Source organism: Ischnura elegans, chromosome 11 (genome assembly GCF_921293095.1).
Source record: "Ischnura elegans chromosome 11, ioIscEleg1.1, whole genome shotgun sequence".
NCBI lineage: Eukaryota > Metazoa > Arthropoda > Insecta > Odonata > Coenagrionidae > Ischnura > Ischnura elegans.
Window position 1 is genome coordinate 53,597,024 of NC_060256.1, and position 72,089 is coordinate 53,669,112.

At 38.1% G+C, this 72,089-nt stretch overlaps 2 protein-coding genes, 1 long non-coding RNA gene and 1 other non-coding gene across 4 annotated transcripts; 3 read left to right on the top strand and 1 right to left on the bottom strand.

Moving 5' to 3' along the window:
• The first annotated feature begins 9,936 nt into the window (after positions 1-9,936).
• On the top strand, positions 9,937-33,316 carry LOC124167685 (maltase A3-like). Its single transcript, XM_046545672.1, has 10 exons — positions 9,937-10,187; positions 11,561-11,740; positions 16,515-16,675; positions 18,306-18,431; positions 19,993-20,237; positions 22,502-22,694; positions 25,278-25,536; positions 30,334-30,529; positions 30,608-30,757; positions 31,055-33,316. The coding sequence occupies exons 1-10, from the start codon at positions 10,004-10,006 to the stop codon at positions 31,191-31,193; spliced, it is 1,833 nt and encodes a 610-aa protein (XP_046401628.1). The 5' UTR covers positions 9,937-10,003; the 3' UTR covers positions 31,194-33,316.
• A 112-nt stretch (positions 33,317-33,428) lies between these two features.
• Positions 33,429-55,828, bottom strand: LOC124167686 (maltase A3-like). The gene is made up of 10 exons (XM_046545673.1): positions 55,577-55,828; positions 42,607-42,786; positions 41,580-41,737; positions 40,041-40,166; positions 38,923-39,167; positions 38,094-38,286; positions 36,834-37,089; positions 35,688-35,883; positions 34,432-34,578; positions 33,429-33,759 (listed from the first exon to the last, which is right to left on the bottom strand). The coding sequence occupies exons 1-10, from the start codon at positions 55,749-55,751 to the stop codon at positions 33,687-33,689; spliced, it is 1,749 nt and encodes a 582-aa protein (XP_046401629.1). The 5' UTR covers positions 55,752-55,828; the 3' UTR covers positions 33,429-33,686.
• Positions 55,829-63,268: 7,440 nt separating this feature from the next.
• Positions 63,269-64,556, top strand: LOC124168022. Its single transcript, XR_006866817.1, has 2 exons — positions 63,269-64,019; positions 64,448-64,556. It is a non-coding gene; the product is annotated as an uncharacterized LOC124168022 (long non-coding RNA).
• Positions 64,557-71,400: 6,844 nt separating this feature from the next.
• Positions 71,401-71,515, top strand: Trnal-caa. Its single transcript has 2 exons — positions 71,401-71,438; positions 71,470-71,515. It is a non-coding gene; the product is annotated as a tRNA-Leu (tRNA).
• The last annotated feature ends 574 nt before the right edge of the window (positions 71,516-72,089 follow it).

Sequence of the window (72,089 nt, forward strand, 5' to 3'; positions counted from 1 at the left end):
TCTGAAATTACCAATGCATGCATGTGGCACAGAGCTCAGCTGACACATCTCTTAATAATCACTAATTAAAATTGCTTAAGGTCGGAAAGTTTCCTTCGTTTGATAGCGTATTGATAATCCTTATTTAAGCCAAGTGCTACCTGATAGTAGGGTACTCTGCTACCTGATAGCAGCCTGCATCGTATCGGCGCTCACAGCCTCGCACCAAGGTGGCCTCACACGGCGGCAGCCGGAACTAGAATGACGTCACGCGGGCTTTTCCCAGCATTCATACTTAGCCGTCGCGTTTTCGCGCGCTTGAAATTTTTCACTTTTCATCTTATTGTGAAAGATAGATATCGTCATTTAAATATCTATAAGCGTGAAATAAGTACTCAAGGAGTAATAATCTTTCGATTTAGGCAATAAAAAATAGTAGGAAACCACCCTATTGAAATAAAAAGCCGTGTAGACAACCCGCACAACACCAAGGCTCCCTTACAAAGCAAATTTCAGGCTCCGTGCCTGCGTCTCACTAAGTATAGTATCTCCCGCGTAACTAGATGCGATGCACCTGTCGCTTGTCTCCTACGACATCAGTCACCCGGCGCCAGTCGGATGAGGTTAAAGCCACCCAATTGGAGAGCAATGATGCCTCCTATGATCTACGCTTAATCTAGCAGTGTGCGGTCACAATTACAAAAGGAATAGTGAAAAAACTTGACGTGGTAGAAGAAAAATAACTACAGTTTAGAAATCAGCATGCCTATTTTATCCTAAAGCAGCTCAAAAATTGAAGTCAATAGAAAGTGATTAAAAAATTGTTCCCCGGTGTTATCAATATACTTGTTTCTTTGACCATAAAATCTTGGACCCATTTGAGGTATTCTTACTGTAACATAGTTCAAGGTTGTTCTGTGGCTATGTCTAAGAGTAAGATACGTAGTCCACGATTCTTCAGACCTTCTTATTCTCCCCCATAATCTGTGTTGTTTCTTTGTGCTGCGTATTTTTCCTTATGGTGAGTTTGCTTACCTGCAATTCCTTATTTTTTCAATGATATCTTAGACTAAATCTTGATATTTGGTTTTATTCTAAACTAGTCTTCCTCGAGAACCTAATTTGGTTGTTGTTTTAGTTCAATCATATTTTTTTCTACTTCTTTTTCACTTATGGCTTCTTTAACTTATTGATTAAAACTGCCTCCAGAAATACCCGCTTACTACTACTGTTTTTTTTTCTTCTGAGACTGATTCCTTTCTGCCCACCGTTCCTCGCTGTTGATTGAACTGAATAGTTGACCGCACACCAGGAAAGTTATCACGCAAGGCAAGGTAAAGCAATGCAAAATTGCCTTTTCATTGCATCATGATCGCGGAGGCCAAGTCGAGAATCGTTCATAAATTCTGAATCAATTCAGATCCTCTACAAATTATCCTTTAGCTTTGCCACTGTTTGCATGACACTTACATGGCACGTTATTTTCACTAGGTAAAGAGGAATAGGAAGTTACAGGATTGACTGAAAGAAAGAAAAATGATGGAAATGGCCGTTATGGTACGTAAAGGTATTAATCTTCCGGAAGGCAAAATGGGAAGATACAATTAGGTGACTGGGGTAGCCTGCGGTGCACAACCTTTTTAGTTTTTTTCGCAAAACATTATTTTTTGTCCAAAAAAGGGAATTAAGTGCATAAATAGCACACGAATGCGTATCGCTATGATGGGGCCATAGCATCATACAAAGGCTGCCTCCGCATAAAAAATGAGATACCTAATGTCGACTTGCGCGGGATGGAATATGTGCAAAACATTTTTCCTCGCAAAAAATAAGGTTTCTGGGAAAACTAAACCGTTAACAGAGTGGGGTGCACCGCAGGAATCCTTGAAAGAAAAGTGGCAAGAACATGATGAATATATTTCCTTAAATAGGAAAATCCTCGAACATAGTATCTACGTCAGGACTTCAGGCACAGTAGCCACCGGAGAGTAGGATAGTGCGGCTTTTGGGATAATATTTATTATGCAAATGCCTTTCTTGTTTAAAAGGTTGGTCATATGACGCCGGTTAGTTCTAGTTTGAGAGGAAAAAATCCTGCACACCAACATTAGGGTTGAGGATAGGAAAGAAATTATCTCATTGTTGATATTTTCTCGAATGAGCCTCGAACACGGACCCTCCGCCAGAGAGTCGGACATAATAGTCACTGGACAACCGAAGAATGTGGTAGTACGGATTTCGGAGGCATATTAAATTCTTAATTCCTTTTTGCTTAAGATGTTGGTTACATTTGGTAATATCAGGATTGGCTGGGGACAGCAATGAATTCCTCTTTATGTTGTGCCAACCTTAAGCAACTTCTTTAGTCTTTCAACATATCTCCAAAGATCCTCTGATTCTCACATCTTTCATAATTTGCATCCGAGAGTATGAACCTTGCTTTCTTCCATATCTCTTGCATATCACCAATCCTTCTAGAAATATATCTTCCAACTATTTTTGTCTATATGATATATGTATGAAATAATTTGACCTGCCTTCTTCTAAATCTTTTACATTGGTTCACTTTCTATACCTCCTCAAAAGTATTCCCTCTTGCCAGCTTACTTTTCACAAACTTTCATACCACCACATCATCTCTTTGTCATCTTTAGACCCACTACGATCTTATCTAAAAGTGAAAAAAATTAAATTAAAACCACTCGTTAACACTCATCATCATATCAAGTAAATCGAAATTGACATTTCCCTGACAGTAAATGTTCATGATAACATCGAAAAGCCAATTATCCGTCTGATATCGTTGTCGTCCCCTCATTCAACATCTATCTTCATGAAATACAATCCATAGACACAGAAAAATGCATTATATGGAAGGAATAGAAATTTTGTCGCATTCTGAAGTGGTGATAAATTTTACTGTCCTTCGCTTCATTGTTATTTTTTACATTAAAAGTTTTCAACATGCATATATTACAACAAAGTAATTGTCATTGCCGCTTAAAAATTTCTTTATTTACGTCGTCTTTCGTGCGAATCCAAATTCATTTTTTGAAATACACAATTTTGACGCGCTGTTATGATTGGTTGCATGCGTGGGCAGGATGCCTACCGGCGGAGCGTAAGTTTGGCATCTCTCTTCTACATGAGGCCCGTACTGTCAATTAAATGTGGAACGCACTATAGTATTTTCACTTTTCAACGCAGTCCATGTATTGCCGCAATACAACAAAACACTCCATACATAGGTCTTATTCAGATGCAGGAATTCTTCTCGGGTTTTCCACCGGCTCGGGTTTTCCATAGGTGACTTTTTGATGCCCGACCAGCAAATTTTCAACATCGCAATTCAAGCATCGAAATGTCGGCCATGAAAAACATGAGACGATGGAGAATCCGGAGGAATTTCTGCAACCAGTTTGCCGGAAAGGCTTAAGACCTAAGCAGCCTTTTCTTCAGCAGAATATTGATTGGATTAGAGTGGGATGTAACAAGTTTTCTTTTATTATTGAAAACTATCTTTGCCCGAAGTATCCTGCGACGTACTTCTTATGAACGCCTAAGAATAACGGCAGTTAGGGTTCACAAAGGAATTTCGACATTCATGATGAAAAAACCAGCTGCTGAAACCTATGGATTCGCTGATCGATCAGTCTAAAAACCTAAGTACCCCCCTTTTATTAATCATAGGATTCTTTAGCAAAATATTTATATTTTGCTAAAGAATCCTATGATGATGCAGATTCTATGATGATGAATTTTATATTTATATTATTTAATATTGATATAAATGTACGTGACAAGTTCTATTTTGTATTCAACGGTGTTCGGCTAGATGTTGAGGAACATATTGCAATGATAAATGAAAAACTTTGTGTATGTCCAAGGTATTTACTATAATGCCTTTGTACCTGATGATAGCGGAGGTGATTCGCTGAAACGCGTCCTACGATGGTGGTATGGTATTTGGAGGAGGCGACCGTGAGCTGAGGTCATTTGCGCCATTAGTGAGGTATGGTATTGCGCCGTACGATAATAAGTACTGTGGACATACGCAAAGTTTTCAATTTTTCATATATCATTCTCTTTTGTCATTGAACTCTATCTTAGCCCGAATTATTCTGCAACGTACTTCTTTTGAGCTCCTTAAAACAACGGCAACCAGGGTCACAAAAATAAATATCGATTTTTTTATGACGAAAAAATCAGCTGGAGAAAACCCATGTAATCTCAGTTCCATTAACCTCGAAACCGGGGTAGTTCCCTTTTATTAATCAGAGAATTCATTTTGTTGAAAGTTCCACGTAATCACTTTTATGTCTCTTCCGAATGCGCGTTAGAATGTGGAGATAGCGGCGAGTTTACACTCCTTATCGTCTGGAAGCAATAAAAGCCATAGGTTGCTGGAGGGGGAAGGGCTAATGTAGCTGAGTGCATGCATTCCCAAGCGGTGAGAGATCTTCAAAGGATGATTACGAATTTTATTGAGGCGAGAAGTTACCCGAGGATGTGATAGAAGTTTCAAAATCACCCGAATTCATCATGAAAGATATTTTTCGATTAATATCGTCTCTAACCAAAATAAAGAGGTTGATGAAATCGATCTACTCGGCTTTCGCTCGGTGAAAATTCATGCTGAATGGGCATTTAAAGCCTTAGTAAATTTTCACAGATTTTTAACTACGTACGACGCGTTTCGACGCTAAGACGTCATTTTTTTTACGATCTTGTATCAAAAAAACTGATTAAGGTGTAAGTATAAATGCCGGTAAAAGCATAAGTGCGTGATGAATTGGCCCCCGAGAGGTATTTCAAAGATTCTAGATCTCATAGTAGGTATTGGAGAGCAATAGAGTCATGCGAAATGGTAAGCCCAGATTTGCAATAATTTTGAAGTAATGATCAATAATGTGATTTATAAATTTTAACATATATTCCCCATCTATGAAAATATGAGCAAATGAAATGTTTTTGAAGGTAGTCCATCACCAGAGAAATTATCTGCGATATTATTTCAGATCTATTGTTTATTACTGATATCAAATTTAGCTTAGAAATTAAAAGAATATATTTTGCCTAGTGTGAGCTGAACTACTATCCATATTTAGAGAGCAGACCAACAAAAATATGTTAAGATCATGCACCAGTCTCTCATGTATGAATGTAAAATAAAGTCATCTGAATGAAAACAGCCGAACGCAATTAAAAAATACAGAAGAAAATGAAATCCTATTGCATTATGCTCGCAACATATTACAGTAGTCGATGCTAATGCAGTTCCGCGCTATTTTCTCTGCCTCTCACCAATGAAATCGCCGTCTGCATCGTCTCCACGCTCTTGTGTTTATAATCACATCAGAGCTTATGGTTTCCTTTCCAAAATCGGAGGTTTTTCGATATAATTTATTTCGGGGAGCGAGCGCGGTAAGCTGGCAGGATTCAGTCGTAATGTGAGACGAAGAACATTGTTATACTGTTTTCCTGGCTTTCGTGAAGAAAGTGGATAAACGAGGCACCTTACCATCAACTCCAAAATATCGTCATCCGAATTTGTTTTTGAACTCGAGAATGGGTTTTCCGTGGTATAATATCTGAAAATATAGGATAAACTAGTTTTACAAATCTCAGAGACACCACACCTAAATAAATGAAGAGAGGGAGTATTTCTATGAGAGTGTATTTCTGTTAGTGTGTTGGCCCATCACCCAATGGGCCTGGATTCAAATCCAGGCGATGGCACACATTTTTCATTGTATCCCCAATCCGTGCTTGGGTACTTTGTATGGGGCACTTCAAGTGCAGCACTCTGTCCGTCGGATGGGACGTTTAGCCGCGGTTTTCCTTGGCAACTTTCTTTAAGACCATAGGCTACAGCTGACGCCGGGTTTCTCTCCACTGTTCCTTCCCCATACTCCCCAAATGGCCATAGATGTCGGTCATTTCATATCGCACAATTACGACTATAGCTCATGGTCAGATATGAATAATTTTAGCACTATTTCGGAGAAAAATATTAATATTGAAAGTTTAATAATTTTATAAAATTCATAATGTACATAAAGAACTAAAATTTCATGAAATATGATGCTTTGGAAGTGATAAAGTGGTTTTACACGAGTAGCGATAGCTGTGTTCTCAATGGATTTAACTAGATACTTTACAATATGAAATAATAATAACTTTTTATATCACTGTTCTACTTTGATTACAAGCTACAAAATATCATTTCATTCCATCTAAAAAGAACCACAGAAAAATAAATAGAGGATAGGAGCACGATATTCAGAAAATTAATTTGAAGTGGAACGGGGTTAAGCAGTGGTCCCCTTGGCGCCTTTCGTTAGGAATTGGCTGATACTGACGCTGGGTTTCTCTCCACCCTTCCCCCTCTACTCTTCCCTCATGGCGCATGGCCTTAACTGTCGATCGTCTCCTCCAAGAACCATCCCACGAACATCAATTACAAAAGAGGATCCTCAAGAAGGCCTCTAAATGAGTTGTCGCCCAACGCGCATTTAAATGGGTTTACAAATGTCGCCACTCGCGTCGCTGACGGACAAATTGATCCGAGTCTCACGGAAGATAAGGTATAATTATGGGTATTGGCTGAAATTCATTCACATTTTGTCGTGATTTACCAAAGTCATTTCTTTTCAATGCTATTCCTCGCAATCACAAGCATTTTACTGCGAAATATTGGAAAAAAGCGGATCAAATTGCACTCATCAAATAGAAAATGAAGTGAAGTGGTAGGGGTTAGGAATAGCCTTGGCGAAGGAGATTCCAAGTTTCCCACTCAAACTGTCTCAACACCAACTCAGTGGACTTATATTTACTAATATTTTCACACCTTGGAGCGTCCAAGGCTCACCAAGGACATTAAAGATAAAACTCCTCGTCCTCGTTCAGTCTCATTCCCCCAAATCGATTAAGTCCATTAAGATTGGACTATTATTTCTCCGGTTCCGGTTAGTCAATGGAATAGTTGGATGGAGAGAGGGCAAGATAGCCTCTTAAAGGGTTCCGAGCATATCTTATCTTGTTTCAAAGCATTTTCTGCACTGGTGTGGCTTCATCTATAATCGAATTCCATGGAAAAAACTATTTGCATCAGAGGCGACTTCAAAACATAAACGAAATGGACCACGCGAGTGTCAAGTTTTCAATTGGGTATATATGAAAGAGGGAGAGAAAAAATACTCTATTTTATTTTTAAAAATTCAATTATTTCATTTAAATTTAAAACATACTGGTAGGCTGCATAGCCTAATTTGAGCATTCGAAGAATTTACATGTATATTAAGTAAACTCTTCCGCAGAGAGTATAGATACGTACTATATGAAGTGGGCATTCGCACAAATAATTTTTAAAGGTAATACATACTGGCATACATAAATATGAATAATTCAATAAAATTTCATGACGTTTTCATAAGCTCGCTTTGTTTTTTGGCATCTTGTCCGAGTCAATTCTTGTAACTCAATTATAACCCACTTTCCGCGTAGCTATCCAGCTGAAAATTTCAGGATAACTGAAAATCAGATAAAAATGCAATATTCTAACATCTTTATATATTTTTATGTATATCTCGATATTTATTCAGAATTTAAAATTGAATATGGAGATTAGTTCAAGCATAGACCACCAAAATCCGATCGCAGCGCTGCGATCATTTGAAGGGAAGAGAATGATATTGAGTCATAAAAACAAATTTCTTTGCATCAGTGTTCATTGAAAAATAGATAGAACAAAAATTCACTTGTATTATTTTTAGTTCGCCATAAAAAAAGTTTTTTTTTGTATAAATTTATTTTTATTTTCTATTATTATTCTTGTAATGCTCTATGGCTCTTCACTGTATCTCCCTCCGTTGGTTAGATAATAGTTTCCGAAATAGTGAAATTTCACCATTCGGTTAAAAGTGCTCCGTTCGATCCGAATATTGATTTCTCGACGTATCACGTGGTGTAGATTAAAAAATTACATTTTTCAAAATTTTATTGTTTGAACCCCAAAAATTAGAGGCGTAGAGGCAGTGTGCAACTCTGATATAGATTGAAAATTTTAGTGTTCCGACAAATTTTCCTAAGCCTTGAAAAATAGCCTACACATATGTCACTCTCGCGTGGAATAAAAAAAAACAAAAGTTGGATGAACTCTCAAACTTGGTGTTATACCACTAAGTTTGGGAGATCCTGTTTCATCATTTGGGGTTGAGTGCATCCCTACCCTTCCCAAACCAACCTTCTGGCTAAAGTGGTGTTTGAGTGAGTGTTTAGCAATCATTTGCCCATCAGGGATTTTGCCTCAACGGAACAATTTAGGGATTAGTCAAATCCACTTTTTTTCGATTCCGAGTCCAATTACGATTCTTTAAATCGATTCCCAATTCTCGATTCCGACTCCATAGATTCTTATTCTTCCTGACAGGTGGGGTATTTATTTGTCAGTAGCACGAATATTAAAAAAGAGGATCCTCAACTCGGCATATAAATGTTTTGTCACCCACAGCACATTTAAATGGGTTTACAAAAGTCGCCACTCGCGTCGCTGACGGACAAAGTGATCCGAATTTAAAAGGGGTAATAAGGTAAAATTCTCTGAACATCAATAGCAACACTTCCCATGCTTACCACTCCGCCGATTACCTTTAGTTTTATGTAATTGTATTCTTTAATTTCAAGAATTTGATCCTCGTTGTATTAAATGTATTTGATTCTCGGCATATTTTATGCATCTGATTCCCGTCACAATATATGTATTTGGTTCTTGTTATATATTATATATTTTATTGTTATGGGGTCACTATAAATTGGCAATATTTCTGTACGTGGGCTTTTGAAATAAATAAATTAGGAGCGTTAACTAAAATTTATACACATGATGCTGTGATCTATCAAATTCATGAAAGCTCAATGCCATTCCTCGAAATGGCAGTCATTAAAATACTAAATACAGGAAAAAACAGAACTGCACTCATCGCAGCGCCGATTGCTGTCATTTAAATTTAATAACTGAATAGAATAATATAGCAAAGGAAATTACGTTGCCCAAAAAGTACGATTATTAAAAATAGAAAATTTTAATCCTAGTAATCAGCTTTAATAAAATGATATGCGCTTTAGCTGTTGAAGACATAAATTGTTAACTTAATAATGTACAAAGTAAATGGCTCAGGTGTGTGGCGGCCTTTATTCCCCAAGTTTATTGTCTATTTTCAAAATATTTATCTCCTTGGAATCGCTGGAATCAGAATCGAGTTTAGGCGATCGATTCTCGATTCAGATTCCGTGCCAGAGAATCGCTGGAATCGAGAATCGTCATTTGGAATGGACTCATTTCTAGTGTTTATTATCATGGAATCGATGGAAGCAGAATTGAGTTCAGGCGATCGATTCTCGATTCCGATTCCGTGCAAGAGAATCGGTGGAATCGAAAATCGGCAGTTGGAATCGACTCATCCCTAGTAATTATCTTCCTGGAATCGATAGAATCGGAATCGAGTTTAGGCGATCGATTCTTGATTCCGTGCCAAGGAATCGGTGGAATCATGAATCGACTTTTGGAATGGACTCATTTCTAGTATTTTTTATCCTGGAATCGATGGAAGCAGAATTTATTTCAGGCGATCGATTCTCGATTCCGATTCCGTGCAAGAGAATCGATGGAATCGAAAATCGGTAGTTGGAATCGACTCATCCCTAGCATTTATCTTTCTGGAATCGATAGAATCGGAATCGAGTTTAGGCGATCGATTCTCGATTCCGTGCCAGAGAATCGGTGGAATCGAGAATCGTCGTTTGGAGTCAACTCATCCCTTGAGCAAATGTTCCAGCTCCGGATGCAGTGATGCAGTATCTTCCCCGAAGTCTTACGCAGTTCCTTTATCATCACGAGACTCACTCCACCTTTCTGACGTACCTTGAGAGTCCCTCTCCCCTTGGTCCCACAATAAAATTCCTTGCTTGAGACGGATCCTTTTCAGTCTCGGCGCTGCGTTTCCACAGTAATCGCCGACAAACAATGGCGTTCCTCGCCTTACGTTCGATCCTTGTCCTCAGCTTGGGGTTGTGCTCGCTCGCGGAATATTCCATTTGGAACCACACGAGGGGTAAAGATCTGGATTGGTGGCAGAAGACAGTGATTTACCAAATATACCCGTTGTCTTTCATGGACAGCAATGGGGATGGATACGGTGACATCAAAGGTGAGTGGAGATTAATTAATCGTAGGATTCATAAAACTTTGGCGGTCCATGTTTGTTAATATTAATGGGGGCATCCATTAATTACGTGTGGCGTTGAAGGGGGGTAGGGGTCCAGCTAATTCTCACCAAATCTCACGTGGGGGAGGAAGGGGTCCTGGCAAGTATCACGTAATTTTTTTAATCACAGCGATATTGAAGGGGCAGATGATTAATATTAAAATTAAGGGAATATACGATGTCTTAGTTTATAATTTTTTTAGATGTATCTAAATAAAAAATAAAATTTTCGGTCAATCCTGAGATAAAGTATTCTAAAATATCCGAGAAAAGTTAATGAAAAAAATTTATAGTAGTTAAATGTAACGCTAGTAGGAAAGAGAATTTCATAAATTTTTCACACATTACATGTGTTACGCTATGTCTCAGCTCTAACATCCAAAAGTCATAGTCCTATGACAATTAGGTTTAGAAGTAGAAGCATTTGAGATAGTGAAAAATTAAGTATGCTATAATTGGCGTTAGGAAAAGAAATGCGTTAGCAAAGCGAGCGTTCATGAACAGGAAGGAGCTCGTGAGAGGATCGTTTTATATGAATTTAAGGAAAAAGTAAGTGAAGAGTTTGACCTGGAGTGTAGTGATTTACTGTGCAGAAACATGAACACTTATGTAGGAGGACGAGAGAAGAGTGGAGGCATTCGAGATATGGGTGTGGCGAAGAATGGAGAAGATGTAGTGGACGGAGCGGACGGAGTGTAGAGGAGGAGGAACGACGAAGTGCTGGACATGGTGGGTGAGGAGAGTCAGCTTCTAGATGAAATAAGGGGGATACAGAAAGTATGGATGGATGGAGTACTTAGCGAGGAGGGGATGTTGAAAACGTTGTTGGAGGGTAGAATGTTGGGCAAACGAGGGAGAGGAAGGAAGATAATAGGATTGTTAGATGGAATGAAAGGGGTTAAGCCTTATTGTGAATTGAAGAGGGAAGTGCTTGAAGGAAGGGGAGGCTCCTAGAATGCTTCTTAAGTACTCCATGGAAATCGTTTAAGAGCTAGTCGTGAAGCGATGAATGTATGGGTAAGTATGTAATGTAAGTGATGCATGAGGGAATGACGGACAGTAGGAGGCGCGATGATTATTAATTTTGAGGTTAAAGGTCGAGTTGCTTGTCGAAACGTTGGAAGTAGATATGGAGGACCTTACACGATGCAAGACCCGAGAATACTTCACTGCTATTGTTCGCCGGGAAAGAACATTACATCAAAACAACTATATATAAGCATTACTAAGGGATCAAGGCATTAATAAATTTATTATGTTGCATAAGAGTATTGCGCGTGTACTAATTGGGGGTTAATTAATTCTCAATATGAAAGGTATTACGATGAATATTCAACACTTGAAGAATCTGGGAGTGGACGCCGTGTGGATTTCACCCATTACGAAGTCACCGATGCGGGACTTTGGCTACGACGTGTCTAGTTATGTGGACATCGATCCACTCTTTGGAACAATGGAAGACTTCAAGGCGCTGGTCGCCAAATTGAAAGAATTGGGTGAGTACCACTCATAAATAACGTTATTTCCTGGATAGTAATCAATTTATCATGGTGTAATATTTGTATCCTGCCTGAAGCGAAATTCACATAAGTTTCCATGTGTAAAAAATATACAAGGGCAAACTTAAAAGTAAGGTCTCCATTTTTTTTACCACTGAATATGACATTTATGTACATTGTTGGATACATCGTTGGAAAGGATAGGGCTTCAGCTATTTTTTGATGTAGTTACCACGACGCTCGATACCTTTCTCATCCGTATGATGACCTTTTGAATCCCGTTGTCATACCAACTTCCGTCCGCGTTGCGAAGATATACGTTAACCTCCTGTTGCACCTTGTCGTCGGGTGGCATCATAGTTTAGACTGTTGCTTCGCCTCTGGGATATAGTGGTGAGCACAGGTTTCATCGCCTGTTGCTATGGAATCAAAAAGTCATCTCCTTTCAAAACGGCGCTCATCTTCTTCCGCACATTCCACGCGCTGCCTCTGGTGGTCTTCGGTGAGCAGTTTGGGCTTCCACGTGACGGTGGAAGTTTTTGCGGCCGGAAAGGAGCTCGTGGCACCACTTATGAACGTAATTAAAATCCATACATTTTTCACTATATACTTCAACCAGTAGTAGTTTCCTTCATCAAAGAAAACGAAAGGCATTGATTGCGATTTGTTACCCACAATTAGTGTATTCATAATATATAAATTATTTGGTTTTAGAAATCCCAGTTTAGACGAATGCCAATGGTCAATTGTCAATGGCGGCCATGCGATGCCACTCCACGTGGCGTCACAGGGACCTGGATGCTACACGTGTAGTCAGGAGTTTTACATCGTCTGAGATTACCAATGCATGCATGAGGTACAAAGCTTAGGGAAACATCTCTTAATGATCACCTATTAAAATTGCCTACGGTCGGAAAGTTTCCTTCGTTTAATAGGGTGTTAATAATCCTTATTTAAGCCAAGCGCTACCTGTTAGCAGCTTGTATCGTAGAGGCGCGCATAGCCTCGCACCAAGGTCGCTTCACACGGCGGTAGCCAGAACCATAATGACGTCACACGGGCTTTTCCCAGCATTCATGCTTAGCTGTCGCGTTTTCGCGCGCTTGAAAATTTTCAAATTTCATTTAATCGCAAAAATATATATTATCATTTAAAAATCTCAAAGCATAAAATACGTACTCCAGGAGTAATAGTCTTTCGAATTAGGCTATAAAAATATAGGAAACCCCCTATTGGCGATAAATTTCGATAGGTGCCACATTTTTTTCGGTCTAAAATCGTATGACAGACCGAATTTCACACCTGAACGGAGATGTTAGGGAAAGCTCCATGGGGATTGGTGCTATGCCAACAGTGAGCGGTCGAAAATGCTCCGCAGGAGTCGAGAATGGTAGTGGAGGAATCCAGGAACACGATGGTGTTTGAGGATTGCGCCTAGCTGTTCATGCGGCGGCGCAGCGACTAAGGAGACCTTATTTTTAAATTTTCCCTCATGTAAGAAATAAAATGCGTTACAAAATCTGGATGTTAAGGGGAGTTTTCCGTAGCCCGCAAAGCAGGCCTCTGGTTCATTCATAAAGAATTTATTATAATGCGTATATTATTAATATTATTCTTTAAATCAATTGATCCACTCCCCTCCAAAATAAATGTGGAAAATAGTTACGGTAAGATTGAAGTGAACAAAATCTAGATTACGCGATGGATTTCATGGGTCGGACTGTCTATGAATGTAGCGTACTTTTTTCATATTCCTTATTTCGAATGGAAATTCTATTTTCATCAAATTGAATAGTCATGAAAAAGGAAATAATTAAGATTTTGATAAAAATCATCTGACAATTGTTCACTTTGCTGTGTCCCTTATTAAATCGGAAATTGGGGTTTCAATGCCGCATCGGCTTTTGCTTATTGCACATAAATCATATTCTTTCTAGTTCATTTTCACTGCGAGGGTCGGGTTAATCAATAATTATTCAAGTGGAATCTTTAAATAAATATAATTTTAAATTGTATCGTAATGGATTACTACTAAGCGAATCTTAAAGTTTTACGACCTGAATCCAAGAGCCTAAGCAAGTAACAGTTTACAGCAACAGTTAACTCCTACCTGGAGTAAATAGTCAACTGTGCTGTTTAATCTGGCCGGAAATCACGATTCCATACCTTCAACTGGAATGTACTAGTTAAAATAAATAATTACGGACAAAAATATTCTTAATTCAATCATTCACTCGCAAATGAAAACTTAAAGTTTCAAAAGTAATCACCTATTTTGAATGTTAGTGACGTAATCAGAGTTATCTGATGACGTCACTAACATTTAAGAGATTTCTGATGACGTCTCAAACTTTTAATTTTTTTGCTTCGCCCTCTGCATAGCCAGGGGAGAGTGTGAAGTCCTCCTAATAATTGGACTGAAGCGACAGGTTACATTAACAACTTCCAAGTCCCTAATTACAAAAGCTGGTAACTGACTTCGATTTTTAACTTGAGTTATTCCCATGCTACATTGACTGATTCAAATACCTTCATGGAAATAATAAGTATGATTTATGGATAATGGCGAAACAAAATCGTCTACTCGATATCCAAGACCTCATGGTAACTTTTGCTGAAAGAGGTCTTTAATCGAAAGTATGGAGTGAAATCCTTTAATTCCCGTTTGACTATGGTTGATTATAATTTTTATTTCACAAAAAATACTGAAACTGCAAAAATAAAATTATTACATATTTGGGGAAGGTTTGAGAAACCTTTATCGTGGACTTTTGTTTAGGTTACCATGAATTTTAATTGGTGACCATGCAATGGGGCGTAAAGAATTTAGAAGGATAAATACACCAACTTTTCAAAATAATTAATGATAAGGTACTTTTAAGAAGTAAATTTCAGCTAATAGGCTTTGAGTAAAATTCGCAAATTAATTTTTGACTGTTTTTCTTTTACAAAGTAAACTTGAATTTTTGGCGCAATTTTTTAACGAGACGGTAATATATGTTAGGCTGTTTTTCCCCAAAATATAAATATATTCGTCGGAACGAATTCAATTTTGGAATCGGCAGGGTTGTCACACAAAGCAAAAAGTCTATAAACTTGGCTTATCTGAAAAGGCGTTTTTGCACTACTCATCAAAGAAAAAAATCAACCTAGATGTGGGCGTACAATTACTTTTTATGGGAGTACTTACCCGGTGATTTCAATTGACGTCACAATGCAAAGACAAATAAGGATGTATTCACCTATTGCGTATGACAAACTGTACAACACTAGTTTATCTTGGGTGCATAAACCTTTTCCTTCTCGTATTTGTTTCCTGTATTACGAAAATTTCTAAACTGCTCAATAAAATTTTATCAGAACTGAGCGAATACCGAATAGCATATCCCAAATAATTCATGCGCGGACGCGGACGGTGGCAATTTCGATAATCAATTTTTGGTATCGATTTAAAAAGATTATCCGGAGATACCGAGGTCGAAGTAAGCGAAATTTGCATTAACATCCATCAAATGCGCCGATTTGTTGTGTTTAACATACATCCAACGTATAAAAAGAGTTACATGATGAACGGTCATAACAAAAATAAATATAAATTCTACATGATAGTGTCAGACTGGTCATGTACAATGTGTGGAGAATAAACCGCTGCTATTAAGCCCGTTTTGGCAATTAACTGTGATAAATATAACATTCAAGGTTATATTGACGAAGTGTAAGGTTTATTTAAAGAATTTTATGCTTTTACGATGAGTGAGAATGATCAACAAATATTGAGAGCATGCAACCCGCGTGCCACCTAAAGTTGTCTGACTGAGGTGGCGTGCGTTCACTCTCGGTGCAATATCCCGGGAACCAAAGGGCAGAAATGAAAGATATTTAAGGTGATACACTGAAAATGTCTAAAAAGTCGTTGTAGAAGACATAAAAGTGATAGAATAATCCAAAAGTGGCATCATTTTCAGGTATATCCGAAAAACGCCCAAAAATAACAAAATTTCAAAACTGTAAGTGCGATGCGGCACGTTTTCCCGGTACCCGATTGCAAAAATAATTTTTCTGATTTCTTTCCTCACCACATGGAACAAAACTTGGGGCTTCCCAAAAGAAATTCGAAAACTTTAAAAATAAAGACCACCCTAATATACATACATTATTTTGATTTACAAGTTAATTTTGTACAAAATTTCTATCATCTCCGAGCAAAATCTCCTTTGATGCTCAAATAAATTCAGGTCCTTACATGGGATATTAAAAGAATTACAAATTCTGTTTAAAGGGGCATTTTAACAATTATCACTTTTAAAATTCATGACGTAGAAAGTCCTCTTCTACCTTACTTTTCCATGTGGAACTCTCATACATTTTGTACTAGACTACTACTTTCACCTTCATTTATAATGTCATACAAAAACAATTAATGTTTTTGTAATATCCGTGAATATCGTTTTTGAAACTCTGTATTAAGTATATATATCTGAAAATATTTGTATTTTGAGTGTCATACTCATAATGGTAAGTATTATAACGAACGTTATACATGTACCTCCAAACCTCTATTGCACTCTCTAAATCATATGAATGTATTTTTTTGTAAACGGGTTCTAAATCACGGGATTCAAATCAATAGAATGAATTATCCCAGCAAATGCGCCGAAGGCGGCAAACCCAAAATCAACAGTATCGCGACTGAGAAAATTGACACAACATAATTCATGTGCGTACGTCACTTAGCAGCTTTTAGATTCAACAATTTGTATTTCTTTCCTAGGTATCAAATTGATATTGGATCTCGTTCCCAATCACACCAGCGACCAGCATGATTGGTTCAAGAAGTCTGAGGCAAATGATCCAAAATACAAGGACTACTACGTGTGGGCAGATCCAACGTTCAGGCCTCCCTCCCAGAATGCTTTCCCACCTAACAATTGGGTAATTACTGGCTTTTGAAAGTACTGTTAATGTTACTGTCAATATACAATTGACCCATTCGTTTCGAAATTAGCAGAGATTTGCGTAGTTTACAACAAATCCGTCCCTCGCGTTGCCATCCTTGATGGACCGCGAGGGCATAACACCTAATACCATGAGCCACGGTATAATTGCCATAGGAATTAAAGAACCTGAATAGTGTAGTGGTATGCGCAGTGGCGCCGACTCCATGGGACCTGAGGGGGCCCAAGCCCCCCAAAAATTCGTTACAGATGTGAGGAAAAAATTTGTCAGGCTAGTCAATTTTCCCCGGAGTGTCCAGATATCGAGATTCGAGTGATCAGGGTTCTAATGTTGATCATACGACTCCTCTAAAATGCTTAAAAAACTTAAAATTCACTACTTATAAAATTTACCGGGGCAAGGTCCTCGGTTTGGGCCCCCCCAATATTTTTTGTAAGTCGGCACCCCTGGGTATGCGAAGTGGCCCGGAAAGCCAAAGGTCCGTGGTTCGATTCCTGGTCCAGGGGAATTTTTTCTCATGGCAATTCTTGTATATTTCACCGCCGTTCACGTGGCAGGATTAGAAATATCACACCTACCGCTTTGCGCGGCTTTAGCGCAGGTTTGTGGCTCTCAACCGGTTGTGGCTTCTTGGAAGTCCTTTCTCCCTCACCTTGCCGTCCTTGATGGACCGCGAGGGCCTAACACCTAGTACCTTGAGCCACGGTATAATTGCCATGGTAATTATAGAACCTGGATAGCATAGTGGTCTGCGCAGTCGCCCGGAAATACAAAGATTCGGGGTTCGATTCCCGGGCAAGGGGAATTATTTCTCTTGGAAATTCTTGGTTAACAAATCTGTCAATTTACGTGGCATGATTTTCGAGCTCAAAGTTTTACAAAGCAATCCTAGTAAAGACGGTGAGGAAAAATTGTGTTATAAAATTTTAACCTTGGATAGCTTACGTCTGTAGGAACCAAATTCCTGATGATATTTAGGTCAGAAGCGCATCATTTTTAAACTTCAAAAACTTTTAGCCAAGCGCTCTGATTGGCCGCGAGTTTGCCTTGTTGCCGGATGCTCAGGACAACTCACGACTTTGAATGTTTTTCCTGCCGGAGACCGCGATGTATATAAGGCATATGGCAACAGGGCAAATGGCAAATGGCAATCCTGCCATTTCCCAGAGTTTTATCGCATCAAGTGTCCTATCACGACGCCATTACACTGGGCTATTCTACTATGCTCGAATACGCTTTATGCTCTCATTTGATAAAGATTGTACGCAGTTTTTTCAATGCACAATTTTAATAAATAAAAATTAATGAATATTATATACTGAACTTGTGATAATATCATGTAAGATTGACCCTCTCGCAATATGTGTTGCACTATAGTTTTCTATTAATATCTTTGTATCATTAGTTTCCAGTGCCTTATGATACAGAATGTGACTTGTGGGTTTATAATGTATTCGTAAAGTCTAGACGTCATTAGATAGCTGAACTGCACTTCCTTTCTGTAATAAACCGTGTTCATAGAGAATGTTCCCCGGGCGAGAAATTATTGCGAGAGAAATTAGTTTAAATAACCCGACATTAATCAAACCTTTGTTTTAATCACAAGACAAGTGCCTTTGGTGGATCAGCCTGGAAGTACAGCACAAAGCGAAACCAATATTATCTTCACCAGTTCTCTGAATACCAGCCAGATCTTAATTACCGGAATGAAAACGTTACGAATGAAATAAAGGTGAGTCCATTTTATGCTAATGCATAGTTTAAAACGGCATATAAGCCGTATGACTTAATGGAGTTAAAATGCCATTCCTCTGCATGCGTAAGAAAGATGGTCTAGGTAACCATTACGGCTTACGTGTAGCCAATCAGAGGTCATCTTATGCTATTGGAATGGCATTTCGACGCATATATTCATAATCAGGTAAACTATTCTAAATAATAGTTGACCTTGACACAGTTCCACATATTACTGTTCCACAAATAATTTAATATTGCCTACTAGTAACTGCGGCTTAACGTCATTATCAAGGCAAACTTAAGTCTAAATAATGACGCTTGGGCTTGGAGTTAAGACTTTTTGTTTGGTCTTGATAATGACGGCAAGCCGTTGAGAGTAGTAGAAAGCATTGAATTATTTATGGAACAATACTTTGTTTTCGGTTTTTTTTACTATGAATTAGGTAATCTGTAAAACGAATTTGTGACTAATATACCGTCAATTTGGACCTTCATGTGGTGGTAAAAAATTTAAAATTAATATCTGCCAATATAGGCGAAATTGGGGGAGGGGGGGGGGGAGGGCACGTGCCCCCACCTGATGCTTAAAAAATAGACAAGATTTTTAATACGGTTATCATTACGTTCGTTTTTTGTTTTGTGTATTTCGCAGCTCCAATCATCTAATTACATATCACCATTTTTCATATTAAAATAAGGAGAATATGTCGTGCATTTATTGCTGTGTTTTTTAATCTCAAATATGAGAAGACCGTTTGCCTGTCAGGACCCCCCCCCCCCCCCCCCCCAAAAAATAAATAATCCGCCCTTGCTTGCCAATATTTCAAAATAATTCCTTGTGACAAATCATGTTTAAAAAAATCACTAAGTCATTCTTAACTGATTCCATTATAAGGTTTCTTGATTAAGCCTGAATCAAACGATCATTTTTTTCGTAATTTCCGAGTGATCACTCGCAAATATCGTCACCGGCAATTGTTATTCGCTATCACTCCAATGATGAGGATTCCCATCACTTTTTTCATCACTCGTCTGGTAGCTCTTTCCGTCGGTGAAACCGTCACTAAAACCCCATATCAGCCAATCAGAACGCATTTCCGTACGGAGCGATTGCAGCGCAACGTTTGGCAAACGTGGGAACGACATAGATAGACAAACACGCTATGTATTTTCGTCATGCGGGTCCTATGACTACTAGCTGCGATATCGAGAGTGATGCAAAAGGCGACGGCGGGAGGGACCGTGTGATTCAGAAAAATGATCACTCGAGCGGTCACTTTTCCGGTCGCGAAAAGCGATCGCTCGACTGATCACTTTTCGCGACGAAAAAAATGACCTTGTGATTCGGGCTTTAGTTAACTTTTACTAAATTTCTCTACTTTTAATAATTTACCTACGCCTGATGATGATGAATCCTCTTCGAAACCTGGGTCGCTTTAGGTAAAAAATAATGGTATAAGTAAAAGCTAAATAATCAAGGAACCTCATGCTCAAAAATATTACTCTACTTGCTTCTGAAGTATTTTCCTTGGCTAATCGCAAGTTTCTTAACCCAGGAAGTCATGAAATTCTGGCTCGACTTGGGCGTAAATGGTTTTCGCATGGACGCCGCCAACCATCTTGTGGAGAAAGAGGGCTTCCCCGATGAGCCGGTCAATTTGGACTCGGGCGTAAGCGACCCAAATAATTACGGATACCTCAAGCACATATACACGATGAATCAACCTGAAACGTTTGACGTCCTCGCAGATTTCCGAGCGATGCTGGACGAATACTCGCACAAAACGGACAACATCACGAGGTGAGTGTCTCAGTCACGGCTTATTACATTCAAATTCATGCATGAGGTTCGCGGGGTCACCGTACATCCATATATTTTAAGTTATTAGCGTGTAAGTCTGCCTGCCTTGAAGGCAGGGTTGGCAAGTGAAAAGAAAATGTTTCATTTCGACCCGGAGGGAAACGAAAATAAAAGGCCTATGTTTATTTTCGCTCCCGCACGAAACTAAAATCACCAAAGAGTTGAGTTTCGACCCGAGACAGAACTTTACACCCGGGAACGAAACTAAATTAATCGAAACTCTGCTGCTCATAGTAAATTTTCGATCCCATGGGATTATATTCCTTTACATTAAATATAAAACTAGCATGCAGTATTCGAATCCTGATCGCTCTCTATATTTAACACGAAACGATTAGTGCTTGTACGTAGCCTTATAGCGAACGTATCCCCTCGATTTGTCGACGAAATATTTCTCAGAACGCATAGATATTTTCTTGAAAATATGCTCAACATATTTCGTTGAACACATGTGGAGCATATGTCTACGTATATATGCTCAACATATTTCGTTGAACACATGTGGAGCATACGTCTACGTATATATGCTCAACATATTTCGTTGAACACATGTGGAGCATATTTCTACGTATATATGCTCAACATATTTCGTTGAACACATGTGGAGCATATTTCTATGAAAATATGCTCAACACATCGTCGGAACATATGCTGGAAATATGTCGAGCATATGTTGGAAACATGTGGTTTTAAACATCTGTTGAACATATTTTAAGTATATGCTCATGTTGTGTACAAAACATATTTCCCTAAAATAATCTATGCATATGCCCAACATTTCTTGTGCTACTAGGGCAGAAGTTGAGTGGAGGAGGATAAGGGGGAATAGTTTCGATTAATTACGTTTGACATACGTGTAGACAGGTTAAAACATCGAGCTTAAAAATCGAACGGCCTGTCTGCGTTCACAGTTCTCCTGGTAGTAAAGTGGGAACAATGTGAGTGCCCCAATGCCTCATGTATCTAATACCGGTAGGCCGAACCTCTGCTTCATTCAACCGTACTTCGGTGTGTGGGTCGAAACTAAACCGTTCGAAGGTGAAGCACGTGGTCACACTGGTGCGAAACATAATCTGCGTTTCGTTCCAGAGTTTTAGTTTAGTTTCGCCCCGAAGTAGTTTTTTCTCCGATTTTGTTTCGACCCTGTTTTTTGGCTCCCTGGGTCAAAATCCATTTCGTTTCGTTTCTACATTCCGCTCCCAGGAACGAAATGAAAATTTACTGGTTTGGACTTCCGGTTCTTTTCACTTGCCAACCCTGCTTGAAGGTAAACTTCGTGGCCCCCATTCCTCGCACCCGCGACGGCGAGTGTCGAGAGCGGCAGGGAGTGAATTCGTGGATTGGAGTCGAAGTGTTCTGCTCGTATTGAATGCGGAAATAAAATGCAGCCTCTCGAGTAGTCCTTGTCTCCTCTCGAGGAAAAGATATCTCCGAAATACTTTACACGAGAGGATTCCATTATACCGTTTATGTAAAAAACGATTCACTTGAATTGGAAGCATAATATAAATTTCACCATCGTTAAAAAAATCAAATTTTTGAAATCAATTTTGACAACTGTTTTACCAACATATGTGCTACAAGAGCAAAAATCAGCTTGATATGTAGTTAACGCATGCTGGTGTGAACGCATTTTTGAATGATTCCAATATTGCTGCACTCTTAATGAATACGACTTTAGAAAAAAATGAAATTGGCAATACCTAACAAATAAGATAAACAAAAGATACATCATCTAAAAACCGCACCTCTAAAACCACGAATACTACAAAAGAGGATCCCCATGTTGGCCTCTAAATGTTCTATCACCCATCGCGCATTTTTATGGGCCTACAAAAGTCGCCACTCGCGTCGCTGACGGAAAAATTGATCCGAGTTTCATGGGGAAATAAGGTGTAATTAGGGTTGTTAACCGAAATTTATAAAAATGATGATGTTATTTACCAAATTCATAACTTTTCAATTCCTTGCAATTACAAACATTATAATACAAAATATTGGGGAAAAAGTGGATCGCATTGTACTCATCACCGCGCCGCGGACATTTTTGAAAACCGATTAGAATTCGACCGAAGTGGCAACAGGAATCAGGCTTCTATGGGATGGAATTGGGCATCCTCTCTGCAGTCAAATATACCAAAATTGGTTAAATTGTAACAGCAACAGTCAACATTTATACATGCCACTGATTCGTTTGCTTCCAGGGTGATGATCACCGAATCTTACACTTCAACCGACGAAATAATGAAACAGTACGGAGATCAAAATCGTTCAATTGCCCATTTTCCATTCAACTTCAACCTGCTGGCAGAATTGGGGGATGAAGCTGACTTATTCGATCTTGCAATTAATGATTGGATGTCCAATCTACCGCAGGGTGCATGGCCTAACTGGGTGGTAAGTATAGAAACTAACACCCACGATTTACAGATATCACAACCCTTGAAAATTAAGGTCTCCAATTTTTTTTTTGTGGTTCACATGTTATCCCTTGTGGGCATTACGCCTTTTCCTGGTGCAATCGAATGCCTTTTGTCAATGTACCGCGTCTTTAGTTCTAGTTAGCCCTTAGAAGTTTGCTTAGGCTCTCATAGTGCCCATCGTAGTTGATTTTTGTATCCTTTGGTACGATATCGACCAGCAACACGCATTTTCTGCCCCATAAGACGGATGCCCGATGATTTTGAGAATGCCACTCCTCGTCATGTACGTTGAAGAGGCAATCAGTAAATTTTTGCGCCTCATCCGTAAATTATTCAAGTCTATGCACTTCTTCCAATTGGCGATGAATTTCAATCGGAGAAACAATCTCCGCATGCAAAAACTTAACGATAGACCGCAGTTTGCACTTGGCGGGAGCAGCAATCGGAACGCCCATCGCGAATGGATAATTATAACGATAATTATCCTGCTTGTGCGGCAATGTATATGCGAAGACAAGGGGAAAGGACCAACAAACACAACAGAGTGGCTAGAATTAGCGTAGTGCTGCATGCGGCGACGCCCAGGATTTGGAGACCTTACTTTTCATATGCCCCTCGCAGGGGCGCAGCTAGGAATTAAGGCTAGGGGGGTTTTAGGCGCAAAAAACTAGGGTGGAATACCCGCCAGGGTAAGCGGGAGGTGCAGGGGCCCTCCACTACAAAAAATTTCTTATAAATGGTCAAAAATGGTGAGTTTTGCGGCCCTCTGAGAGATATTTTATTAATAATTTAGTGAAATGGATTAAACTTCAAAATTTCTCTGAGCTCTGGGGGAGTTTATCCCCCAAAACCCCCTCGCGGCGCCACTGGCCCCTTATACAGCTTCTGTGACCAAGGTATTTTAGATATCTTGGTCTATTGCAGAGAAGATTTTTCTTGAAATGTATCTCATTGCTTAAATTTGAGGACACTCTGCAAAAATCCAAGTCATCCTCAATGTAAAAGGTTTAAATAAATTGATGAGACACTGAACGAAATGAAGTACTATGGGGTGCATTATTTACAGAATAAAATCAAATTAAATTTTTAAATGAATCTCAAGTGGTCCCAACTTAATATGCTTAAAACGATTTATAACAGGAAAGACGTATATGACGTGCATGCTAAGATGGACCGAAAAATGACTTTTTTTCAGGATCAAATTTGCTTTGTGCGGGAAAGTTGCAAACTTATATTGGGGTATCAGATCCGAAATTTTTTCAAAATCGAATTATATTAACCATTGCAGCCCGAACCCTAAAGTTAAAAATTTTGCGGGAATCCAGGATGATTTTGGAGACAAAAACCTATTTAGAAGACAGTACTGTAACTAACTTTCCCACTTATTCGGCTTCTAAAAGTAAAAAATTTTAAGTGATGCTAAACGCAGCCGGACAATTTGTATGGTATGCGGGTTGCCGAAACTAAAAAAATTTTAGTGTCCATTCCCACCCACCGCAAAACCATTTAATTCCTTAATTAAACTTAGAGCTCAGTCTAATAGAGATTAAAGTTATACCCATCATAAATTATTTAGAAAATGGGCTTAGTTGTAGTAATTTCTACTCAATAGTTTTTTGTCTCCAAAATCAGCCTGAATTTTCGGAAAATTTTAAACTCGAGGGGTCGGGCGATAGTTGTTAATATAATCTAGTGGGTCAAGCCGAGTCTCATCCAATCTCACGTGTGGGAGATGGGGGGTCCTGGCAAGTATCACGTAATTTTATTTTCCGCAAGAAACAGCGTAAAATTGCGATCTTAATAATCTTAAATACTAGTCTTAACTAGTATTACATAAAAATAATTAAGCAAATTAAAAAAAATAAATTCAAGGCAATGAAGCATATTTTAACGTATTTAGACTGAAAATATACATTATGAATAATCTCATGTGAGATTAGAGGGAGAAAGGAGGGGGTAGAGCCAAATCTCACGATATCTCACTAAGGGGAGAGTAGGGGGTGGGGCTAAAAATCGCTGAAATCACCTAACTTAATCATTGGATGCCCCTTTTGATCCAAAAGTTATGTCGTAAAGTTATCTTTTTTTTGTGCCAGCTTTTAATTAGTGGAGTGCGAAAATATTAAATAACGCGTGCACAATGAAGTAATAAATTACATAAAATGTGTTTTTTCATTTTTCTGACCTCTATATTCAATAACAAATTTAAATCTTGTGGTGTAGGTCTTAAAATTAACATGCAAGTTTCACCTATAAGTTTCGGTTTATTTAGAAACCATATTCAGGGTTCGAAATGAAAATTAGTACATAATTTTGATACATAAATATAATAAACGGTAGCAACAATATTTTTACGATGATATAATAAAAAAGATACATTCAGTTTTAAACTAGCAAAATAAATTACTGCATTGCATTCGACCTGGTGGTGACTTGCGCGGTACATTGTTTATGTAGATGTAATAATTATACTTACATGATTTTGCACAACGAGTTGTTTAACGTAACCGCTTATTAATTAGCCAATGTTTCGTCTCACTATTGCAAACTTCAATAGCTTGGAAACCACGATAACCGTCGTGTGGGGAGCAGATACGACCCCAAGATGATAGATTCCCTGAACATGATATCACTTCTACTCCCCGGGACAGCTGTGACGTACTACGGTGAAGAGATCGGAATGTTGGACAACATGGGCATAACGTTCAATCAAACGAGGGATCCCATTGGCATAGAGGCTGGTCCTGATAATTATCTCACAGTGTCCAGAGATCCGCAGAGAACCCCGCAGCAGTGGAATTACCAAAATTTCGCAGGTACGATCTAAAATAGAAAATTACCTGCTTTGAGTGTCATTTTTTTTACGACCGAGTGCTCTCTTGAATAGAGATCACTACCCAAATAAACTTCATTTGAAGTTTTATCATCCTAAATTTCCAATGTATTTTTCCCTGTTTTTGTCGTGTATTTTTATTAGTGGTGGAGTGTTTTCGTGTGGGTTTTCTGCTTTGATTTTTTACTTCATTTCCATTTGCTTTTTAAAAGAATTTTTGTTACAAAAATCTCATACGCCAAGGAGGAAATTCACCATGAAAAGTCATTTACCTTAGCCAGGATTCGAGCCCGGATCTCCCGATTGGAGGGCAGGTATGCTACCAGTTATACCATCAGGCCAACTACTTCCGAAGCGAATCTCAGGCTGGGTTAACTGAACACGGTGTTGACCATAGAGGTTCTGGAGAGGGCGCTAGCTATACCTCCCAGCGCTGGCAAGTGAAGCCAGGGGGGCGTGGCATTTTAGCCCGTCCGCCATGTTGGGTTACCTTGAGTAAGGTAGAAATAAATGGGCTCTTATGGCATATTCGTTGAAGGAAACTTTATATTTTCTCTAATGACAGCTTGAAAACCTCTACGGTGTTGACGTCTGAAGTCCACACTGAGGCAAAGGAGACGGTGGTCGTGCACCCGTGCGCGTGACTGCGGACAAAGTTACTCGTTTTATGAATTGCTTTCCAAAGTCTTTGAAATTTTTCTCCTTTTTCTGTCATCTGACATTTTAAATCCTTTATCATGAAAATATATTTTTGTGTGATTTGAGCCCTTGGACGGAGGCACAGAATATACAGAGAGGACAAAAGCTAATTTCTCCCTTTAAATTTTGTAATGCAGAATGCGCGCGTCGGCCGTGTTCTAAGAACGTCAAAAGACGCGTGTATTCAAATGTACCATTCTCTGATACGCAACCATCACGTCTAAGACTGATTCCCTGAATTTAAGGTGAGGAACTCTGTGTTACATTTCCCGATTATAGTCCTCATTCCCACGCCCTTCTAACCTTCGGAGTTGAATCCGATTGCGGAAAGTAATTCCTCCTTTGATAATATACCTTTCGCGCTGCACAAATGGCAGATGTTTAAACGCGTCAGTAGTCGTAGTCTTGCGAGTATTCATCTGAGTTGAAAATCTTAAGTAAGGATAAGACTTAAAGCAAAGTACATTTTTTTTAAACCCAGAATTAGGCTAAAAAGAAGCCAATTAGGGTTGAATTATGAGTAGAGCAAGTAATTTACCAAGTTTGCTATTTTTCTGCTATACTTCACTGAGGCTTCTAATGATGAAATCCATAACCAATAATTCAGTTGTTACGTAGAAATTCAGCAAGTGAAACACCAAGAAACTAATACCCTGTGGCGGAGGTATCAGGGAGCACCTGTCTGGTGATTGGGGGCCCTCGGCTGAGGCTCATTACGGGGATTTGGGGGTCTTCCCCCGGAAAATATCTGGAAATTGTAACCCAGAGATGGATTATAATGCTATTCTGGCTATTAGTATTGAAAAAAACAGAGAAATTGCACTTTTCCAAAGGTTTATTATTGAAAGTACGACGCGTTTCGACTGCCATGTCATTATTGTACTTGATAATGACCTAACGGTCGAAACGGGTCGCACTTTCAATAATAAACCAGAGGAAAAGCGCCATCTCTCTATTCTTTCATTACTAACAGGATGTCATTCCACTATATCTCGCCTGCTTCTGTTACCTCTATTCTGGCTATTAAAAACAAGATAAAAGTTTTTAAAAATAGCAATTTCGTAAGAAAAAAATACTATGAAAAGGGAGATTTTCACAGCTGAGCATGTTGTAAGTAAATCTGCTGATGAAAGCGAATAATTTTATAACAGCAAAAAAAATTTGATTCAACTAATCTGAGTACTTTATAATTACGCCTTTTATGCACGCTTTACGGTAGACGCGAGCGTTGTCGGCTCGGGGCTTTCGGCGATCGCCGACCGGACCAGACCGTCACTGTTTGCTACCTATCCATTCCTCAATGGCGGCGTTCGTGTAAAAATAAGCGCGGAAACCTGGCTAAATTAACGGCAAAATTAGCGTGAAATTTTGGAACGCGCAGTGTCGTAGTCATTTTTTCAAGCTCTTTTCATCCGTGTTTCTTCGGCTAAAACCGTGAAGCTAGGACATATCGGAATAAAAAGTAACGTTAATATAATATGGAATTGAGAAGTAAACTCTGAACAGTACTTAGAATCAACTCAACTTAATTTCAATACCGAGAGTGCGGCTATTCGCCGTAAGTTGTGTAGAAGAATGATAAATGGGGTCGGGTTGGCGATATTTTTTTCACAAATTCCGCAAAGCTATTAAGCTGATTTTTTAAAGATCTTAATTCAATGTTTCCTTAATACCCTGTATAAATATTCTCGAAGGATGAATTTTAGTAGTCATTGTGAGACATTCTCCATGTTAAAGTTTTTTACTGACTGAAAATATACTTGAAACTACCATTTTTTCTCAGCTCACAGTGGCGTAATTATTGGGGCGATTGATAGATCCCCTTCAAAGCCTCAGAGAAATAAAAAGTTATTTTAAAATCTTGCCTGGATTTGATACATAATAACTGCATCTGCTGAAAGTTAAATTTTAAATGCCAAAATGATGTAAAATGCATTTTCAGGCATGTTATTTTTCAAAAATTTTCCCGGGGGGGTTGAGGGGGTAGCCCCCACTTACCCCCTTAATCCTCCGCAAAGCATATTCCTAGTTATGCCACCGCAGTACTCGAGGAAATAAATGTCAAAATACGACGGAGACTTAGCATTCTGGCGAGACTCGATATGAGGAGCAGAGCTTCCCTGAAGTTGATGCGGTATTTTTTTCCGAAAACATATATCAAGTTACAGTTTATGAGTTGTGCTATAAATATCTATTGTTACAGTCACAGACGAAGGGATATTTTCTCAGGAAATTTGGTTTCTCCCTGATAGCAATTCGAATTCATCTTCTTATCTCGTGAGAAAATCCAAAGATGGACCGAAAATAATCGAAGAAAATCCGGTGGAGAAGCGCGTGCATTTTTGCAAAACGCCTCGGATTGTCCGCTGGCACTTGAGAGCAGGAGTGGAGGTAAAGCGAGCTACTTGTTGAAAATAAGAAGTTGGATGAAGCTGACAATGAGTATCAGATGGGCGTGCCGCTGAAATGGCGTTTGGTAGATAAGAATGTATACATCAGACAGAAATCCATCGTAGCAGTGTAAATGCCGAGACGGCAAGCAATCATTTTTCTGAGGTGGTGTGTCCCCTTAGAATATTTGAAAGAGATGTTAGTTGAATCAACTATATGCCCAATTGTTTCCATAAAATTAAAATATTCCATTAATCAGCTAAATTCCTGTTCGAATCCTTTAAAGGAAATCAAAATTACCCAAAATCTTGTGTTTCCTGCTGCATAGGCAACCGAGTCAAACATTCCCGCATTCATCGTTTAGTATTCGAGGTATTCGAAATTCGAGGTATTCGAATATTCGAGCAATGCTTTAATATTCGAATTCGATATTCGAGTTCGAGAAATCTGCTATTCGACCCATCTCCATTATAAACCCATTTGGGGGGGTGATTTGAGGACTGCTCTCAATAGACTAGAACACTACAAAGTTTGATTGAACTGTGAGACACACATTTGGACACTGCCCTTGTTGGTACACAGTCACGATTGAATGCAAAGCTTGTTCGTATTTAGTTTAAGTATATTACATCATCATCAACTAGTTCTCTACCTCCTGGAAAGTCCCAAACACCAAAGTTGTCTCCACCTCCTCCTGTCCAAGGCCTCCTCTATGGTTTACCTATACCTTCTTTCAAACATCACTACATCTATCATCTTTAGCCTTCTTCCTTCTCTTTTCTTTTCTCTTTCTACAGTTCCCTAGACTGGACTGCTGTGTTTAAAATCCCCTTCCATCTTAAAACATGCCCGATCCAATTCCCCTTTCTATGTTGTTCAGTTCTCAATAATGTTTTTTCCTCCCCAACTCTTTCCAGCACTTTCTCATTCCTCAATTTATCCACTCACTTCACTCTCTCCAGCCTTCTCCACACCCACATCTCAAAAGCATTGATCCTAGCCCTATCTCTTCTTTCCAGCATATAACATCAAGTGTGAAATGCATCCAGATTAAATTACTTTCCTTTGGCAAACCTGGATCTCGCAATTTCTTGTCAGAAGATTCAGGGTCATAAGATATGAAACCTAAATCAATTATGGGCGAAACACAGCGTGTAGCCTATTCCATCAGTTAAAGCATGGAGCAACGAGGAAGCATATTTGAGCGGCAAAGTGCCAGTTTTATGAGAGCCAGAAGATTCAGGGGCATGAGATATGAAACCTAAATCAATTATGAGCAAAACGCAGCATGTAGCCTATTGGAAACTGTGATGAAACATTCTTGTAGAAAGAGATCTAGATATTTTCAATGGCTTATCTTGAAGAAGCTAGCAAGTACAAAAGAAGCAATATGATTGGTTGGAAGGGTTACATTTAGCTATATGCTGATTGGTAATAATTGAATTCACCATGCAATGCAATAAGTTTACATAGTATAGTACTGACTTATGAAACATAATACGTGTACATACTACAAACACGTCGTAAGCATAATGATAATTTAGTTGAATACATAGCAAAAACCGTTATACGGGCTCGAATCCAGGCTGAGAAAAAGGATTTTATTAATAGTGAATTACACTCTTCGTGTAATTAACCATGAATTTTTACATAAAAAATTAATCTTTCTGTCCATTAAATTGGTTTTCAGGGTTCACCAAAGGGAACGAGACATGGTTGCCAGTCAATCCGAACTACAACATCATCAATGTCCAAGATCAGACAACTCTACCAATGAGCCATTACAATATTTATAGGCAAATAGTGCAGCTGCGAAAACTTCCAGGTGTACAGAAGGGGGATTTAGAAGTATCGTCTATTGGATCAAGAGTCCTCGCTTTCAAGAGGTAAGTTGATAAGGTATGTGAGATCCATGGTCAACATCAACCCTGATTTAAGATACTATAATTATTGCCTTCCATTAGGTCTTATGATGGAGAAGAAACTGGAGTTGTAGTAGCAGCCAATTTTGGGGAAGACATATTGGAAAACATCAACCTAGCTTACGTTCTTGATTTATATGACAAAAAGTTGACAGTAAACATCACAACTCCTGCTGCAACGTACAAGCCTGGGTAAGTTTGCTCAGAAATGGTGGAGATATTTAATATGTTATAATACTAAAATGTAAAACTTTTCCATTTTGACTTATCTTTAGTAAGAGAGACTAAAATAGAGTCCATAAAAACGATTTATTATTATAAAAAAAGAAATTAATATCAAAAGCCAAGATTAACATTAATTGCATATTAATTCTTAGGAGATTATTAGAATACACACATTGGCGAGATATCTGATTATTCAAGAGAAAATAATATTTTCAATGTACTGACTTGTATACCAAAATTTCATTCCTTCTGTTCTCAATGCAGGGACATTATAAGCAGTGATGATCTCAGCTTGAACCCTATGGAAGGACTGGTCTTCACATTTCAACATTCGTTAGCATCATCAAGGAGCCTATCAGTGGTATTAATGTTCCTCTCTGTGTTCCTAGTGGTCAGAGTTTAATGGCACAACAAAAAACTTTTGACTGCAATGGCAGCAAAGAGAATTAGTTTTAAAGACTCGCTGAATTCACATGTTTTCCTATTAAAAAAAATCTGTGGATCTTGATTCCTACACATTCACTCTTCTTATCTATTTAATGTATTTATACCTTTTTTTAATTCCTATTACTATAAAGCTTCAACAGGGATGAGCTAATTTTTGTATAATGGTTGTATGAAGTCTGATTCTCCATTCTTTTGGTTACACTGCATCCAGATTTGCATTCAGGAACAGTTCCTCCAGTGATCCTCCAAGTATCTTCAAGTTGAAAGTGCTGCTCTACATTAACTGTTGTCTATGGCACATTAAGATGCAGTGTAACCCAATAAATGGAGAATTATCAGTCACTCTGTGAAAACTTGAGAAGCAACATTAACCCATTGCTGCCCAATCAGGCCTGTACTGGACCCCTTCTTAAGGGGGGTGGATGGTCATGGTCAGAGGGCATCAGTACTGCACAGGGGAGGACTATGGAAATGATCCAGAATGAATTATGTTAATTTAAATTATTGTTTTGTTTACTCAAGATGCTGTTAATTATGCCATTAAATCATTGAAATAAGTTAACTCCTCAATGTTGATATTCAGACTGTTAACTCTGTCAGCTATGGAACAGGAGGGCACCAAAGATTTCCGGGCTGGAGGGTGCACCGAGATATGTCTCGGTGTTCCGGGGGCCCAGCACAGCCTCTGCCCAGGGCCTGACTGGGCCGCCTCAGGCTCAGGCCCAGCCCAGGGCCTGCGCCCCATGGCTATGTCCTAACATTTTGAAGAAAACCCACATTCTCTTGAAGAAAACCCGCACTTCTTATTGCTGTCTAATTCTCACAAATATGTTGATTATGCTCAAAATTACTTCATCCACTTTTAGGTATTCTATTTAGCTAGTCACGTTTTAGCTAGTCTATTTTTGAAGCCAGTCGAAACAAGCCCACTGATTGGTTTGTGAATGGAAGTTCAGAGTGGACACCCACTGCCTATAAATTATGTGCTAGTATCTTAAAAGTGAACAGAAAATTGCATTGTTCTGATTACTTTTACTTTCCTTCATCTGAAAATATGTTTTCCCTTAAGATTCATTGTTTCTATCAAGGTCACTCGTTTGAATTGAACAATTTGACATTCATCTAATGACAATATAACTCATTATCACCCAGTATAGTTATGTGGCTATGAGCCACTCTGAAGAAACAAGATCATCTATCACCAAAAATATTTCTCTGGATAACTAAATACAAGTACAGGAGCAATGTACGTTAATAACTTCCCAGTAGCAAGACATTTTCTGGATTGGGAATTGGGATTAACCAAGGTTTGTAAGTGGGCAACATTGTTGAAAGTTTTCCACCTCAGTAAATGGTCCTGGGTTTGAATCTTTGGACACTCCCAACTAAAATACTCAGCAGAGCTTGTATGCATTCCAGGCAAGTCCATCTCCCTCAATTGTGATCCTGCCCCCAACCTTACCTACTTCATCTCCCCGTTCCCTCCTTGGCCTGCAAAACACCATGGTACCCAAAGTGCAATCATATTAAAAAAACCGGCCATCATATTCTCTTGTACCACAAGTTCTGTTGTATGACTCGCACGTTTATTTTGTGCAATGAATTAAAAAAAACTAATTTTGAAAAAGTCTGCCCCAGATAATAACTAATAAGTAATACTACATGGAATTTGACGGTATGTAGATTATTATCATTGAACAATATTCCACCATTTAACTTTGAAAAGAGCAGAAAATATGATGATTTTAGCATTTTGGGGCTGTGCAATTGGGAGGGAAAGATTAATTGCTTATTTTTCATATGTATGAGGCATATGCATGTAATCAACCACCAGTAAATAATCGAAACAATCACCCAAGCAATCAGGATAAAAATTACGTAAGCACTCAGGCAAGTCCCCAGGTAGAAATTCGACAAGATATTCATCATGATGAGGGACAGATATGAATAGAAGTTCAAAATCATTATTCATTATATGTGCAAGTTGTGTAGTGTTCAATTTCATTTTATGGTTACCCCTTATGATCCATTTTGGGTAATAGTTAAAATTATTTCTTAAAATAAACTATTTTTAACTTACCATGTACTTTGATTTGACGAAAAAATTGTATCTAATGAAAAGAAGTTCTAATAACTCACTAGCAAGTGTACCACCATGAAATAACGTCACCAAAAAAATGAATGAGAGAAATGTGTTTTCTAAAAATATTTTATTAGAAGTAATACTTGAACAGGGATGTAAATTAATCTTATAAGTACCTTCAGGAGCATCACAGATTTAAATACACTTCATATGACCTTGAGCAAGGCATTGATTAAAATTCACTCCTCACAAGTGAGCAGCCAATGATATTTTTTCTGCGCTCAGTAAATGCAATATCTATCACAGCATTCTACTCATGACTGTCGTCATCTGGGCATCTTGGATATCATTCTACTCCAGTTGTTATTACTCAGAAGAAATTCCTAGAACCAAACCTTCATTGGGAAGAAGGGTCATGTCCTTTGTGCTCACAGTTTCACTGGAAAAGAGAAATGTGCTTAGTGTAATGACAGCTACATGTGTCACTCTTTGACCATTTTCCCATGCACCAGTGTAGCCGGTGCCATTGCGTGCAATAAGCCGAAAGACAATGAACCCTCCTGGGTGGCATTAATCAAGGAAAAGAAGCAAAACTTCCCTCTCTGAATTAGATCAATTAGATCTAATTATTTACTTGGCTTATATAACAATGATCAGCGCCAAAGCAAGGGGGGTTTTTGAGGTTAAACCCCCCCCCCCCAGAGCTCACAGAAATTTTTAAGTTAAATCTATTTTAATTAATTGGATTAATATTACTTATGGAATAATGTTAGGGTTAATAAAATATCCCTCAGAAGGCTGTAAAAATCACAATTTTGAACCATTTATCTTTTTTTTTTTCCGGCAGAAGGCCTCCGCACCTCCTGCTTACCCTGGCGGGTATGCAATACCCCAAGCACCCCAGTATTAGTTGCGCCTGTAACCCCCTCTAGCCTTAATTCCTTGCTGTGCCCCTGACAATGATGATATGGCATTATTCTGGTTTAATCATGAATATTCTTTTCATATTACTCATAGTTCAACAATATTAAATACCCACCATGGATTTTCAGTGCTAGGTTGTTATGGAAGACATTGCAAGACTATATTGAATTCATGGAATAAAACTTACCCAGCAATAACCTTGGAGAAGTCGCTGGTTATTTTCACTGTTGCCTCCTCTGGTAGCTTATCAAAGACTGTTTGAAGATTAACATGGTTCATTTCTTCTAATCCCAGATTTACAACCACCAGCAAACCTTCTTCATCAGGGAAATTCCTAAAATTCATGGTGGAAATAAAAGACTGAAATCACCCACAAATTTGATCTCTTGTCACTCTAGCATACCATATTTTTATACAAGAGCATTGCCATTGACTTTTTTTAACTCTATCATTGTTGCATCTCAGTAGCATATACACATAGGTAGTATAGTAGCACATATATACATATATATTTTGAAGGAGGCCTAACTTAATACATACATACTAGGTTACATGGGTGTACCCAGAATCAAAGCTAGGGGAGGGGGGGGGCAAAACTTGCCGTGGTCGTTCAAGTTGTAACTTTTTTGCACAGTAAAGGTTAATGAAACCAAAATTTTAAGGAAATTATGTCAGCAATTTATTACTTTTTTATAATTATTTGGTTGAAAAAATAATTATTTTTATTCTAGTTCCATGTCTTATACTAATATCATTTCAATGTGATTTTCCAGGCATTAGTCGTAGCATGGCATGAGTTTTTAAATAACATCTTTGTGTAATGTTGCCACCTGAGTAGTCATCCATGTGGTAACATGTTCTTTCAGCTCGTCATCGCTGTTGTACTGCTGACCGCCAAGAAAAGACTTCAAATGTAGAAACAAGTGAAAGTCACTGTCAGGGCTGTACAGAGGATGGTCAAAAACATCCCAGCCATAAGCCCTGTGGGAGTCTTTTTGTCAAATTTGCAGTGTGTTGTCGGGCATTGTCGTGAATGAAAACTATGCCTTTTGTGAGGATTCATCAGCACTTGTTCTGAAGTGTACGTTGCATTTTCTTAAGCATCTCAAGATAAGCATCTTTCTTGATTTGTTTTACAATGCAGCGAAAAGACAATGGTTAAAAGTCAGCAGTGCAACAGGGATGAAGAGCTGAAAGAACATGTTATTTCATGGATGACTACACAGGCGGCAACAATCTACGAAGAGGGTATACACAAACTTGTGCCATGACAAATTTCTGGAAAATCATGGAATTTTTGTCAAAAAATAGTAAAAGTGTTGTAGAGTTTTGTGCAATAGATTTCTTTGAATTATCTGTACTTATTATTTACCTATTTCAAAATGGAACTTACTTTGATAACCAAATATAATAACCAAATGAATGTGAAAATAACATTCTTACCTGGTGAATGCAAAAAGGCTTTCACCAATGGTCCTCACACTCAGGTCACCCTGTTGAGCAGTTGGCGTTTCCCTCACAGATACCAGCTGCTTGTATATATTAATGTGGCTAACAGTCACCAGTTCTTGAGCCTTGACATTCAATGTAACGTAATTTGGATTAACTGGCAGCCAAGTGGAGTTTCCTTCAGTAAATCCTGGAAAAAAATATGAAGCTCTACAAAACGTGACAAGTACCGTATTTGTCTGAATATAGTCCCCCCTTTTTTTCCCAAAATGCCCGTGATAAAAGTTAGGGGGGGACTATATTCAAACCTATTTTTTTAATTTTTTCCCGAAACTCAAGCCTCAAAATTTGGGGGGGGGGGACTATATTCATGACTCCATAAAATAAGAAGTGACTAGTGACCTGTCACTTGTCGTGTTTTTTATCCGATAGTGGCTTAGTTAGCATAACTGTTGTCTCTCGTGTTAAGTGATTTTTATGGACCCTTATTAAAGGAGGGTCCCAGGACCTCCCCTTTTAATTTGCCCTGGGGGATTACCATAGCAACTCTAAACATTTTTTTGGCCTTAATGCAGAGCATAATCTTGGTAACAAGTGGCAATTGTAATGCATGCATAATATTTTCTAAAAGGCCACGTTGGCAGCAGGAAAGAAAGCAAGGGTGGAGGCATTTGAAATATGGTGCTATAGAAGACTGATGAAGATCAAATGAATGGATAGTGCAGGTAATGAGGAAGCACTAATAAGAGAAGGGGAGAAGAGGAGCATTGTGAAAACATAAAGAAGATGATGGAATGACTTAATCAGCCATCAATCATCAAGGGGCCATTGGATGGCATAGTCAATAAAGGAAGACACAAAGTAAAATGTATGGAATTGATTATGATGGATGTGAAAGAGAAGAAATACTTCAGTATAAAAAGATTAGCTAACAAGATACATCACTGAGTGGAGAGCTGAGTTAAGGCAACCTTACGATTGTTAGCTGGTGATGTTGATGGAAATACAACTTTTTACTTACTTATATCTAGCCATTATATGGAACCAGTGCACAATCAACACTACCAATGAATAGACCAATTGATGAAAAGGTTAAGCAATCCTCACTACTTTCTCATTCAGAAACAACGAATTGTTCACCTGCAAAGGGTGCATCGCTCCATTGGAAAGGGGTCCTTTCAGGGTCACGTGACTTCTCCATGTAATGGTCAGGGCCTGCATTGCATCCCTGAGGATCCTGAGTCTGCTGCCAGGTGATAAATGTATCTTCCATCCCAATCTCCTCACCATAGTAGCTTACACCGGTGCCAGGCAGGAGCATTATGATCATGTTCAGGGCATCCACTAATTCAGGAGCATAGCGGGATGCTACTCTGTGATTATCGTGATTGCCAACCTTAAATAAATTTCAATCATTAGGAAATGATTAGCTTGAAGTAAAAGGCCACATTTCGTGGTAGTAGATTTTTGGGTCTATTAATTTGTAGCTACCTTGGTGTGATTAGACAAATAAAGAATAAACAAGCAACCAAATAAAAAGTTTAAAACAACATAAACCATAAATATGAAGATTTACATTAGACATTCATAAACTTCTACAGGGAATATAGTACACAGTGTTTGAGATGGAATCTGCAATAGTTCAGGATGTGGTAGGGGAGACCCTTTCAAGCATTTTTCATCCATAAACATGGGGTCGCCTCTCCTTAGTTACTGAGCTGTGGCAATGCAAACATTTTTTTGGATGTGTTTTGCAGTTACAATGAAAACTGTATTTCTTGGGTATCCAGCCTTTTCCACATTTTATGTAAAATTCTAGATTTTTAAGGAGATCAAATAGTTAAAGTTGGATGAAAATGTGCAATTATAATTATTTGAAACAATCTTAAAATGGCTGAGATTGCACAAATGTATTGTAGATACTTGCTCAAAGCTCTCGTTTAACTAAGGTCAAAGATTAATTGCTCCTTAATACCGTATATGTCTGAATATAGTCCCCCCTTTTTTCCATAAATGCCCATGGTAAAAGTAAAGGGGGGGACTATATTCGAATGCATTTTTTTAACTTTTCCCGAAACTGAAGCCTCAAAATTTGGGGGGGGGGAATATATTCAGAGGGAGACTATATTCGGAGAAATATGGTAGATTTATAACTTATAAGGGAGAAGGAAGGGTCAGAAAAATTATTTTGGATCATGTCCAGCAGATTTGAAATGAATATAACAACTTCTTCTGTATAAAGGGGGTCAGCTACTCCCCGCCAGGTACTAGAGACACTCAAAGCTACTTTCTCATAAATTAAAATTGCTGATAAATATTCAGAAAAGGAAACATTTTAATATGGGTGGCAATCAAATTGCAATATAACAAACAATGAGTATTGATAGACAAAGTACTCACAAGCCAGTTGGCCCATCCTTTCTTGGGGAGATTATCCATCCATTGGGCAATGCCATTTGCAAAATTGCTGGCTGAACGACCCAAGTTGTTAATCAAGAGGAAGTTGAATGGCATGTGGGATCCAGGATGCTCAGGAGTTCCAAAGTATTTCATTGCATTTTCTATACTTGTGTATGCTTCAGTCATCAGAACCCTGCAATGAATCATCTCAATTATTGTTACATCCTTGAGAGATGTGTGTGAGAGTAATCCTAACACCTAGACACTGTAGAAAAAAATTTTACTGGCCCACTTTCATAGAACTTATCTTAAGAAAACATACACTTTGGGTATTAGCTCTTAATAAAAAGACTTGATATTTAAAAATCAACATTAAAATTAATGTAAAAGTAAAAACAAGCTCAAAATTGACAATCCAGGAGATAGCCAATTACTAGTGTGCTACAGATAAAAGTTATTTTTGGATATCCATATACCTAGCTGTCTAAATATACACTGAAAGCCCATTAACAATAAATTAAGTTGGCAAGTGATCAGTGGTGGCTGGTGCTTCTATTGTATGTTGAAAAGCTGCTGTACATAATATATTTAAAAATATGGCAGACATTTCAGAATGCATTCATTACTAGTGTGATCATTGGTGGGTGGCGCTTGTATTGTATGCTGAAAAGCTGCAATACATACTTGAAATTAAGAATACATTAAATTCTTGAATATTAAAATATTTGGGGTCCTTTCTAAATGCATTAGTTGTGGTTTTTCTGAACTGATGCATTACATATTAATCAAGTGTTTTCTATGGTGAAGAAGATGGGTTGAAATAACAGACCTGGTAACTCCATCAGTTTTTGCTGCAAATGCATCAACCCTGGCTCGGAATTTTTCAATGACACCATAGCATCTAGGATCATCCTTTGTGTAGATGTGATCAAGGTAGCCATAGTCATTAGGATCGGTGACTCCAGATTGGTTATTCCTGGGCTCATCTGGGAATCCATCAGCCTCGAACATGTGGTTCACAGCATCAATACGGAAACCACCCACACCCTTGTCCATCCAGAAGTCCAGAACATTCTGAAGACATAACATTATGATAAAATCTATCTCTGATAAATAAATTAATAAAATAACAAAATGAAGTACCCACTAACAAAGCAGCCTTGCCTCGTTCATGCTTTGGAAAATACACATAAGCTAGGACAATTTATTTGGACAAATGAATTTTCTATGAAATACCATGAAATTTACATGTTGAAATTATTAAGGAAAAAAAATTTAATCCTGCACAAGCAGGTACTTATCTGAAGTGACATGAGATATGTGTACATGTGAAGAAGAAAACATAAACCATAGCAAGCATCTGTGCCAGTAAACAATCCCTTGCAGGTTTTATTAATGATTATGGTTTAAAGTCTCTATGTTTTCATACAGAAAAGTTCTCACAGTTTGCTACATGTGGTTTATATTTTTTTAGAACTTGACAGCAAATTTTGATGGAACCAATGGCACTGAGGGATGTAGGGGGTGTGACAGGGGTCATGACCCCCAGATTTTATCATATATTTTAAGCTTTTATTAGTATAATAGTTTTTGTGTCCTTGTAAAAGAGAAAGGGAGTGTATATGCAAATGCATGGTTACAAGTCCGCAAAGTGAGAGAAGTTTGAGTTGTATTTATCATAGAGCATGGCACTCCCTGCAATAAAAACATCCCTCTCTCCTAGGAGGGGGGGTTTCCATATTGTGTGGACCTATGTCATGGCCGCCCCACATTTTATGCTAATCTGCCCCTGCTCCAGACCATAATCTCAACTTGTATTTCTTACATTCCTAAATGAAAAATCCCTCATCATCTCAAGATTAAATATTTTCTGTTCATTAATATTTTAATGGGTATTTGTTGTTTTCATTTATGGTAAACATTTTCAATTTACACTTATATACTTACCAAAAGCTCATCCACAACCAGCTCATTTGTTATGTTCAGGTCTGGTTGGCTTGGGTCAAACTGATGAAGATAATATTGGCCACGCTCATCATTCCACTGCCAAGCTGGACCTCCAAACACACTTATCTAGGAAGAAAATAAAATTTTAGAAAAATTAATATGCTTCTACAGTGATAGAAAAATTCAGGGCTGGGACCGCTCCTGAAATGAGGCTCTATAAGTGACAGGAGGGGAAGATGGAACTGAGAATTCAGGAGAATAACACCATTTCAAGTTTAAAAATAAAAAAATTGCTTTCTACTTCTTAACTTTCAATCATAAACTAGTTTCAATGCACTGTATCATTTTCAAGACTAGTCTCAAAGTTTTATTTTTTTATTTTTTCTAACTTGAATAGGTTAGAGTTGTCAAAAATTGACTTGCATAATAATTGAAAAATAGGAAGTCGGCATTTATTTGGTCACGTTTTTATAATATTCAAATGACCTTAATTAATTTCTGGAGGTCTGCAGAGGGCTAATATTCTGTCCTGTTCTAGCGTTAAGAAGAATAATGCTATGGGTAACATGCTAATGTCAATCAGTCCCCCCTTACATTTTTTCTCTTTACCGCCCCGCTTGGTATCAATGGCAAGCGGGCTGCGTTTATTTAGGATACTATGCTTAGCCACCCCTTACGTTCAAATCATTCAAATTCAAGCTACGATCTTGGAAGAAGATAGCGATCTGGAGTCGCAAAACAAAAATGATTAAAATAGTAAAATTCCGACCTCGTGGCTGGCAAAACCACTTCGTAACAATTTTGTGGCTGTGAGTATTTGTTTACAACTGAAATACGAGCGTCATGTTATCCCACGCTTCATTTGACATCCAGTGAATCATACATCCACGCAGCACTGAAGTAAATTCACGCCAAAATTTATTTTTCATTCTCATTTTCGCTCGCTGGGGGCTCCGCTCCCCCCCCCCCCTCCCCACCCCCCAGACCACTCCGGAAAAGGCCGGCTACCTTTTCAGGTAACTCTCTATGACGCAACACCGTATCTCCCTCCGTTGTTGACGTAATAATTCACGAAATAGTGAAATTGCATGATTTGGACAAAATTAAAAGTGCTCCAATCGGTCTGAAAATTACTTTCTTGACGAATCACGTGGTCTAGATTCGAAAAGTGACATTTTTGAAAAATCAATTTTTTTACCCAAAACTCCCCCCAAAAATTAGCGACATTTGGCAACTTTGACGTAGATAGAAAAGAGAACATTTAGTGTTTCGACAATTTTTTCGACAAGGTTTTTAGACGAGTTTAGAACAGGTCGATTCAGTGACTTTTGTCGTATCTCGTCTCGTTCACCCCAAACAGTTGTATAAATCAGTCAGTCAGTAACCGAAAGTAGGTTTTATAGTTTATAGATGCTGTTCTCAAGTATTTGAGCCAACATCTGTGATATTTTTCAAGGGCGAATGCTCCTAATCAAATGAATTGCTGAATTACTAGGTCATCAGATTCAGTAAAAGAATCAAAGGTTTAAGAATATTTACCCAGTTGCTGGGTGGCTTCCTGTTGCCATCTTCATCAACTTTGCCGTCGGACCACACGTAATAGTTCGTGTACGGATCAACACGCTTCACTGACTTCCGGAACCATTCGTGCTGGTCGCTGGAGTGATTAGGAACGAAATCCATGATGATCTTGAGACCTATGGAAGAAGGTATATAGGATTAAATAGCTAGTCTAATGATCATGGTGAAACAAAACCCAATACTATGCCACAAACTTTTATTTTAACAGTCTACTAGTTTCGACGTTTATACTGTCATTATCAAGACTAACCTTGACCTAGGTTAGTCTTGATAATGACGGTATAAACGTTGAAACTAGTAGAATGTTAAAATAAAAGTTTGTGGAATAGTACTGGGTTTTGTTTCACCATGAACATTTCATCGTTCCACCAAGTAACGCCCAAATCAGTTGATTTTTTTAAGTCTAATGATGCTTATATAAGTTCTCCCAATTCAGAATTGATTCATTCACTCATATCCGAAATAGTTATGGGGTCATTCTCCACTTTTATTTCATTGTCGATTGTGATGGAATTTGAAAAAAGAGAGGCCCATATTTTTCGTTTTCCGAAGCGCCTACTACTCTTCGAGCAATTTGCGACGAAAAATCGATGGCTTTAACCCTTTTTCAAATAAGTTGATGACGTCAGGAACTCATGCCGAACGGGTCACCGCTTCTCCGATACTTCTTGACCCTTTGCAGGGGCCTCACGTGGTTCGTAGTTGCTTGCACTTTTGGAGCAATTCTTTCCCGCATTGAAAGATTTTTCCTGATGAAGTAGAGGAATAAAACTGATGACGTCATCAACTCATCCAAAGTGCGCGGTAAATTTAGCGTTTTTTTCATTTAAACTAAGAGAATAGCGTAATGAGGCAGATTCTTTTTTTCGTTTGTGACTTACCTTCAATCCACAGATTTTCACTTGAACTGCGATTTCTATTCTGAGTGAACGACCCGATTGTGAAAAATACGAAAAAAGAGGAAATTAAAGGATAATTCACTCACCAAGTGTCTTGGCTTTGGCAACCAGCGCCAGGAAATCATCCATCGTTCCAAAGATGGGATCGATAGCTTCATAGTCGGCAATGTCATACCCGAAGTCCTTCATCGGAGATTTGTATATCGGGGACAGCCATGCTGCGGCAGCTCCGAGGTTGTACACGTGTTCCAAATTATCGGTAATGCCTGCAATAGTGGAAAATAATGAGAAATGGTACGGCAGAGATGTTGCAAAAATTAAGAATTCAAATTCTGATTTCCCGCGGCAAAAATTTAATTTCTCATGATTTGTTCACACTCTCTTTTATATTTATGCATAGTAATTTTCAGCAATTTCAACAAATTTATTATTCAATTATAATTTCAAGCAAACAAAAAAAAAACAAAACAGGAAAACGTACGCAACAGTAAAGATATTAGGACGAGGATCGCTCTAAAAAGGAGGCATTCATTAATAAGGAAGAGCTAATGATAGAATCGTAATGTAAGAATTTGAAGAAAATGATGGTGAAGAGTCTGATATGAAGTGCAGCACTTAACAATGCGTAGTATTATTGAGTGGGTATTACCGAATTATTATGTATTTTGAGTAGGTATTATTATACATTGACATGTTAAAACGCTAGCAACTTCAATAGGCGTGTAGCGGGAGTTATTAGGACATCTGCTGTAAGTTTTAACGAGAATACTAAAAAAATATACTTTCCGTTGTGAGACATTTGAATGGCTTAGTTAGAATCAGGAGGCCCTGACCTTACTTTGAAATTTGACAGGGTTTGGTGACGAGCTGGAGGAGGCACTCCCTTAGGTTCAAAGCCGTCAGTCGCCGTGATGCTAAGGGTATGATCAGCTCATTCTTCGGTTGGGCGAAAAGTATCCGACTTTAGGTTTTTTGAGGTAGATTTTTTTGTGTTTCCCCAACTGCCACTCCTCCTTATCCTTCCCGATGATGAGGATAGCTGTCGGGAGATCGTGAGTTCGATCCCGGGTCAATCTGAGGGAACTCCTAATCAAGGCTGGGCAGTGTTTCGAATACAAGAATTTAAAAAAACGTTTTTGAAATACATTTGTAATTTGCATTGGGTATTTCAAATACACGACCTGAATGTATCTTGTATTTCAAACATGGATATCTTGGTATTTTCCCATTTTTAAATAAAAAATAGTACTTTTGTATCATCATAAGTTAATAATCCTAAGATTGGTTTTACACAGCTCTTCTTTCCTCTCTGCCATCCTCTAGCCTTTTGATAGCATCGCATTTCATCTCTTTTACATCCTTTATAACCTGTTCTCTGCAACTCATTCGGGGCCATTCCTTTCCCTTTTTTCCCTTCCACCTGTCCTTCTACGATTGTTTTCATCCATCAGGCCATCATTTTCCGTAATGTGGCCAACTAAGTTATGTCTTTTCCTTGAGGTTTTTAGAGGACTTCTCTCTTCTCCCCTTCCTTCTTAGTACGTCCGCATAACTTACGCTGTCGATCCATTTTATCATCATCATTCTCCGGTAGCACCGCATTTCGAATACTTCCATTCTTGAATTCTATGCTGCTGTCAAAGTCCAAGCCTCACGTATATAGACAAACATGCTCCATACGTAGCACCTGATGAATGTTTTCCTTAATTCTACGCTTGTACCAAGGGGACTGCATTGAGGAGGTCCAATTCCATCCCATGCAAGGCTGATTTCTCTTGCCACTTCGGTCGCATTTTAATGGGTTTTCAAAAAATGTCCGTGGCGCGGTGATGATGAGTGCAATGCGAATAACTTTTTTCCAATATTTTGCCGCAAAATGTAATTACGAGGAATAGCATTGAAAATTTATGAATTTGATAGACCGCATCATCATGAATATACATTTCAGTTTAAACCAGGGTTGGCAAGTGAATCGAAACGAAAGTCGAAACCAGTAAAATTTCAATAGTTTTGTTCCAGGGGGGTGTGTGCTTGAATCGCTCGGGATTAATTCCGGCACGGAATAATCCCGATCTCTCATTCCGTGTCGGAATCTAGAAACCTAGGGGGCGAAATGTAGAAACGAAACGGCTTCAAACCCTCTAAAGGGGAGCTAAACTCAGGGTCGAAACGAAATCGGAGTTACTTCGGGTGGAAAACTAAAACTCTGGAACGAAACGAAACGTAGATAATGTTTCGTACCGCAGGGATCACGTGCTTCACCTACGAACGGTTTAGTTTCGACCCGCACACCGAGTACGAAATATGGTTGAATGAAGTAGAGGTTCGGCCTACCGGCATTAGATGCATTGTGCAACGGGGCACTCATATTTTTACCACTAACAGGAGAACGGTGAACGCAAACTGGCCATTCGATTTTTAAGCTCAATTTCTTAATATCTCTACACGTATGTCAAATGTAATGGATCGAAACTATTCCCCCTTATCCTCCTCCACTTAACTTCCGGGATCGAAATTTTACTATGAGCAGTGGAGTTTCGAATAATTTCGTTTCGTTTCCGGGAGTAAAGTTTCGTCCCGGGTCGAAACTAAACTCTCCTTGGTGATTTTAAGTTTCGTGCCGGAACGAAACTAAACCGAGGCCTCTTATTTTCGTCTCCCTGCGGGTCGAAACGAAACATTTTCGTTTCGTTTCACTTGCCAACCCGGTTTAAACGCCTTATACCTTATTTCCCCGGGAAACCCGGATCATTTCGTCCGTCAGCGACACGAGTGGCGACTCTTGTAAACCCATTTAAATTCGCGGTGGGTGACAACACATTCAGAGGCCGACTTGAGGATCCTCTTTTGTAATATTCGTGGCTTGTTCTCTCAGCTGTAAGAAGATTGATCATAGCCTGCGCTATACTACTGACTGTTTCTTTCTTTCTTCTTCCATCGTTGGAAATTATCTGAATATGGTATATTGTTTGCAAGCACCTAACCAAGTGCGTACCCAGGATTATAACTAGGGGGGGGGGGGGGTGGGGACAAGCCATGGTCTAAGGGAGGGGCAAGCCATGGAATTTATGAGATTATTTCCTGGAAAAATAGTTTTATTTTAGTTACATGTCTTATACTAATATGTATCATTTTTCGTGGGTTTAAAGAAAATTTGTTGAATACTTTCGTTTCAATTCAGTACTGATTTTGCTTAAAGACTTTTGCGATGTTTGCTTCTAGGGGGGCAGCTGCCCCCCTGCCCCTCGCTGGGTACGCCTATGCACTTAACTCAAAACTTTGGCGAGTGAAATCATGAGAGAGTATGTACAGCCAGGAAAGGCTACTAGGACCGGTTGCAAGAGAATGAAAATAAAAAGAGTTGAGAGGATGAACTCAAGCGCGGAGTTTATTCCCTCCAGGGTCAATTGCCTTTCGCGTCACCGCAATTTCAAGTGCTCTTGAAGGTCACTTTCATGAGGACAATAACCTCAAAAATAAAACTCGCTCACCCCGGAGGCAAGACACTTTTGCCTTCGTCGAGGATTCTCAGCTACCGTGAGGTGAAATTGGAGTCGTACGGAGATAAAACTGTATGATGCTACAAAGAAGAGGCATCCGAAATGTGGACAAAGGAACGATGAACATCAAAAGGGATTAACCGAGTAACCAATGAGGAAGTTCTTCGAAGAGTGGGAGAGAAGTATTATGAAATATCTCTAAAATGAGCAGTAGGAGCTTAATCGGCCATGCGTTTTGGCATGATTGTCTGATGAAGAAAATAGTCGAGAACAATTGGATAGCATGAACGGACATGGAAGACCTCGGAATAAATATACGGAGCTAGTAAAGGGATGAATTGATGGATGGACGTGAAAGAGAAGAAATACTTGTAGATAAAATAGTGAAAAAACGTAGCTGATAGGTGTGAAAAGATTAGCTGGCTGATAGTAGATTTGAGTGGAGAGCTTCGTCAAACTAATCTTAAGCCTGAATCACACGATCATTTTATCCGTCATTTCCTTGTGATTACTATCGCGATCACTGGAGTGATCACTCGCAAAGGATCGTCGCCGGCAAATGTTTTTCACGATCGCGATGAGGATTCCCATCTCTTTTTTTCATCACTCGTCCGGTCGCTTTTTCCGTCGCTGAAACCGTCACTGAAACCCCATATCAGCCAATCAGAACGCATTCCCGTATGGAGCGATTGCAGCGCAACAAACACGCTATGTATTTTCGTTATATGGGTCCTATGACAACGAGCTGTGTTATCGAAAGTGATGCGAAAGTCGGCGGCGAGAGGGACCGTGTTATTCAGAAAAATGATCACCAGACCGATCGCTTTTCCCGTCGTGAAAAGCGATCGCTCTAGTGATCACTTTTCGCGACGAAAGAAAATGATCGTGTGATTCAGGCTTCAGGATTGTTGACTAGTGATAATGATGATGATGATGGGGTGTCATTTTAAATTGCTTAACCCCGCCTTATATTGATCTTGATCCCGTGCGCGGTGTACGGAAATCGTTTTTTCCATTGCTTGCTATTAGATATGTATATCAAGGGAAAACAGTAGAAATTTCCTTCCTCATAGGAAATGTTTTCCTTTCTGTAGAAACATTAAATTATTGTTTCGCTAGTATTAGGACCCGCCCGCCTCTGTGACGGTTCGGGATTCCTCTTCCCTACCCTTCCAATCCTATCCTATCCCAGGAGGCGTCGTCGGGCTCCTATCGCGGCGGCGACTCCCTCCGTTTTCCTGCCTTGTCCTCCCCCTTCTGTGGTGCAGAGGTGAAAAGGTAGCACTTACAGACCTCGGCCCAGAAGTGTATCCCCGCGAGCCCGCCCTGGAGTCTCGTTTCCACTGTCACATATGTTTACCATCATCGTATCTACTCTGTTCCTTTATCTAAAAATCCTACGACGAATCCCAAGTTTCCCTCTCCTCTGGGTACTATCCTTCCAGAGTATCACCGGCTGGCCTGCTTGAAACTTATATAAACATTAAATTTGGCTATTTTGACGATCCCAATATGGGCGAACTGCCTTTGGTTTAAGCATGGTTGAAAATCTTATGTATTAAATGTAAAATGTCCTAATCAAACATTAATATACATCAATTTATAATGAGTGACGAACAACAGCTGAAACGTGCTACCAAACACATATATAGTATACTCTAAAACTGTTCAAGTCCTTTCTTTCTTTCAACAACTCCATGGCAAACCAACATACACAAAATCTGCAGTCTGGCGGTAGAAGAGCAATCAATTATTTTCCCCAAATTTGCGCCTGAGCTCTTACGTCTACCAGTTTTCTATCCACTTCCTCTCTCTGCCAGCAGCAAAACCGACCCGTGACGTCACGCGCGGGAGCCCCGATGACGTGTTTTCACGCAGCTGATGAAGAGTTATTTTTAAAGACTCATATCTCAGTTAAAAAACATTATTCAACCGCGAAAATTTAAATGAATACATTTGAGGAAGAGACCTTCTTATCTTAATAGTTTTAAAATAACACAAAATAAAAATAAATGTTTATAAACCAACGTTTTCATCGCGACCTAAAAATAATACAAGTTAATTTTGGTCAATCAATTTTTCAAAGAACTTTGAGGTAAAAAAACTCTTGTTATAATCCTAGTTCCTCAATATGATCGCAGCGTTGCCATCGGATTTTGGTGGCCATTTATTGAACTAAACTCCATATTTAATTTAAAATATGAATAAAATATAGATGCATTTAAAATCATAGTGAAAGTATTAGAATATTGCATTGTCATCAGGCTCTATCCTGAAAATTTCAGCTTGATAGCTAATCGGAAAGAGGTTGAGAAATCGGAAAGAGAAATTGAGTTGCAAGATTTGACCCGGACGAGATGACAAACAACAAAGCGAGTTTATAAAACGTTTCAAAATTGTGTTTGTTCCACATTGTTTAAGTTGACGCGCCTAAATGTATAGAATCTTCTGCATCTCGGAAAAAAATAAGACGAGAATTCTCGCCATCCGCACGCGACGTGTTAAATGTCTTCACTTCTCAATAAGCGTACATGCCAAGACGCCTGCATGCTTCCTTTCCGAGCACAGCAGGCTGGGAGCAGCGATCGCATCAATTCGCACCCCGGATCTTGATGACTCAGGGGAATTTTCAACCAGACTCGTTATGACGGACCTTGACACGTTATCAAGGACTTCCAAAATCTCATCCTGTGCAGCTGCTTAACCGTTGATACAATCGCCATAAGCCGCGTCAGTCAGCAAAGCTATTAATACTAATTTTCTCGAAAGAAAAATCTTATCTCCGTTGAAAGGATAAGACTTTTATCCGCATGCAAGGGCTATCCTTGACTCACCGGGGATGAAAACGCATTAGACAGAGGGGAGGAAAAGACTTGTTTGGGTTTTTTTGAAATGAAAAATCCCAGAGGAAAAGATAAAGATCTAAAGAACACCTGGGATACTTATCACCCGACACCTCTCGAAGACAATTACGGGTGATTGATGACGGCCAGCAGACAAGTGTTGTTGAACACTATGCAAATGTAGTGCATCACAAAGCTAGGTAGATATAAGGGATTGAATCTTATCACCTCAAAACTATAAATACTTGTTATTTATCGCCTTTCCTCCACACGGAATTTTCTCGTTTTTTTTAGAAAGAGACATGATTTTGGACATGAAAGGATTCACGTGAAAAACTTCCAAATGTGCTGATTCACCAAAGTCTGTAATAATGCCCAGTCACTCCATATAAATATCACAAATACCTAATCATTGTCGTGCGTTTTTTGATATTTTACGAACCGCCCGTAAGAACACAATGTTGAGCGATTTGCCATCATTATTTAATGTCGAGATGGAAAAATAAGGTAGTAATTAGAATATTTTAATAAATACAATCCACAAATTTTCCGAGTATCTTGGTATTTATGCAATAATTTATTTTAGATTAGTCGAAGGAAAAACCAAATTGGGTATTATTTAAGCTACAAATAACTAATATTACTTTACTTATTAACTCAAAATTTGCGAGATGTTTATGAATAAATTGTACGCAAGGCCTAACGTAGCACAGTCGAGATCGAACAATCGATTTTATTTTCAGTGTTGCTGATGAACTCTTCGTATTTACACCAAACATGTTTTGCGGTAATCTCGGTGTGACTACCTCGATGTAATTCGGAGACTTTTTTTCAATAATCTTACATGGAAAATAACACTCGACAATAATCACGGTTTACTGTTTTGTTTCGTATATATATCAAATAAAAAATTGTAAATGAAAATAAAATATTGTTAATGGAAAAAAAATTAATTTTTGGTTGTATAGTGTTGCTAAAAATGTGCTGAATTTGGTTGAATAAGGTGTAGCTAGCCATCACAGTTCATTCGTTCAACTTTGAGGCCACGTATTTTGTAAGAAAAATAAACTACAAAAAATAGCATTCGTCGACATATGTACTTGTATATAATGACAGCTACGTTAAGTTTAAACTTTCTGTCTCAAGAAACAATTTTTGAGGATTTGGACAGCTTTTTTTTCAATTTCAGCAAGGACTCAACGCCGAGATGCCGTTACAGCAAGCTTAGATAACAAGTGTAAAACAAGGTGGCCAATTAATGGTTACATTTTTTATTGTTTTTAGTGCCGTATATAGTGCATACATAGTTGCTTTTCCAAAATGGACATGTCGCCCACAGTGGATGATAACATAGTCATAATACCCGTCCAGCTCTCCTTTGTATTTTATTCATTCCGCGGATTAAGTCCTTCTGCACCGGATCCCATATGCTCACTGCATATTCGGACGAGTACGAAATAGCACCTTTATTTTACTTTCTCATCCGAACATCTTCCCGCAATTCGCTAGACAAATTAGCCTAAGGAAGGTCGCTAGCTCTGCACTCCGGATTACCGTACTACAGAGATTGTATAAAAGAAAAGAACAATAAAATGACATTTTTTCCGTTCCTTTGGAAGTTCTTTATAAGGCGCTAATTGAGGTTTGACTCGGGAGCGTGTTCCCGTCATCGCGTGCCGAATTCTAAAGTCACTCGGGCGAGCCAACTCACAGCCCACTGATTTCTCATCGCCCACAACGGCAGCTTGTGAAGATATAAGAAAGAAAAATTGGCGTCACCGACCCTGAAGGCCTTGCATCGTCGATTAAAAATAAACGAAGAATTTGAACAGGCGATATGCATCACGTAATTTTTTTATTTTTTTGGCAGGAAGTCAGCCGCAAGAATCATGGTCAGCCTTTGGCGACGCACCTGACCTCGGAATTCAGACATAGGTTTACAGGCGTCCGGAAATCCCAATAATTCTCGTACAGTTATACATTTTGTTTGGAGCCCAAGAGAAATGTTTTATTCTCCTTTACGACTTCCCTCATAATGTGGTGCTGCATTGACTGAAAACTTCAAAACAAATTCCTTTCGACAAGTCGTTAAAGAAAATTTGAGATCTCAGTTAACATTGTAAAAATCAATGTTTATTATTGTTCTGTGACAGGACCACCCACGTACAACATTTTACATTACTTTGATTCAGTTATTGCCGCAGGAAAAATAAAGAAAAGTTAGTAATAAATACCTCAAAACAGAAGTAACAACACTTCAAACATACCTCGAAAATAAAATGACACAAAGGTAAAACAGAAACCCTTGATAAATACAAATGAAAAATTCCAAATTTTTTTTTTTTTTTTCAATTAATCCGTAATCCGTTTCCATTTCAATTGATTTACTTATATTTTATTTAACTTCTATTTTGAATTCGACTTGTTTCAATTGTAAAATATAGGTGCCTGAAAACATTCTCAAGAGATGACAAAAATATTTGCAAATTGAAAAATGTAGATTTTCAGAAATATATCACCAAAAAACTATTAAAAATAGTAGGTTCCGTACTTTAATAAGGGCGTAGGGTAGGCGTTTTTAATTGTTACTAAAAATATACCCATTTCGTTTCTTTATGCATCCTTAAGCATATAGGTATACAATTTTGCGAAAAAAGCGAATAACATCGCCTATATTATTGAAAAAATGTTCCATAATATGCGGCCACCGAATACCTTAGAAATAAAAATGAATTAACAAAGAATGAAGTAATTTCAGTCATTGAGCTATTAAATCCTCACTTTTCCCTCTACTCTCAGACGAATTTTGCGTAATTTTCATCCAAATAACATGATTTGAATTCCATTGCAGTATTCATTTGCTTATTCTCTGAACAAAAACCAATACAATGACGTGTCTAAGTTTATTTTATAATGATTTGTTCAATATGACAAACATTACATCAGTTATTTTACAAAACGACAAATATATTTTCTAGCATTAATCAGAATTTATATTACTATGCTTAGATTAGTACTACCACCAGAAACGTTGTACAAATGTGGATTTTTACGTGCAATTGCATGAAATTATAGCGCGAAGAGTCTGTTTTTGAAGCCCTCAGTTGAAGGAGTGCGGTTATATGAGTTTATTTTGAAATTTTCATGAGAATGACATTTTCGTGGTCTTTGACACTTAACCGTCTAAAGTACGCAACAGTCAACTTCTCACGTCATTCATTCCGCTTACAGGCAATAATTCCGAGGAGACTTTTGCGAGGTGTTTGCCATTCAGTTTCACAATTTTGTAATTCTTATTCTATTGGGCGGCCTCCAATTTCATTTGTGCAAAATAACGGGGAGTAAACACGTCGTTTTGCCACAGCTCTGGGATATGCGCAATTTGGCCGACACAGTGGCGGGCAGTTTGTGTATGGTCCCGCGTTTCCCAAGCAGATTGCTTGATTGCACACACTTCACGTGCTAGCGGCTAATGTTCCGCCCCTGCGAGCAACTATTTTAAAATTTTATAAACGCCGAGGACAACAAAGGTCATAGAAAACGAGCAACGGAAGTGATTATTCCGAATTTTCCATCCACCAGTACAACAAAAGAGGATCCTAAAGTCGACCTCTAGATGTTATTTTCACTCACCTCGTATTTAAATTTACAAAAGTCGCCAGTCGCTGACGGACAAAGTTATCCGAGTTTCACGGGGAAATAAGCTATAATAAGGGACTATTATAATAACTGAAATTTACATTCATGATGATGTGATCTATCAAACTCGTAACTATTCAATGCCATTCCTCGCAATTGCAAACGCTCTTCTGCTAAGTATAGGAAAAAAAGAGGATCGTACTGCCCTAGTGGTCGCCCAGCGGACTTCGCGTCAAATCGATTAAAATACGATCGTAGTGGCAACACAAATTTTATATTATAATTGCTATGTATGTGCTTTAATCAATCCCCTTTGCCACCGGACATGTAATACTTCAGTTGCAATTGTAAATGTGCTATTATTTTTAAATTTTATTAATAATTAAAATCCTATAATTTTTATTACATTCTAGCGATTAAAATAGGTTTGCATGGAGTATTTAAAAAGTATTCTGGCAGTCTCCACAACCTTCATGGACTTCTCTCTTCGATTCAGAATAAGGCTTACTCCCTTTCATTCTATCTAACAATCCTTTTCTCTTCCATCCTCTCCTTCATTTACCCAACATTCTACCCTCGAACACTATTTTCAACACATCCTCCCCGCTAAGTACTCGCTCCATCCATACTTTCTGTCTCATCCGTATCTCATCTGTAAGCTGCCTCTCCTCACCCACCATGTCGAGCACTTCGTCGTTCCTCCTCCTTTCTGTCCACTTTACTTTCTCCATTCTTCTCCACGCCCACATCTCTTCAGTCATTACCCGTTCTCCTTCCTAAGTGTCAATATTTCTGCTCCATAAATCGCTACACTCTAGATCATACTTTTTACTAACCTTTTCTTTAAACTCTTACATAGCGATCCTCTCATAAGCTCCTTCCTGTTCATGAACGCCTCCTTTTCTAGCGCAATTCTCTCTCTGATATCCCTACTGCTGTATCCGTTTTCCTCGAATGTACTCTCCAAATACTTGACTTGCTCTACCTTCTCAAAGTTTTGCCGATCTTCTTTGACCTTAAGTCTCACACTCCGAACTCTTCTATCAGACTCTTCACTAAACTATTCTTTAAACTCATAAAAAACTATCCTCTTATATTCTGCAAATGTATGCGTTGTCTTTTGAAGGAAGGCTTTATTCTATTCTCCATGACCGACGCGTCGCACTCGCCGTAAAATTCACTCGTCAATCAAGATCAAGCAGTCTGCACACGCAAAAATGACAGAACCGCAGCGCATTTGTATTGACGGCGATTTGTATTTGTTTTCTCCTTCCGACCTCTCCTGACCTTCACCGCTCGGCCGGTGACTCAACTAGACGACGCAGTGGAAGTGAAGCTGTTAAAGATCCGAACCAGACGCAAACTTTTCACTAATCAATGGTCATTTACGTAATAAAGGAAAATACATAGACGCAGTTGCTCACCCGTCGCTCATAACCTCTTCAAGCATTTGTAGACCGTAATAATAGTCATTACTCTTATTTTGTATTAGTTTATAACAGAAGGCAATTATGTTTCAAAGGTACCAGCGTGATTTACAAGCGAAATAAAATCCGAATATTCAAGCGTATTGCAGTGGAATTTTTCCACATTGAAATAAATACTTGCGATTTTCAACGATTACAAAATTTATTACCACGTAGGGTTCAATTTTACACCATCATCTTCAGTTCCACCTTAAAGATGATGTACTCGTAGTAACATTGAATCCTAGGTAGTAATAAGTTTTAAAATCGTGGAAAATTGCAATTATTTATCTACAAGCGAAACTTTCTAAGCTTTTACAATGTACATAGGGAGGATGGCATGATCTAAGTTGCCATGTAACAAAAGAAAAAATTATGAATAGTACGAAGAGCTCCAATTATTCTGAAAAAGTCAGTAAATATTGTGGGCTAGGGTATTTTATTGTTTCAAAGTGACATACTTTGCAACTATAGCTTAGATAATACAGGAATAAAGAAATGTGAGGAAACAAATTTGAATTACAATCTACGACTACGTAAGAGCGATAAAATTGAACCAAGAAAATTAGAAGGGTGGACTATAACTAAGTTCAACTGTGCAACTTGCAAATAAACACTGGATTGTGTAATTCTCGACGAAACCTAGCTAGATAGCTCTTTCGTTGATCACAAAAGAAAAGACTGCGGACCATATTATGCCTATCGAAACTTGGCGAGAGAGAAATAATTAAAGGAAGCAATAAAGAAAAAATGTTAACAACCTTATTAATATGAAATATCCAACGACGTATTCTTAGACAACAATACAGTTTCACAGTGGAACTAACAAAAATAAACTGCGGACTATAGAACGCAATACGCAGGTTGGCAAGAGAGAATTACCTCAAACATGCCACAAAAATTTGAAGTCGAAAATATTATCATTTATACCACATTAATTCCACGAAACTCAACTTCGTTTGATCGAACAGACATATGAGGCAACATTTTCGCTGTACTTAGCTACGCACGATTGGACGGTTAGACGATAACATTCGGTGCGTTCTGACAGTCTATAGTGCTGAGCTAGCTAAGGGAGCAGCACCGATGTATTCATGCTAGGTTCAGCTGAACGCCGAGCTGTTGCCATGGGAACGACACGACACCGCGCACGTTTGAAAACAGTTTTGAGGTATAAGTGTAAAACGCAATTCCAAAATAAACCTTATGTAAATTATTTTATTTGATGAGTTGGTTGATGATAATTCCATGCCATTTAAAATGCCATCGTATCGGTATTACGTCAATATAACGAACTCGCGGATGCTGTAAATGTTTTCTGGGAAGAAAAGAAAATACCTCAGGAATTTTAATTTTTACGACATTGTGATTCCCACATATACTCCGAAATATTTTAAAATACGCAAATACCCGTTTGGATACCTTAAAATAACCTCGTCCGTACTAAAAAAATAACATGGTAACCAATCAAGGATCACAAATAAGACCGCGAGGATAGTTCCACGGTGAAACTTAAAAAAATAAACCGGTGGAAGTAAAATGCAAGACGCAGCTTGACAAGAGCGAAGCAGCTCTGACTCGTAATGCAGTAAACAACATGCCACTGACCTTTCAAGTCGGAAATACCGTCTCCATCGCTGTCCTTGAACGACCTTGGGTATATCTGGTAAAACACAGCCTTCTGCCACCAATCCAATTCTCCTTCGAAAGCCGGCCAGTCCTGATTGCCATTGCTGGCAGCGGCAACGGCCATGAGGAATAACACGATCGTCAGGCGACACATTTTTACGACGCAGGCGTGTCAGGGAGACAAAAGAAGAACGATACACCTCACGCGCCGGCGCCGGTGTGAGCTCAAAACACTCCGCGATCTATATTTAAAGGGCCGGTCCGCGTTCTCCGCTGCGATTGGCGGAAAAAAACTCGGAAGGGCGGGACGCCTTGAACCGTCTCCAGAGGTGAACCAATCGGATGGAGGTGAGGGTGAAGAAAATTCACGTGAAACACGGCAAGCGAAATGGGATGGGATGTCGGTTTAAAAAGTTGAGAGGGTTTAGAGATAAATTGAAGAGTCTTAGGGTGCCAAGGGGGAAAAGATGAGAATGAGATAAGGTGAGAAACGATGCCATTCGTCTGAAAGGAGATCGCGTTGAGTACTAGGGAACAAATGATTCGATACAGCCCCTTGAGATGCTCTTATCGTCAGTTATCGTTATCCCGCAAACTGGTTTCCACCCATCCATCTCTCTCTTCGACAACCACTCGTAGATGATTAACGAAAGATAAATCTTAGGGATATGATTTACAGATAAATTGCTTCATAGGCAACGAAAAACGTTTCATCAACATTATACCCTACGAGCCACCTGCAGGGTGCTTGGCAGGGGGTGATCAATCATCAGTATTCAAGAGGATTCCCATATATAAACAACAGCAGTGACGTCTTGGAAAAATCAGCAGTGCCAGAGTGAACTTTCCTTACCTTTTTTTAGAAATGAAATATTACTTTGTGTGTTTTTTATTACAAGTCATTATTTACATTTTTTACAAAATTTTTGGTCTTGGTTACGAATGTACATAGGCGGATTCGGGGGGCGCGGTACGGGCGGGGGCACGCCCCCCCCCCCCAAGGCGCTTAAATAAATAGAAAAGATTTTTAATACGGCTATCATTGCTTTCGTTTTATTTTGTGTATTTCGGAGCCCTAATCATTTAATTTAATATTAAAATACTTTCATAACATAAAGATAATATTTTCTACAGTATTTGTTTTATCTTTTTTTTAATCTCAAATATGAGAAGACTTGACCCCCCCCCCCCCCCCCAGAAAAAAATCCTGGATCCGCCCCTGCGAATGTATTTATTAGAAATTTTTAGGCAACAAAATTGATTAGAGCGTTATTTGACTATTATTTCTTTTGTTAACCAGTGCCGCAAAGGTGTTCCTCCGCGTTCAGGCACCATGACACCACTGCACAACACGGTCATAAAAATGTCACGCATGCTAACAATTTATACTTCCACATTCATGCAAAAGCGAAAATTGCCAACTACTCATGAACACAATCTGCCTATAGAGCCAGAATACACAAAACATGCTGTTAGAAATGATAAGAAAATTCAGAAACATTTGCTTCTAGGGGGGGGGGTTTCCCCCCCCCCCCCCCTAGAAGCAAATGTTTTGTCTCTGGGGGGGTTTCCCCCCCCCCCCCCAGAGACAAAAATCGCAAAAGTCTTTTACCATAATCACCACTGAATTGAAACGAAAGTATTCAACAAATTTTCTTTAAACCTACGAAAAATTATATGTATTAGTATAAGATATGTAACTAAAATAAAACTGTCAAGGAAATAATCTCATAAACTAGTGAAGCGCTGTTATAATTTTCTTAAAATGTTGGTTTCATTCTTCTTTCCATGCTAAAATGTCACAACTTGGCTTGCCCCCCCCCCCCCCCCCCTAGTTATGATCCTGTGTACGCCCTTGGCAATGGTATCTTATTGTCCGTGGAAAAAACGACATTCTGAATCTATGTGTTCCACATTCTATCCCTCTTATTATATTCATATGGTCTGATATAAGATAGAATGTTGGCGTTCGTAAGATGTGGCTTCTTTAACTGCTTCTTAAGATATGCTTCTTTAACTGCTTCATATGTTTTTGGGGTCTTATTATTTGAAGTCTTCCTTTTTCGTTCCTTCCATCCATTTGCCCCTCGACTATTATCTTTATCAGGCTATCATTTCTCAGGATATGGACAATGAATTTGTTCCGCGTCCTTATGATGGTTTCCATACGCTTCTCTCCTCTTCTTATTACTGTCTCATTGCTCACACGGTCAATCAATGTGATTGTCATCATACTTCTTATGACTTTATCCACTTAGATATGAACAAAACTTGCACTTTTTGCGCCCAATGAAACCATATAAAAAGAAAGGTATTTTTAAATACATTGACCCCTTAGTAACAACAGGAAAATGTCCTTTAAAAACAGTGGTTAAACGTTACTTAAGGACAGGTAAGAGAAGTCTTCCGCATGCAGCCAAGATTTACATGGAACATAATCAAATCATTCAATCTCCTATCCCAACTCTCTGACCTTTTTACCGACTCGCTCAGAGGAAAGAACGTTGATTCCGTCAATATTACTGTTTGACTTGATGCCTGTGAGCTTCTTCACAAACTGAAAATATTTTATTTCAAGAAAATGTTCGGTCATCATGGCTAGATATCTGGATTTGAATAGAGCTTGTTAGCTTTTCAAATTAGTAACTTTCTCTCGTTATTTTGAACATGCCTCGTTTGTAGGTATTTGAGCTCAATAACTTATAAATCGATATGAGAAGTGTCTGCTGATAAATTAGAATCCTTTAATTTGGGTGTATCTAAAGTTTTTTGTGTAATTTAGCCATAGAAAATTATGTGCTTTTAATGCGAAGCGTAACTAGTTAAAAAATTGCGATTTATTTCTTTTAAACACAACTTTGACGGAGTGTTTTTCCTTCAATTTTGTTGAAATATGCGCGAAATCTACGAGCTGGATTGCTCACTGAGGTCAAATGTATGATCAACTTGTTGGAGTACGTTATTAACAAAATAAGCAGCGCCTGGGTGGAATTCGAAAAGGCGTTGCCAAGGTTTTGTTTGTGTTGATGTAACTGTTTCTCTTGTTCGCAGTGGATGTGTACGTTATAACCTCTTATAAATAAAAGGTTTTTCCTGCGTGTGCTAACACAACTGTCATCTTCTATTGGTATGAAAATTATATTATTTAAAGCATTCATTTAATTCAAAATAACTGATTACAACTATTTATTTCTCGTTATTATGCTTTCATAAGTTCTCTATGTCGTTAAAACCTGGTTTAGAAAAATATTAAATCAACTAAATTAATTTATTTAATTAGTAAAATTTCGGAATTGTACCATATTCAAAAGTATGTGTTAAGAAATTGCTCAATGACATTGTGCCGATCCACTTGTCACCCCTCCTCAGCGCTAACCTCCCCCTCCATCAATACCTCGTAATTCCACACCAGGATCCCAATAGTATGTGACCTTCACCAGTGGCGCAGTTAGGCGGAGGATTTTGGGGGATAACCCCCCCCCCCCAGAGCTAAGAGAAATTTTCAAGTTTAATCAATTTTACTTAATTGGATTGATATTACTAATAGAATAGTGTAAGGTTTAATAAATTATCCCTCTAATATATACATTCATAACCAAAACCAAAACATTTAGTAAAAAATGTAAATAAGGACTTATAATAAAAAACATACATAGTAATATTTCATTTCTGAAAAATGTTAAGGAAAGTGCGTTCTGGCACTGATAATTTTTCCATGACGTCACTGGTGTTGTGTGCATTTGGGAATCCTGTTGCATGCTACACAGTGGCGCAGCGAGGGGGGTTTTGGGGGATAAACCCCCCCCCCCCCCCCAGAGCTAAGAGAATTTTTTTGTGTTTAATCCATTTTACTTAATTGGATTGATATTACTAATAAGGTAGTTTAAGGTTTAATAAATTATCCCTCAGAAAGCCGTAAAACTCACCATTTTGAACCATTTATCATAAAATTCCGAAATTTATTAATCTCGCACCTACCGCTTATCCTGGTGGGTATTCCATACCCCCACACACCCCGGTATTAGTTGCATCTAAATACCCCGAGCCTTAATTCCTAGCTGTGCCCCTGACCTTCATGACTCAAACCACCAACCCTCACCCCACCTCCTTATCCACATTACCTACTTCCTCTTCCCCGCCACCTTGCGGCATGAAATGAATTCTGGGTTGTTTGGAGATGGCAGAATTAAAATTCTGTGGAAAGTACAAAGTGCTTTTACTTTATTCTATCATGGTCAAGAGTCATTAAAATTTGGATTTGTTTCAATTGTATGTACGGAAGGGCTTCTAACACAGAGCTAGTTCGACAGGAGTGGGGAGAGGTGACACTTAGCAACTGAAAGGTAATAAGCGGAGAGGCTGAACCCAATAGCACGCAGCGTCCAATACCGCAGAAGAATAGGTTCGCTTCTTTTTGCTACGAGTGGTGCAGCTGCCCATGTGACATACGATGCTGCTGCCATGTGACAGCCATGTGAATATCTCAATTGCTGTTCACGCTGCCTGAATCACAGCTGTGCTCGAGTTGAAACGACGCGTGGTAACGCTCGACGAAAGTGAGAATCGTGGATTTATCAGCAGAGAATGAAAATATGATGAAATATGTAGTACCAGAGATACTCTTGTCTACAATTCTTTTGAAATGGCTTTCCACAGTTTCTCGCCATAATTTGAATAAACCTACTAACATACACTCGCTCAGTGTTTCCACAGTAAGCTTGGTGTGGATTGGTGAGGTTAGAGCTCACCTCAGAGCAAGCCAGAACATTACACTCGTATAGGATATTAATAATAGGCATCACTCCCTTTAGACCTATGAAATTTTGTCTTTTTCGGGAACGTAGAAGTAATAATAATAATATTTTTTTAAATTATATATAATTTTTCAAATGAAAAAATAACAATATGATGTAATTTTTTGACAAAAAGAGCAAAGTAATGTGATATTTGATCACATACTAATGTTATATATATTTTTAAATTATAATGATAATACTTTTTTATATCAACAAAATAAAGACAAAGAGAAAAACAAAATTATGCGAAGCCATAGCAATAATACAATAATAAATGGATCATGATGCTTTGGTTCTGCTAAGCCATTTAAGGCTTCTCAGCAGGTGCCGTTTTGAAACTAATTTAGTGATCGGACTTCTGTAAAACAAATTTTTCGGAATAAACAAGGAATAACGGTTTTGGTATTTTATGTAATGGTTATGTAGATAAGACTCCAAAGCAAATTTCAATTCCAAAGAAAGTTTACCATGGAACTTTTTTTCATTTCTTCCATAAAAAAGCAAACAATAAAATTAAAGCAAGAGCAAAAGAATAACAAATATATACAAGTAATTAAGAATATACACCACATTTACATAATTGGTTTTTCACTCTAGAAGATGAATATAATGTCACATCTGTATGCATAATTTAATCCCAAGTAGTACTTCAGATGCATCGGATTCAAGACTACGAATACAAGTATTTCACGCACTCATAAAACTTGCCCAAAAGGGGATGACAATTCGAAAGATAGGTTACAATACAAAAATAATTCAATGTTCAATGTTTTTTACTTATTTTCTTATACAAAATCAGTTACACAAAATACAAATATGTAAAGGAAGAAATGTCAGAAAATAAACAAAAATCAGATAAATATTTTAATTAGGAAAATATATCCCAAGGATTTCACATTAAATTTCATCATATTTTTCATAAAACCATTGTTTTAGTTGTAGCTTTAGCACTGACATTCTTTCTGTTGATTCTATAGATTGGGGAAGGCTGTTTAACAATTTTGGAACGGTATGTTCCAGAGTTCTATTACCATAAATATTGTAGTACTTAGGTACATTGTATTTCTCATAATTTATGAGTAGGTACCATATCATTCAGAGAGTTCATTATTGTTTTAAAATTGCTAAAGTGGTTGTAACATATTGTGATGTATTGAAACAAATCCGTTATGGGAAGGATATATAAATTTTATAGACATTTCTCTCAGATGGATCCAACTGTAATACCTTTTTATTTTGAAGATTTTCCACATTTTTAATAAAAATTTCTTTGTTGTTCCCCATATGTATTTCCGTACCTCATTATAGCTTCAGTAAGTTCCTGGTAAATCATTAATTTTACTCTAGTTGGATGGGTGTATTTGAGATAGGATAAAATACATCTTAATCGGTCATACAGAGAATTTAAATGCGATCTAAAATCAAAGTTTTCATCCACAGTTAGCCCTAAATATAAAAATTATTTTACTTGAGAAATTGATGAGCAAGATTGCAGATGACAACTTTTTCTTTCATGATCCAAATTACCTGAGTGTGGGCATAGATGCTAGTGAAATCTTAAATCAAGGTATTTCTTCATTGCCTTAAAATTTATAAATTGCATTGTAAGTGTTTATTTATTATTTATAACTAGTTTATTATCATGGCACCAAATTTGGATGGAACAAAAAGCATGCTGTAATTTTTTGTTTGCTGTATCGAATGATTTGCTTACTGCAAGTAACGCTTGGCATAGATTGCTTGAATAATTGAGAACAGATATCTTTAGGAGCGACATGGAGAACATATATTATTAGAGCCCCACTATATTCCCATGTCCAACAGAAGCGATAAATTATAGAGATGTTTTACCGAACGGATAGATATGGGAATTCGCTTTTCCCACGAACCATAAAGGACTTTAAGAAATGCCAGTTGTAATTTCCTTTGAGCACTTCCTTTTTATGTGTAAACGGCAGGTGTCCTAACACCCCCTGCCACACGGCTTTCCGGGGTATTATGTAGAATTAGATGTAGATATGTATTTTAAAATATAAGTATAATCTGGAATATCATTCATATATAAAAGGAAAAGGATTGGTCCGATAATAGATCCTTTTGGTACACCATAGAAGCGATTGGTTTAATCGTGCTTCTCTGTTAAAACAGTTTAACAAATAGCTTCCTATCAGTGAGGTAGCTATCTAACCATTAAGTGCCCAGGTAAAAATATTTGGTCTGTAACTAATCTGGATCTGGTCTGAAAGGCTAAATTTTGTTCTGTAACTGGTCTGTAACAGAACTGGACTGGTCTGGATTTCAGAGAGGCAAAGGAAAATGGTCTGTAACTAGTCTGGAATTCTGGTCTGTAACTGTGCTGTAATATTCAATGGTCTGCATCTAGTCTGGATCTATTCTGTAACTATGCTGAAATATTCTATGAGTTTCAACTGGTCTGGAACTATTCTGGAAAAATTCCAAGTGAGTCAACTGGTCTGGATTCTGATGTGACATGAGATCTGATATTTTATTCGGTCATCTGCAATTGCTCTTAAATTTATTTGTAACAGTGAAATTATTATAATGTATATCAGGCATTGATACTTAATGGAATTAGGAATCCTGGGCTATGGAGTGGTCAATTTTTAATGTCCATTAATTTTTTTTCAAGAAGGGTTACAATTTTATATTTGTTATTTCATAGATGAATTTCACATGGGTTCAAAGGTACCCACTGCCCACAATCATGGCTTGTGGAGAGTTGCGTTATTTGGATGGCATTAGACAGGGCTGCATCATAAATTGAGACTAATATCAGAAGTACTTCTGATATTAGTCTCAATTTATGATGCAAACTTTAAGCATTTAAGCAAGCTTGGTAAGATAGTAAAAAATGAACATGCGAGGTAAAAATAAATATTAAATAATAAAAGTATCTATTTGCCCCCTCAAATGCAAATGGTTCTCGATTCAGAACACCGTGTATAAAATGGTGATAAGGTGAACGTAATGCATCATTTCAGTAACCCATTAAAATTAAAGCATTTGTTGAAGAGGAAAATATCTGAAAAGTCCCTCAGGTACCTTCGTGAAGGTACTTACACCTCGCACATATAAGAAGCAGGTGCACCTGCTCCAGAGAAATTTAGTTCTGTAAAAGAATGTAGTAACTGCGGTAAATACATATTTTGCGGATTAAAAATTTGAGTTACAATTTTTTCCCATTATATAACGTACTTATAACGTATTAAAATCGTATTTTGAAACTTGCGCCAAAACAACCGGCGGCCATCTTCTATACCACGTGACCTAACAGCCATTGGCACTGGAATGTTTACACTCGTAGATACAGTAGTTTCCGACTTTGTGAATTAATCTGTGCCTTAAAACCGTATTTTACAAGTAACTGTATGTTTAAGAACATATGGATGGGGAAAATATAACGTTTTTCAAAGTGAAAACTTCCAAAAAGGAATCGAAAAAAATACTGTTTCATGCCAATTGCATACTATCACAATGAAATCAACGCCGGATAAAGTTTTTATTTACCGGGTTTGCGGAAAAAGTGGCTCCTTGCAGCACGTAGAGATTTAAAGAAGATGCCTTGGTCAGCATCAACCCATCTCTGCTGCGCTGACTATTTTAATGTAAGTAAATGAAACATATTTTTACAATCGATAGTAAATCAACGAACTTGAGTATCAACAATTTTTAGGACTAATGCAATTAATGAACTACTTCTTTCAACCCAATAGTTATATAAGATTATTTATTACTACGTTCTCACTGTGGTTACAATTTAGGTTGATCTTTGGCTTAACTTGTATATTAAAAATACTATTCACTCAGATCGATTAAGTTGAAATATTTCAAATTACTGTTCTCGCGTTAGAAACCACATTGTTAGCAGTTTTTCATGGCATAAAAGTATTAGTCTCACTATAAATTCATTCGTGTATGAAGGGTTTTTCTTGAAATTGAATAACTATATTAGAGAATATGTGGAACAATTTTAAGTTACTTTAAGTACTTATTACTTAGCTGGTTATTAAATGTTACAATTCTCATTTTCCAGGATTGATGGCGATGGACACTAGACGTTTTCTCTACTAAAATACATGTTAACTGAGTTACTAATACTAGAGAATGTTTTGAGTACATCAATAAATGTTAAATTGCCGGTATGGATTTATTTTACTGCATAGAAAATCATCCACCTCCATACGAATCCAAAATTTCCTGTTGCAGGGGATATGTTATTGATGGTTTGTCAAAAGTCATATGCTAACATGTTCTATCAACTTAGAACTTTGATGGTAGTTCACAGCTGAAATGCAGTTGCCATGTGTGATTACAATGAATATCTTACGATCGGGTTGACATTTGTTAAATTCTGAATTCCATTTGCACTCATACTGGCATACTCTGGAGATACATCAACTCTGAGCTTTTGATTGTAGTAATAATTACTTAACTTTCTTGCCCCTTGCAGCTGAAGACATCCATAGAGATGTATCATCGCTTTTCAAAATGTACAATGCATTAAATTGATTGTGTAAGAATGCTATTGTAACAATTGGAGATTACTGCTATCCAGTATGCCTTTATCTCTTTCATATTTGGCTGGCTGGGAAATGCCTAGTATGCTTCTCAGATTTATTTGCTTAGGCTGTTCCCTTTTCCTTACTAGCTGAACTGAACCAGTCAGATCAATGAGATTGACAGATCTTTTAGTTATCCTAAGTCTCAGGTTAAGTAGTATAAACCAACTAGTCACTAGAACAGATTAGTTCCAGACCACATAGTCTCCCTGAGAACAGACTAGTTCCAGAGCAGTACAGACCAGTTACAGACCTGGGTCCAGACCAGTTTACCCACCCGTTGTCCAGACCAGTTGCAGACCAAACTGGTCTGGAGCAATGTTTCAATTTCTTCCCAGTTCCAGACCAGCTACAGACCTTTAGCTCCACCCCCGTTCCAGACCTGTTCCAGCTCAGCTACAGACCAAATATTTTTACCTGGGTGGTACTCCCCGTATTCCACTTCGTTCCAGTTTTCTCAAACAGACCTTGATATCGATTGTATCGAATGCTTTACTGAAATCGATGATTACTGCAAGAGCGGACCAGTTTTTGTTTAGACTTTTGCAAACGTCTTCGATGAAATCTTTGAGAAGCATTTTTGTACTTTTGTGACTTCCATATCCGTGTTTTAAAATTTTTAAATTTGTCAAGAAAGTATACAAGTTGTTTTGCGAAATATATTTCGATGATATTATCCATGGAAGGAAGACCGGAAATGGGACGGTAATTGTTCGTATCATTTTTCTTGCCTTGTTAATGCTGACAGCAGCTACCTTTAAATTTTTGTGTAACTTTCCTTGATTTAAATTTAGATTAATCCAGGGGGATATTGTCGCAGTAATTTCGTGTTTACAAATAAGATCAATCATTCTCATATCATCAAGTCCTGGAGATTTATTTTTTGAGTGATGTAAAATGTTTGAACATGATCGGGAGTAAGTATAATACAGAATACGGGGAAAGATGATGATAATAATAACAATAATAATAATAATAAAGATGCATTAATGAAAGCGGTAATAAAGGCTGACGTGGGATACACACCATTGAATTTTGGAGAGAACCAAGATCGGATTCAAATACCAGACCTAAACCAACAAAAGCAGGAATGGAAGTCTAAAATCTTGCATGGAAAGTTCCCAACAGTCATTCAGGAGGATTGGGTTGACAGAAACGCCTCTCTGAAATGGCTCCAAGATGGCTATTTATACCTGGAGACTGAAGGGTTTGTGATGGCAATTCAAGTCAGAGTTATACGAACTCACAACTATGAAAAAAACATATTAAAACTTGAAATTGCAGATAAATGTAGAAAATGTGGGAAAACGGGTGAATCCATTGAACACATAACTTCGGGGTGCTCAGCTCTTGCTGGTAATGACTATCTCAATAGGCACAACCAGTTGGCCAAAATTATCCACCAAAACCTAGCGACTACCTATGGACTTTAAAAAAATACTCCACCATATTACAAATACCATCGTCCCGCCGTACTAGAGACAGATACACACATCCTATACTGGGATAGACCGATACTTACAGATAAAACCATAGATTACAATAGGCCTGATATTTTATTGATCCACAAATTACAGCAAAGAGCAAACATAGTCGATGTAGCAGTGCCACTAAATCACAATGTTGAGTCTACGGAAAGAGAGAAAATACAAAAATATCAGAATTTAGCCGGTGAAATAAAAAATATTTGGAAGTTGAAAAACGTCAGCATACACCCACTGATAATCTCTGCGGAGGGAGTCTTGTCTAAAAGATTCAAAAAAGAAGTTGAAGACCTGGGAATTAAAAAACAACTGATTAACCTCGGGCAAAAAGCTGTTTTACTACAGACCTGCCAGATCGTGAGAAGATTCCTGGGTCGGGCATGATCGGACAGTGTAGGATAGGGTGAATTCTCTTCCTTAGCATCCGAGCCTAATCCTAAATTGACCTTGGGATAGGTGAATATTTTCAGCTGGTTTTAATCAGCTGAGAAAGTGCATTAAAAAAAAATAATAATAGCAGTAGCAGTAGAAATATAATAATAAAAGTAATAATAATATTTTTCTTAATAAAGACCTCGCTCGCCAATCGCCCCCTTTTTATTATTTTCTATTTTAATAGAGTTTTAAAAATAAAGAGACCCATGTTTTCCGTTTCACGACCCGTCGCCTACTCCACCTCTTTGGAGCAAATCTTCATCTCTTCTTCCTTCCAAGATTACGCTTTTAAGCCTGTCCCGGATCCACATTACAACCTTTTTCTTGGTCTTCTAAAATAAGGAAACAACCTTAGCCACACTCCAACTTCAGGGGTAAGATGGAAGATGGGACTCTCTAGTCCCAATCTCGCCCAATAAAGACGTTTATTATTATTAATCCTTTGGGTATTCAAGTTTTTCCCAACACATGTTATATAAATGCAGGATTCTTCTTTGTGGGCATGTGCCTCCATATTTTATTAGCTCTGGTTGGAGCAAATAATTAATATAATATAAAATGAAAAGGACTTGATTCATCTCGTCTAATTCCATGTTTTTTTAATGCAACGCTTCTCTTGCCAATTGGTTGATATTCCATCGCTTGTTTTGGAATTCTTTCATTTGGCATTCGAAGTATATGTTCCTTCCATCTGTGTATTCTTGTAATTTATCAATGACTGCCTGGTCGCCCAGATCATCTCTTATTTGAGTATTTCTTTATTTATTTAATCTTGTGCAGCCTTTCACATATCTTAAAAATTTCATTTCCAACGAATCTATCTGCCTTAAATCATTCTTTTTTGGTACCCAACATTTTGATCCGTAGAGTACAGCAGGGACTGCCATCACTTTATAAAGTTTTTTTGTGTTTCTTTTCTCGTTTTATTTTTAAGAGCTCTTTATTGTGCCACACATTCTCTGGAAGGTATTTGCTTTATTTTGAATACCTTTGTCCTCGTCATATGTTATATCCCATCCTAAGTATTGGAAATGCGACTCTTGCTCCAGGACTTGATCCTCAATAACATTTTTTGTTCGTATCGGGTTGCTTCCTAAAAATGCCATAGTCTTTATTTTGGTTTTTAAAATTCTCAAGCTGAATAGTTTATTCAACTGATGTAGTCTGTGTACTGCCATCTGTAGTTTGTCCTCTTGTAATATAATACGGTCGTCAGAAAACAGCATTGTATTTAAGAACTGAAATGTCCATATTCTCAGAACGTCATCTATATATAGATTAAACAAGGTTGGCGGTAAGCTATAAATCTGTCTAACTCCTTGGCTAATGACAATTTCTTGAGTGATATTGATGCAGTATTTAGCAGACTTTTACCTCTGTAACTCTCTGGGTTATTTCTATTTCCCTTTTTTAACAATGAAATAACCTTAGCCATACTCTAATCCTTTGGGATTCCAAGTTTTGTCCAACACATATTATATAAATGCAGGATTCTTCTTTGTGGGGATGTACCTCCATATTTTATTAGCTCTGATTGGAGAAAATAATTAATATAATATAAAATTTACCTAATATAATTCATCTTGCCTTATTCCAAGTTTTTATGTAAAATTCATTGCATTTGTGTATAATCTGTTATTTAAAAGTATTTGAAATGAAAAATAACAATACCTATCAGTAGCGAAAAAATTTCAATGATTTTGATATCACCTATTGTTTTGTCATTTCTTATAAGATCTCATGGGGGTGAATAAATGAAATGAAGAGGCAACGTAAATCTGAAATGAATAAAAGCTATTTTAATTTTGAGATTAGGTGAGAATCCGCATAATCCTACTGCCTCTAAACACCTCCCATAAATAATGGATACCAAATGTATAGTTCAAACCCTAATCAATCCTTCGTAACCAGAATCAAAAGAGAGCCTACTTATTGTATCAACGGAAATTCCTAATGGGTAATTCCAAGTTTATTGCTGATTTTTGATTATTTTATCAGATGAAACTCACTGAATCAAGGTCTCAGGGATAGCTAGCGAGTTCTCGTCCTGTTTCAGAGAGAATTCACAATGTCATGAGCAATGGAACCTTATTTTAGAATATATGATAATAGCAAGAAACGATAAAAGCAATTGTACGTTCAGGAAGCTAAATTTCAAGGATGCAGACAACATTATCAGGTTGATAATCAATTTGACGGAGGATTACCGCCAGGGAATGAGATAAGAGGATTAATATTTTATCTTGTAAGCCTGATTCAAAAGCCTAGTGGACGAGATAGCCGATAAAGCGATCCATGATAGCTGACGGAAAGAGATAAGCATTGCATTGTACAGTCACTTTCAAAAGTTTCAGGACAAAGTTTGTGGCGCCTTTCCTGCTTCTCGAGGAAATTCAGTTTCACTTACTTTTGTTGTCATTGGCTACGCACTGAAAATATTTCCTTTGCACGTGAAGATATGTGCATTCAAAGGGAGAAATTACTTTCAAATGTATCATTCCGTTTCGATTTATATCGGATATAATGAATATTTCGTGTGCATTTATTGCGTACTTCCCCAGTTTTCACTATTGGCTTGTATTTTACGTATTGCGAGACCATAAATTGAATTGGTTTAGGTGGTGTAGTGGAGTAAACATGCTGCTATGACGGTAATTGTGGTTGGACCAATCCCCGTCACGGAAAACTGGGGTTATAACTTTTTTCATCTCTTTTAATAGTTTTGTATTTCTTGAAGGTTTCACACAATTTTAAATTCGCTGAAACCGGTGGCGTAGCCAGGGGGAGAGTCCGGGGAGTCCGGTTCCCCCCGAAATATAAATTCAAAATTATTTTCCTTCATAAAAGAAAACAAAATATTTAAAAAATCATGAATTAACAAAATATTTATTTAACAAATTATTTTTTTCGATTATGAAAAGTGTTAAAATTAGTTCAAAACCCTCTGCTTAGTACCATGTTTCCCCCCCCCCCCCCCTTGGTTTTGAAACCCCCGAACGAAATTCCTGGCTACGCCACTGGCTGAAACAGCTTTAAATACTAATTTTAACGGTAATACGTTATATAAAATTTAGGAATAAGGCATGGATTGTCTTATCCTAGTAAAGAATGGCTAGTAGATATTGAAGGTTAAGAATTAGCAAAAGGGGGTAATCGTAACCAGGCGTCAAGGGTATATATAGTGATGGAGCACAGTGTTCAACACCACAAACCTCAAGCTAGGAAAAGGAGGGCTGGCCGGTGGTAAAGGTTGGATAAAAACCTGGTCTCGGCGATAATCTGCTCTTGAAAGACGGGCGTAAAGGCCGCTATACACGGTGAATGATCATGCGAATGATCATGCTGAATGATCATACGACCATTCATAGGATCACGCGAGCAAAATAGAACATGTTCTAATTTTCACTGAATGATCATGCACGTGAAGGTTCATTCGCGAATTGTTCCGTCATACACGGTGAATGATCATGCGCATGATCGTGCTGAATGATCATGCGCATGAAATCATTCGCCACGCATAGCGACCTTAATGGAGTTACTCTTTCCCTTTTATTATTAACCACATCGTGTTCTGGGTAACTTAAAAACAAAGAATTAAGCTCACATTATATGCAATGCAATGGTGGTTGGCGTAACATGGTGAAACTCCTTCATGATGCACAAAGGTTAAGAAAAAGACTTCACTGTTTCACAAAATAATATTATATTTTATTTATTTAGTGTTGCCTAGTGAATGAAGTTCGGTGAATAATAATGGAACAAGAAAGATAATAATCTAATTTGATAATCTATAGTATAAAATATTTTTGAATTTCCCCCCAACGGCCACAAATAATAGCCTCGAATGTTTTTGTAGGTATGTGAAGAATCGCTCGAGGGCAGGCTTGTGGTGTTGAATACCGTAATCCATCACCTGCCTTCTAACTATTGCGAAACAGCACTTTAATTGAGCCTCCCTTATTGGGCAGCTACTCCACCTATGCAGAGCTCGTAGTACTCTTTCAAATGGCGAATCCTGTTTTCCTCGAAATCGTTGGTGGCTCGAGGTATGTTGCTCCTTCGTCTGTCCATCGGTGACTCGTCGCCTTAACTGTAATGTGTTACCCAGTAATAAACGCAATTCTGGGGAAAATTCAGTAGCCCTTCTACTTGGACAACTGTTTACTGCCCTCCACCTTTCTGCGTAAGGACTCAACCGCGTGCTCCTTTGCACTTCCATAGCTCAGAAGTTCTAGACTGGTTATGAATTATCTATGAAGTTGTTTGCGAGCCACAAGCTTTTCTATAGTTCGCTGTTCCATGCTTCACGGTTCCTAGGTCCTGTTCCCATGATCACCACTTCAAAACAATGGTAATATTTTATTTTATATTTATTTACTGGTAATTCGTGACATGGAGAAGCAGACAGAGCGTTACATTGCTGTGATGATGTCTTAGGTTTGTACCCCCAATAATAGCCGCATTTTTACTCCGTTACACTACCTTTTACTACAGTAAAACCTTCATCTGTCAGGATGGCCGAGCGGTCTAAGGCGCCAGACTCAAGATCAACTTGCCCGCTGTGCGGATATTGTGAATTCTGGTCCTCGTAAGAGGGCGTGGGTTCGAATCCCACTTCTGACAAACTTTTTTTTCTCGAACATATCGTTGTTAACAATATCATGACTTTCCTGGGCATTCATCAGTCTGTCAGCACGTCCTCTGGAAAGGCGAGACACAGGCCGCGCTCTTTGTTAATGGCGTTCGTAAATTTGATGAATTGAAAAACAAGTAGACGAATTAGTTTTATATTTCAAGGAAACTTTTGATAAGGTACCTACTTGCAACTTTTGTACAAATTGCACTCATGCAGGTTAAACGAGGCAGTAGTAAACCGATACGCGACTTTCTGTGTGATAAAGTAGTTCTTGACGAAATTAGCTCTGATGGATTGGGGTGATACCAGGTGTACTACAAGGAAGTGTAATTGACCCCCTTTTGTTCATTATTTACATAGATAACCTACGCTCTCGAATTAGCCGTGATACATTTTTTTGCTGACGACACTGTCATCTATCGCAAAATTTGTGATCACTCTGATTTAGAAATTCTATCGTCGGATTTAAACAACGTTCATGTGTGGAACCGAGAGTGGGGACTCGAACTTAATCTGATCAAGACCACGTTGGTACATTTCTTACGAAGGTCGCCCATTAAT

Coding starts and splice junctions, on each gene's coding strand:
- LOC124167686 (XM_046545673.1), bottom strand. CDS start 55,751: ATGTGTCGCCTGACGATCGTGTTATTCCTCATGGCCGTTGCCGCTGCC. Junction 42,787..55,576: donor CGGTATTTCCGACTTGAAAG/GTCAGTGGCATG, acceptor CCACTATTGCAG/GCATTACCGATAATTTGGAA. Junction 39,168..40,040: donor TGGTTGTGGATGAGCTTTTG/GTAAGTATATAA, acceptor TTATGTCTTCAG/AATGTTCTGGACTTCTGGAT.
- LOC124167685 (XM_046545672.1), top strand. CDS start 10,004: ATGGCGTTCCTCGCCTTACGTTCGATCCTTGTCCTCAGCTTGGGGTTG. Junction 22,695..25,277: donor GTGCATGGCCTAACTGGGTG/GTAAGTATAGAA, acceptor AAACTTCAATAG/CTTGGAAACCACGATAACCG. Junction 25,537..30,333: donor GAATTACCAAAATTTCGCAG/GTACGATCTAAA, acceptor ATTGGTTTTCAG/GGTTCACCAAAGGGAACGAG.